Source organism: Schistocerca serialis, chromosome 11, assembly GCF_023864345.2.
Source record: "Schistocerca serialis cubense isolate TAMUIC-IGC-003099 chromosome 11, iqSchSeri2.2, whole genome shotgun sequence".
NCBI lineage: Eukaryota > Metazoa > Arthropoda > Insecta > Orthoptera > Acrididae > Schistocerca > Schistocerca serialis.
Window position 1 is genome coordinate 117,873,719 of NC_064648.1, and position 72,089 is coordinate 117,945,807.

The window sequence follows — 72,089 nt, forward strand, 5'->3', positions numbered from 1 at the left end:
GGTACCACTAAAAGAACTGTTTCTAAACTTTTGGAAGAGCACAAGGGAAATTGCAGAAGAGGAGAAACGGAACGATCAGCTGTTGCGGAGCATGCTTTCCAGCCAGGGAACCACCATATTCGTTTCGAGGAGACGCAAGTACTAGCGGCCACAAGCGGATATTACGAAAGGCTCTACAGGGAGGCAATCGAAATCGCTAAACACCCTAATAATTTCAGTCGAAAGGAGGAGGGCGTGAAATTAAACGGTATATGGATGCCGGTGTTGAAGAAGATGTGTACCACCCGTCCACTACTGGGTGATGGCAACGGCGATCGACGGCGACGGACAGCGGCCAATTGCACTGACGTTTCCAAAACACGTGACGTCACGCCGCGGCGGGGGAGCGCGCGGACACGGAATTTAGCGGCAGTCAGTAGCGAGCCAGTGGGTGTGTTGGACCTTCCATCGAGCTACGGACCCCCTTGAAGATGTCTCTCGCAGTCGGAGACGAAACGTTGGGAATCACCTCAGAATTCATCAACCGACCACGGCATAACAGCCCGGATAATTATAATGGACATGAAACTGAGTAGTCCATGCGCAACATAGGCAACTACAAGTAAAAAGCAAGCTCGTGGGTGCCGCGGTCCCGTGGTTAGCGTGAGCAGCTGCGGAACGAGAGGTCCTTGGTTCACCCTCGGGTGAAAAGATTAAGTTTTTAATTTTCAGTTTATGTGACAAACGCTTATGTTTTCATCATGTGACAAACGCTTATGTTTTCACCATGTGACAAACGCTTGTGTTTTCATCATGTGTCAAACGCTTATGTTTTCATCACTTTTTTGGGAGTGATTATCGCATCCACAAGAACACCTGAATCGGGGAAGGTAGAAGAATGTTTTTACCCATTCGGCAAGTGTACAAGTTAGGTGAGTCGACAACATATTCCTGTCATATGACGCACATGCCGTCGCCAGTGTCGTATAGAATATATCAGACGTGTTTTCCCGTGGAGGTATCGGTTGACCTATGACCTTGCGATCAAATGTTTTCGGTTCCGATTGGAGAGGCACGTCCTTTCGTCTACTAATCGCACAGACACTAAACATATTACAGCGAACAGAGACGCCAATGAACGAACTGACAGATCATAGCTTTGAGAAAATAAGGAAATTAAACTTTTCACTGGAGGGAAGACTTGAACCAAGGACCTCTCGCTCCGCAGCTGCTCACGCTAACCACGGGACCACGGCGCTCCTGAGCTCACAGTGTCCTTGATGTTGCCTATCTTGCGCATGGACTACTCAGTTTGTATATTTTGCTTATTTTTTTAATAGTTCCACACAACTTCTTCCTGTTTTCTCGATTGATCTGTGTTTAGTTTTTCAAGGCCTATCGAATGTGCCAACCTATAACTAAATCTGAGGGGGGTGCGACGGGGAGGTTCCCTTGTTAGTAGGCAGACGCGCTGACCATTCGACAATTTTTTTCTTTTTTTGTTCGAGTGAGTGGCAAACAGGTGGCGGCAAAGAGGGCAGGGTTAACAAATCTGAGGCTTGGCCACGATGCCGCCCCTATGCCTGCCCCCGCTCATATTTTTTGTGATATACACTATGTATCCGGACACCTCGGTGAAAATGATTCAAAAGTTCGTGGCGCCCTCCATCGGTAATGCTGGAGTTCAATACGGTGTTGGCCCACCCCTTAGCCTTGATGACAGCTTCCAACCTCGCAGGCATACGTTCAATCAGGTGCTGGAAGGTTTCTTGGGGAATGGCAGCTGAGCTCATTCTTCACAGAGTGCTGCACTGAGGAGAGGTATCGATGTCGGTCGGTGAGGCCTGGTACGAAGTCGGCGTCCCGAAACATCCCAAAGGTGTTCTGTAGGATTCAGGTCAGGAGTCTGCGCAGCCCACCCCACAGGCCGTGCATTATGAACAGGTGCTCGGTCGGGTTGAAAGATCCAATCGCCATCTCCGAATTCCTCTTCAACAGTGGGAAACAAGAAGGTGCTTAAATCATCAATGTAGGCCCCTAGTGCCACGCAAAACAAAAAGTAGTGCGGCCCCCTCCATGAAAAACACGACCACACCATAACACCTCCGCCTCCGAATTTTACTGTTGGCACTACACACGCTGGCAGATGACGTTCACCGGGCATTCGCCACACCCACACCACGCCATCGGATCGACACACTGTGTACCGTGATTCTTCACACAGCGTTTCTCCACAGTTTGGTATTCCCTTGGTCTGGATAGATGTCTGCCTATTACACATTACGACCCTCTTCAACTGTCGGCAATCTCTGTCAGTCAACGGACGAGGTCGGCCTGTACGCTTTTATGCTGTACGTGTCCCTTCACGTTTCCACTTCACTATCACATCGGAAGCAGTGGACCTAGGGATATTTAGGAGTGTGGAAATCTCGCGTACAGATTTAAGACACAAGTGACACCCAATCACCTGACCACGTTGGAAGTTCGTGAGTTCCGCGGAGCGCCCCATTCTGCTCTCTCACGATGTCTAATGACTACTGAGGTCGCCGATATGGAGTACCTCGCGTAAGTGGCACCACAATGCACCTAATATGAAAATCGTATTTTTTGGAGGTGTCCGGATACTTTTGATCACACAGTGTATATGTGGCGGTGAATTTAATAAGAAGATACCCGATGTGAAGAAATAGCACACCAGATGCGTTAAAAAACAATTTCAAATAGTAAGTAGTCAAATAACATTAAATTCACTAAAACTTCCTGCAAATACAGGTGGTTCTTTTTTTAAAAATTATATTACCGCTCAAATGCCATATAAATTAAATAATATTAAACAACATGATCAGTGACGAAAAAATTAAGTTTTAGCGGCAGTCGAATCGTCGCTTTATACACGTTCATCTTACGAAGCTTTAAAGCGATCCAATTGACCACTTTTTTATTTTTTTATTTTTTATTTTTTTGGAAGACTCTCAGCCACTGGTAGGCGGACGCAGTGGGGTCAGGGGTCGAAGATCCTGGGCACAATACCTCCCCCGTACCTGCCACGGAGTTGCTCCATTATTCCCATGTATTCCATGTTTGTTCCCATATATGCCTTAAATCGTAGAACAAAAGTGAAACAGTAATTAAGGTAAAATAAATAACAGATAGCGGATTCCAATGGCTTGAGTTCCTTGTAGGACATATAATAGGCAGAATGGTGACGGAAAAATCCATAACAAACATTCATTCAAAAACATTTTCAAAATTCAACTTATTATGCACTGGATGCATATGATGTCTGTAAGGAAGCCTTATATTTGTCAACTAATGAAAGAAAATTCGGAGCCGGAGGGGTTTTGCCAAATTAGAAAAAAAAAGTGTGTGAAATCTTATGGGACTTAACTGCTACGGTCATCAGTCCCTAAGCTTACACACTACTTAACCTAAATTATCCTAAGGACAAACACACACACCCATGCCCGAGGGACGACTCGAATCTCCACCGGGACCAGCCGCACAGTCCATGACTGCAGCGCCTTAGACAGCTCGACTACCAAATTAGAACAGTTCTCAGAATGAGATTTTCACTCTGCAGCGGAGTGTGCGCTGATATGAAACTTCCTGGCAGATTAAAACTGTGTGCCCGACCGAGACTCGAACTCGGGACCTTTGCCTTTCGCGGGCAAGTGCTCTACCATCTGAGCTACCCAAGCACGACTCACGCCCGGTACTCACAGCTTTACTTCTGCCAGTACCTCGTCTCCTACCTTCCAAACTTTACAGAAGCTCTCCTGTAAAGTTTGGAAGGTAGGAGACGAGGTACTGGCAGAAGTAAAGCTGTGAGTACCGGGCGTGAGTCGTGCTTCGGTAGCTCAGTTGGTAGAGCACTTGCCCGCGAAAGGCAAAGGTCCCGAGTTCGAGTCTCGGTCGGGCACACAGTTTTAATATGCCAGGAAGATTCATATCAGCGCACACTCCGCTGCAGAGTGAAAATCTCATTCTGGAAACAAGTATTCTGTTTCTAATCAATAAAACGGTCCACCTCTTTGTAGCCCGCATAAAGCAATAGATAAAAAATTTTGGAACCATTCTTTATATTTGTTATTCTTCTTCAACTTAAAATCTTCATCTCCAATATAAAACATGTACTCTTCTAATTTCGAAGTTGCCCGCTGTGGCCGATCGGTTCTAGGCGTTTCAGTCCGGAACCGCGCTGCTACTACGGTCGCAGGTTCGAATCCTGACTGTGGCATGGATGTGTGTGATGTCCTTAGTTAGTTCGGTTTAACTAGTTCTAAGTCTAGGAGACTGATAACCTCAGATGCTAAGTCCCACAGTGCTTACAGCCATTTGAACCATTTTTAAGTTCGAAGTTTTGTTTGTTAACACGTAAAACGCAAACTGTCCCAGAGGCCACGAATAACTGTTATTGCTTGCGGACGGGCAGCATTTCCAGTCGGGTTGTAAAGGTTCAGTTATCGGCATATGAGTTTCTGCGGTTCTGTTGTTAGTGCTAATTTCTTCCTAGTCCAGTTCCAAATTCTGATTCTATTTTCAGACAAGAACATGTGCGCTACAGTTTCTACAAGATGACATTTGTTGCAGTTTGGATATTGTCTCAATTTGATTTTCCACAATCGTTCCGCTATGGGTACAGTGGGCGGGGACTACTCAAGAGGACGTCGTTATCAGGAGAAAGAAAATTGGCATTCTACGGATCTGAGCGTGGAATGTCAGATCCCTTAATCGGGCAGGTAGGTTAGAAAATTTAAAAAGGGAAATGGATAGGTTAAAGTTAGATATAGTGGGAATTAGTGAAGTTCGGTGGCAGGAGGAACAAGACTTTTGGTCAGGTGATTACAGGGTTATAAATACAAAATCAAATAGGGGTAATGCAGGAGTAGATTTAATAATGAATAAAAAAATAGGAGTGCGGGTTAGCTACTACAAACAGCATAGTGAACGCATTATTGTGGCCAAGATAGACACAAAGCCCATGCCTACTACAGTAGTACAAGTTTATATGCCAACTAGCTCTGCAGATGATGAAGAAATTGATGAAATGTATGACGAGACAAAAGAAATTATTCAGGTAGTGAAGGGAGACGAAAATTTAATAGTCATGGGTGACTGGAATTCGTCAGTAGGAAAAGGGAGAGAAGGAAACATAGTAGGTGAATATGGATTGGGGGGAAGAAATGAAAGAGGAAGCCGCCTTGTAGAATTTTGCACAGAGCATAACTTAATCATAGCTAACACTTGGTTCAAGAATCATGAAAGAAGGTTATATACCTGGAGAAATCCTGGAGATACTAAAAGGTATCAGATAGATTACATAATGGTAAGACAGAGATTTAGGATCCAGGTTTTAAATTGTAAGACACTTCCAGGGGCAGATATGGATTCTGACCACAATCTATTGGTTATGAACTGCAGATTGAAACTGAAGAAACTGCAAAAAGGCGGGAATTTAAGGAGATGGGACCTGGATAAACTGAAAGAACCAGAGGTTGTAGAGAGTTTCAGGGAGAGCATAAGGGAACAATTGACAGGAATGGGGGAAAGAAATACAGTAGAAGAAGAATGGGTAGCTTTGAGGGATATAGTAGTGAAGGCAGCAGAGGATCAAGTAGGTAAAAAGACGAGGGCTAATAGAAATCCTTGGGTAACAGAAGAAATATTGAATTTAATTGACGAAAGGAGAAAATATAAAAATGCAGTAAATGAAGCAGGCAAAAAGGAATACAAACGTCTCAAAAATGAGATCGACAGGAAGTGCAAAATGGCTAAGCAGGGATGGCTAGAGGACAAATGTAAGGATGTAGAGGCTTATCTCACTAGTGGTAAGATAGATACTGCCTACAGGAAAATTAAAGAGACCTTAGGAGAGAAGAGAACCACTTGTATGAATATGAAGAGCTCAGGTGGCAAACCAGTTCTAAGCAAAGAAGGGAAGGCAGAAAGGTGGAAGAAGTATATAGAGGGTTTATACAAGGGCGATGTACTTGAGGACAATATTATGGAAATGGAAAGGGATGTAGATGAAGAAGAAATGAGAGATAAGATACTGCGTGAAGAGTTTGACAGAGCACTGAAAGACCTGAGTCGAAACAAGGCCCCGGGCGTAGACAACATTCCATTAGAACTACTGATGGCCTTGGGAGAGCCAGTCATGACAAAACTCTACCATCTGGTGAGCAAGATGTATGAGACAGGCGAAATACCCTCAGACTTCAAGAAGAATATAATAATTCCAATCCCAAAGAAAGCAGGTGTTGACAAATGTGAAAATTACCGAACTATCAGTTTAATAAGTCACAGCTGCAAAGTACTAACGCGAATTCTTTACAGACGAATGGAAAAACTGGTAGAAGCGGACCTCGGGGAAGATCAGTTTGGATTCCGTAGAAATGTTGGAACACGTGAGGCAATACTAACCTTACGACTTATCTTAAAAGAAAGATTAAGAAAAGGTAAACCTACGTTTCTAGCACTTGTAGACTTAGAGAAAGCTTTTGACAACGTTAACTGGAATACTCTCTTTCAAATTCTGAAGCTGGCAGGGGTAAAATACAGGGAGCGAAGGGCTATTTACAATTTGTACAGAAACCAGATGGCAGTTATAAGAGTCGAGGGGCATGAAAGGGAAGCAGTGGTTGGAAAGGGAGTGAGACAGGGTTGTAGCCTCTCCCCGATGTTGTTCAATCTGTATATTGAGCAAGCAGTAAAGGAAACAAAAGAAAAATTCAGGGTAGGTATTAAAATCCGTGGAGAAGAAATAAAAACTTTGAGTTTCGCCGATGACATTGTAATTCTGTCAGAGACAGCAAAGGACTTGGAAGAGCAGTTGAACGGAATGGACAGTGTCTTGAAAGGAGGATATAAGATGAACATCAACAAAAGCAAAACAAGGATAATGGAATGTAGTCGAATTAAGTCGGGTGATGCGGAGGGAATTAGATTAGGCAATGAGACACTTAAAGTAGTAAAGGAGTTTTGCTATTTGGGGAGCAAAATAACTGATGATGGTCGAAGTAGAGAGGATATAAAATGTAGACTGGCAATGGCAAGGAAATCGTTTCTGAAGAAGAGAAATTTATTAACTTCGAGTATAGATTTAAGTGTGAGGAAGTCGTTTCTGAAAGTATTTGTATGGAGTGTAGCCATGTATGGAAGTGAAACATGGACGATAACCAGTTTGGACAAGAAGAGAATAGAAGCTTTCGAAATGTGGTGCTACAGAAGAATGCTGAAGATAAGGTGGGTAGATCACGTAACTAATGAGGAGGTATTGAATAGGATTGGGGAGAAGAGAAGTTTGTGGCACAACTTGACTAGAAGAAGGGATCGGTTGGTAGGACATGTTTTGAGGCATCAAGGGATCACAAATTTAGCATTGGAGGGCAGCGTGGAGGGTAAAAATCGTAGTGGGAGACCAAGAGATGAATACACTAAGCAGATTCAGAAGGATGTAGGTTGCAGTAGGTACTGGGTGATGAAGAAGCTTGCACAGGATAGAGTAGCATGGGGAGCTTCATCAAACCAGTCTCAGGACTGAAGACCACAACAACAACAACAACAATGGGTACGGTTTCGTTTAAGATATCATACCATACGGAACTGACTGTGATTGGTAGAATTTTATTGTTAATATTTTTCCACACGATCATTCAGTTTAAAAGCACGAGTTAGAAACAGTGAGTTCCATCTACATTTAACGTCTTTAATTCCAAGTCCTTCGTTGTGCCTCTGCAAAGTCGCCGTGTGGATGGATACTTTGAAGATATATTTTGCATCACCTCGGTTCCCAGAACTCCTGAAGATAGACGTAGTCTGTGGATATTGTATCATAGTTCCTTTGACTATTGAGAGATGTCACTAAACCCGCCCAAAGATGTAAACAACCATGCATGAGCAGCGCCTGTTAGACAGAGGGGGTCCGACAGCCGATCATTTCCTGCGATTCCACCAGGAAGGAGGTACACGGCTCGTGTTGTCTGTAGTTCAACCATGCCTAGAAGGTCAATACCGCGGTTCGATCGCGTCCGTATTGTGACTTTGTGCAAGGAAGGGCTCTCAACAAGGGAAGTGTCCAGGAGTCTCGGAGTGAACCAAAGCGATGTTTTTCGAACATGGAGGAGATTCAGGGAGACAGGAACTGTCGATGACACGCCCAAGGGCTACTTACTACTGCAGTGGATGACCGCTACCTACGGATTATGACTCGGAGGAACCCTGACAGCAACGCCACCATGTTGAATAATGCTTTTCGCGCAGCCAGAGGACGTCGTGTTACGACTCAATCTCCGCGCAATAGGCTGCATGATGCGCAACTTCACTCCCGACGTCCGTGGCGAGGTCCATTTCTGCAACCACGACACCATGCAGCACAGTACAGATGGGCCCAACAACATGCCGAATGGACCGCTCAGGATTGGCATCACGTTCTCTTCACTGATTAGTGTCGCATACGCCTTCAACCAGACAATCGTCGCAGACGTGTTTGGAGGCAATCCGGCCGGGTTGAACGCCTTAGAGATAATGTCCAGCGAGTGACATTATATGGGGTCGTTGTACGCCGCTGGTGGTCAGGGAAGGCGCCGTAACGGCTGTACGATACGTGAATGCCATCCTCCGACCGATAGCGCAACCGTATCGGCAGCGTATTGGCGAGGCATTCGTCTTCATGGACGACAATTCGCGTCCCCATCGTGCACATCTTGTGAATGCCTTCCTTCAGGATGACGACATCGCTCGTCTAGAGCGGCCAGCAAGTTTTCCAGCCAGACATGAATCCTATCGAACATGCCTGGGATGGATTCAAAAGAGATGTTTATGGACGACGTGACCCACCAACCACTCTGACGGATGTACGCCGAATCGCCGTTGAGGAGTGGGACAATCTGGACCAACAGTGCCTTGATGAACTTCTGGATAGTACGCGAAACAGAATACAGGCATGCATCAATGCAAGAGGACGTGCTACTGGCTATTAGAGATACCGGTGTGTACAGCAATCTGGACCAACAGCTCTGAAGGTCCCTCTGTATGGTGGTACAACATGCAATGTGTGGCCTTCATGACCAATAAAAAGGGCGGAAATGATGTCTATGTTGATACCTATTTCAATTTTCTGTACAGGTTCCGGAACTCTCGGAACCGATGTGATGCAAAAAAATTTTTCATGTGTGTATTTTGCTAAGTATGTATGTATTTACGAGACTCAACCTTCTGCAGTAGGTCTAACGATCGCATGTAATGGTCCTTCAACAACAAGGCTCTGATGACATTAAGTTTCCGCTCCCGATTGATCGTAGGCAGCCACAGAGCTAGAGTTGTAAAACTACCGTAGGCCACCAAAACTAACTGTTGCCTACGTTAGTTTACCTAGTAGCCTTGGTCAATTAAGTTATTAACCACGTTACATGCAGATTCGGTGTGCTGCATACCTATCGGGTATAATCCCATTTCGATCCTTAAGATAATTCTCATTTATTGTTCCGTCTCAGTCGCACATTTTAAATTAGATTACATGTTTCGATGACACTGGATCATCTTCATACCTAAGTAGTTGCGTCGGCAACCCGACTTATCTTCTCAGAACAACACATCAGAGAACTCTGATAAGTAGTTCTGAGTAGACAAGACTGGTTGCTTTCGCAATAACTTAATCTGAAGATGAGCCAACGACACAGAAATATGTAATTTAAACTGTGCGACTAAGACAGAACAATAAATAAGAATTACTTTATCTAAACAGCTGCTGAATATTTCTAGACGCTTATGTCGACTGTAGTCATTTCGACCGCTTTTTTTGTGTACGTGATCAATGTCTTACTAAATTCCCTAGAAACAGGAAGCGGTGAACAGTCTAGAAACTAAGTGAGGGTATATAAAGGGCTGCATAACCTAAGGAAGATTTTTCTTCTACATAGTTGTCCTCCTGTCTGTTACTTAAAACTAAATAATAGTTATAAAAAAATTGGAACTGTCAGTGTTTAATTCTGGTTTTATTCGACAGTTGTTGATTTGTAGCGTGAAACAGAGGGATGTGGTACTAACGATAAAAAATAATATAGATTTATTATACAGGGTGGTCCATTCATACTGTCGGGGCCAAATATCTCACTAAATAAGCATCAAACGAAAAAACTACAAAGCACGAAACTCGTCTAGCTTGAAGGGGAAAACCAGGTGGCGTTATGGTTGGCCCGCTAGATGGCGCTACCATAGGTCAAACGGATAACAACTGTGTTTTTTTAAAATAGGAACCCAAATTTTTATTACATATTCGTGTAGTACATAAAGAAATATGAATGTTTTAGTTGCACCACTCTTTTCGCTTTGTGAGAGATGGCGCTGTAATAGTCACAAACGTATAAGTACGTGGTATCACGTAACATTCCGCCAGTGCAGACGGTATTTGCTTCGTCATACATTACCCGTGTTAAAATGGACCGTTTACCAATTGCGGAAAATGTCGATATCGTGTTGATGTATGGCTATTGTGATCAATATGCCCAACGGGCGTGTGCTATGTATGCTGCTCGGTATCCTGGACGACATCATCCAAGTGTCCGGACCGTTCGCCGGATAGTTACGTCATTTAAGGAAACAGGAAGTGTTCAGCCACATGTGAAACGTCAACCACGACCTGCAACAAATGACGATGCCCAAGTAGGTGTTTTAGCTGCTGTCGCGGCTAATCCGCACATCAGTAGCAGACAAATGGCGCGAGAATCGAGAATCAAAAACGTCGGTGTTGAGAATGCTACATCAACATTGATTGCACCCGTACCATATTTCTATGCACCAGGAATTGCATGGCGACGACTTTGAACGTCGTGTACAGTTCTGACACTGGGCACAAGAGAAATTACGGGACGATGACAGATTTTTTGCACGCGTTCTATTTAGCGACGAAGCGTCATTCACCAACAGCGGTAACGTAAACCGGCTAATATGCACTATTGGGCAAAGGAAAATCCACGATGGCTGCGACAAGTGGAACCTCAGCGACCTTGGCGGGTTAATGTTTGGTGCGGCATTATGGGAGGAAGCATAATTGGCCCCCATTTTATCGATGGCAATCTAAATGGTGAAATGTATGCTGATTTCCTATGTAATGTTCTACCGATGTTACTAAAACATGTTTCACTGCATGACAGAATGGCGATGTACTTCCAACACGATGGATGTCCGGCACATAGCTCGCGTGCGGTTGAAGCGGTATTGAAGAGCGTATTCCATGACAGGTGGATTGGTCGTCGAAGCACCATACCGTGGCCCGCACGTTCACCGGATCTGACGTCCCCGGATTTCTTTCTGTGGGGAAAGTTGAAGGATATTTGCTATCGTGATCCACCGACGACGCCTGACAACATGTGTCAGCGCATTGTCAATGCATGTGCGAACATTACGGTAGGCGAACTACTCGCTGTTGAGAGGAATGTCGTTACACGTATTGCCAAATGCACTGAGATTGACGGACATCATTTTGAGCATTTATTGCATTAATGTGGTATTTACAGGTAATCACGCAGTAACAGCACGCGTCCTAAGAAATGATAAGTTCACAAAGGTACATGTAACACATTGGAACAACCGAAATAAAATGTTCAAAAGTACCTACGTTCTGCATTTTAATTTAAAAAACCTACCTGTTACCAACTGTTCGTCTAAAATTGTGAGCCATATGTTTGTGACTATTACAGCGTTATCTATCGCAAAGTGAAAAAAGTGGTCCAACTAAAACATTCATAGTCTTTACGCACTACACGAATATGTAATAAAAAATGGGGGTTCGTATTTAGAGAAACGCAGTTGATATCCGTTTGACCTATGGCAGCGCCATCTAGTGGGCCAACCATAGCGCCATCTGGTTTCCCCCTTCAAGCTACACGAGTTTCGTTGTTTGTAGTTTTTTCGTTTGACGCTTATTTCGTGAGATATTTGGCACGGTCACGATCAATGGACCACCCTGTATATATGTTCTGGAAAGCTACTGCAGACACACGTGTGGGAAATGTTTTATAAGATTCACCAGACCACTAACAACAAAAGAAATGGAAATCGTGCTTTACTTTCCATCTCGTACAGCTCTGCGGAAGCTTCATACTAGCGAAGTTGCTTAATTTCAGACAAAATCTTTTATTAGCCGTAACTCCGTAACTAAAAATTTGCGGACCTGCGTTTATCTGAACTTTTTTCTCTAGTTTTACTTGAAGAATAACGTATTAAAATATTTGCATATCTTCGCGAATCACGCTGTACACCCAATAATTTGTCGAATAAACTACTGAATAATTAATTTCAAAGAAAGTCAAATGCTACTGTTGTACCCACAATGGAATTCCACAAACCATGTAGTTCAATAGTTGTCGTTCTTTTGGGCCCCATGTGCTATTTTTTACGTTATTCCGTGAACATTTTAAAAATCCAAGGTCTTCCTCGAAGACTGAATGGGAAAAAGTACACTGATTTTAATACGTCACAGAGAAATCGCTGTGACTTTTGTTCCCCGCGCGTCAGCTCTGGGTTACATATCCGCAGCTGGGCCATTAGAGACACATTTCCAATGATTAGATTAGTAATGGAGGAAAGACTGAGGAGAAATCAGGTTACCTCTCTAACATTTGTGAACCCAGAGAAACCTTTCCACAGTGTAAGATGGAATAAGATGTTCAGAATACTTACAGGTAAGGAGAATGATGACTAATGTGCACCAACTCCAAAATCCAAGTGCAAGTAATAAGAGTTGAATCTCAAGGAAAAGAAATTTAGAGTAAGAAAGATGTGAGGCAGGAAGGTAACTTATCTCACGGCTTCCAGGGACGACAAAAATGAAGGTTCAATCAGAATTTGGGGAAGCAGACCAAACAGCGAGGTCATCGGTCCCGTCGCGTTAGGGAAGGTGGGGAAGGAAGTCGCCCGTGCCATTACGAAGGAACCGTCCCGGCATTTGCCTGGAGCGACTTAGGGAAGTCACGGAAAACCTAAATCAGGATGCCCGGACGCGGGATTGAACCGTCGTCCTCCCGAATACGAGTCCAGTGTGCTAACCACTGCGCCACCTCGCTCGGTCCAATCTTCTCATTAAGAGATGTGATGTTAACAAATTTGTTTGGCTGACCAAGCTCTGCAACAGGCACAGAAATACTTGTTTTGTAGATAAATCCGCCTTTTCTTGCTGCAACTTCATTTATTTTTCCCAGATGCGTTTCGCCTTTTTCTTACTCTGAGGCATCTTCAGTGAGATAACGATACAGTTTTACTATTTTTAGATTATCAAACAGTTCACGTCGAGTTTTTCATGTAAATAAGTACAGTAACTGTAAGTAATTACTTATTTACATAAAAACAGTTTATTATTTGTTGTTTATCAAACAGGTCACGTCGCGTTTTTATGCAAATAAGTAACTGTACGTAATTACTTATTTACATAAAAAACGCGACTTGAATTGTCTGATAATCTAAAAATAACAAAATTGTATCGTAATAGATCCCGCTGAAGATGCATTAGAGTAAGAAAAAGGCGAAACGCGTCTGGGAAAAATAAATTAAGTTGCAGCAAAGGCGGTTTTATTTACAAAACAAGATATAATGCTATGTTAAAAGTTTTAACATAACAGGACAAGTATTACAGACAGGAACTATATGTTTGTTTTGAGGCAGAGAGTCTGACGGTGTCCAAATAACTGGAATTTATACATCCATTTTTTGGTAATGAGAGCACATGGAGACTTCCAGCAAACTTTCAACATAATTTCAAATCTTTTCTAAACCTATTCTCGCTTACATTCTTAAAGCAAATATTTAACTCATTAACTCATTTGTAATCTGACATTTGGTTTATACATGAAAGTTAGATTATTTAACAAATTTGGGTTTACTGATTTTATACTAATAAAATAATATCATGGCAGTGCAACAACGGCACAAACTTATGCATCGACTCTATACATCAGTTTATTTATTTCCTAGTGAACCCGGCAATGTTTCACAACTGCTAAGTATGTATAGTAATTGGATATGCATCCAGATGCCCTCCTTCCCCCTATGTCCATCATGTCCTACCCACTCTCTCTCTCTCTCTCTCTCTCTCTCTCTCTCTCTCTCTCTCCCTCTCCCCATTTTCGCCTCCATCCTACTTCTCTCCACCTTCTCCTTCCCCCGTCTCTGTATCCATTTCTCCCCCCTCCCCCCCCCCCCCCCACGAAAATTATACTTGTTGCAATCCCACTTATGTGTAACTGGAGCACGTGGGTGCGATTAAATCACTAGTTGTTAAAAGTTGTACGCTGCAGGTAAACAGTACAATACGAGTAGTAAAATAACATTGCTGAGATGTGAACTCAACAAAAAAAAAAAAAAAAGCACCACGAAGGAATTATCCGAACGGGACTAAAATCGGTAGATGTGATTTACATGTACGGACAAACAAATTATTACAATTTCAGAAACATTGGATGATGTATTGAGAAGAAAGAGCTTCACAAATTAAGCAAGTCAACAGCGCTTTGGTCCAGCTGTGGCCCTTATGGAAGCATTGATTGGCAGAATTATTGCATGAGGAATATCGAATCAAATTCTGTCCAATTGGTGCGTTAGATCGTCAAAGTCCCGAGTAACACCTTTCATAAGGACCAAAGCGGACGATCGCGTTACTGACTTGATCAATTTGTTAATCTACTTTTACCGATTTCCGTCCCAATGGCATAATTTCTTCAGGGTACGAAATTTTTTAATTTAATTTAATTTTTTTACAGTATATTTGCATAATACATAGAATGCCTAGGAGTACTTCTATCCGTATCCCACAATGGGGGCCGGCCGGAGTGGCCGTGCGGTTCTAGGCGCTACAGTCTGGAACCAAGCGACCGCTACGGTCGCAGGTTCGAATCCTGCTTCGGGCATGGATGTGTGTGATGTCCTGAGGTTAGTTAGGTTTAATTAGTTGCAAGTTCTAGGCGACTGATGACCTCAGAAGTTAAGTCGCATAGTGCTCAGAGCCATTTGAAACTTTTGAACCCACCATGGGGGTCGTCCTCGTTACGCGATATGTACACCGTCCATCCAAAAAGACAAACTTACGGAATTCTGCTACCTTAGAAGCAAAATAACACGTGACGGACGAAGCAAAGTGGACATAAAAAGCACGCTAGCACACACAAAGAGACCATTCCTGCCGGGGAGAAGTATGCTATTATTAAACATCGGCTTAATCCGAGGGAGGCCGGCCGGAGTGGCCGAGCGGTTCTAGGCGCTTCAGTCCGGAACCACGCTGTTGCTACGGTCGCAGGTTCGAAACCTGCCTCGGGTATGGATGTGTGTGATGTCCTTAGGTTAGTTAGGTTCAAGTAGTTCTAAGTTCTAGGGGACTGATGACCACAGCAGTTAAGGCACATAGTGCTCAGAGCCATTTGAACCAATCCGAGGAAAGCATTTCTGAGAAAGTGCGCCCGCAGCACAGCATTTTATTTTTATTGGGTCACGGCCTGGGGAAAACCGGAACAGAAGGAAAAAATGCTTCTGAGCACTATGGGACTTAACTTCTGAGGTCATCAGTCCCCTAGAACTTAGAACTACTTAAACCTAACTAACCTATGGACATCACACACATCTATGCCCGAGGCAGGATTCGAACCTGCCACCGTAGCGGTCGCGCGGTTCCAGACTGTAGCGGCTAGAACCGCTCGGCCACTCCCGCCGGCCGGAACAGAATAGAATCGAAGCATATGAGATGTGGTGATATATAAAAATGTTGAAAAATTAGGTGAATGTAAATGTCTTGTGGCTAGGGCCTCCCGTCGGGTAGACCGCTTGCCTGGTGCAAATCTTTCGATTTGACGCCACTTCGGCGGCTTGCGTGTCGATGGGGATGAAATGATGATGATTAGGACAACACAACACCCAGTCCCTGAGCGGAGAAAATCTCCGACCCAGTCGGGAATCGAACACGGGCCCTTAGGATTGACATTCTGTCGCACTGACCACTTTTTTTTAAGTAAGTTTTGTTAGTACATGATTTTACTGAGCTTCCATAGCTCTGAACGCATATTGTGTACTTAGTAACATGTACATTTCACTTGTTTCCACTAACTACAGACTCCTTTCTAATTCTTGAGTTTGCATCTATACACTCTTTTCTCTGTCTATGGTAATATTTGTCATTGTTCTTTCCACTCATTCCTAATTTCTTTTTAGATAATCTCACAAAGAAATCTGTATATACACTCCTGGAAATTGAAATAAGAACACCGTGAATTCATTGTCCCAGGAAGGGGAAATTTTATTGACACATTCCTGGGGTCAGATACATCACATGATCACACTAACAGAACCACAGGCACATAGACACAGGCAACAGAGCATGCACAATGTCGGCACTAGTACAGTGTATATCCACCTTTCGCAGCAATGCAGGCTGCTATTCTCCCATGGAGACGATCGTAGAGATGCTGGATGTAGTCCTGTGGAACGGCTTGCCATGCCATGCCATTTCCACCTGGCGCTCTCAGTTGGACCAGCGTTCGTGCTGGACGTGCAGACCGCGTGAGACGACGCTTCATCCAGTCCCAAACATGCTCAATGGGGGACAGATCCGGAGATCTTGCTGGCCAGGGTAGTTGACTTACACCTTCTAGAGCACGTTGGGTGGCACGGGATACATGCGGACGTGCATTGTCCTGTTGGAACAGCAAGTTCCCTTGCCGGTCTAGGAATGGTAGAACGATGGCTTCGATGACGGTTTGGATGTACCGTGCACTATTCAGTGTCCCCTCGACGATCACCAGTGGTGTAAGGCCAGTGTAGGAGATCGCTCCCCACACCATGATGCCGGGTGTTGGCCCTGTGTGCCTCGGTCGTATGCAGTCCTGATTGTGGCGCTCACCTGCACGGCGCCAAACACGCATACGACCATCATTGGCACCAAGGCAGAAGCGACTCTCATCGCTGAAGACGACACGTCTCCATTCGTCCCTCCATTCACGCCTGTCGCGACACCACTGGAGGCGGGCTGCACGATGTTGGGGCGTGAGCGGAAGACGGCCTAACGGTGTGCGGGACCGTAGCCCAGCTTCATGGAGACGGTTGCTAATGGTCCTCGCCGATACCCCAGGAGCAACAGTGTCCCTAATTTGCTGGGAAGTGGCGGTGCGGTCCCCTACGGCACTGCGTAGGATCCTACGGTCTTGGCGTGCATCCGTGCGTCGCTGCGGTCCGGTCCCAGGTCGACGGGCACGTGCACCTTCCGCCGACCACTGGCGACAACATCGATGTACTGTGGAGACCTCACGCCCCACGTGTTGAGCAATTCGGCGGTACGTCCACCCGGCCTCCCGCATGCCCACTATACGCCCTCGCTCAAAGTCCGTCAACTGCACATACGGTTCACGTCCACGCTGTCGCGGCATGCTACCAGTGTTAAAGACTGCGATGGAGCTCCGTATGCCACGGCAAACTGGCTGACACTGACGGCGGCGGTGCACAAATGCTGCGCAGCTAGCACCATTCGACGGCCAACACCGCGGTTCCTGGTGTGTCCACTGTGCCGTGCGTGTGATCATTGCTTGTACAGCCCTCTCGCAGTGTCCGGAGCAAGTATGGTGGGTCTGACACACCGGTGTCAATGTGTTCCTTTTTCCATTTCCAGGAGTGTATATTTTAATAAATAACGGAGGAATCAGTTATCGGGGCAATATACTGACAACATCCATTGATGTCGATGTCAAACTCATGCTTATTAATGACTTTGCGCAGATGGCACTAACAAAAGCAGTCCTGCCATTTTGATTGACAACCTGGTTCAAAGGGCTCTGAGTACTATGGGACTCAACTTCTGAGGTCATCAGTCCCCTAGAACATAGAACTACTTAAACCTACCTAACCTAAGGACATCACACACATCCATGCCCGAGGCAGGATTCGAACCTGCGACCGTAGCGGTCGCGCGGTTCCAGCGTTTGCTAAACTTTTTCTCGGTTACACGCTTTGTACATTAATTTGTTTGTGAAGTAATTAGATGTTGGAAGCTGCTTTATACACGGAGGGTGGATTAGCTGTTATTAATAAATGTTGTGTGCAACATGACAAATAAAAACATACGACTGTCCAAAACTGGTACGTATTTTTAATGGTTCACTCGGTTCTTATCGCATATTTTGCACATATTCCATCGTTGTGTTCATAGCCGACACAAAAGAGGTTAAAGGGCACATCTAGTTGTAACAGAATAAAAGCTTGTGGTTTTTTGAGTCTAAACCACAGTTATTTGTAACTTCGTCTTCCAAACGACAGTTATTTGTAACTACATCTTCCATATTTATACTTACATCCGTTCCAACAACTAATTTAAAAAATAATTGTAAATTTATTGTTGTTGTTGTTATGGTCTTCAGTCCTGAGACTGGTTTGATGCAGCTCTCCATGCTACTCTATCCTGTGCAAGCTTCTTCATCTCCCAGTACTTACTGCAACCTACATCCTTCTGAATCTGCTTAGTGTATTCATCTCTTGGTCTCCCTCTACGATTTTTACCCTCCACGCTGTCCTCCAATACTAAATTGGTGATCCCTTGATGCTCCCCAAATAGCAAAACTCCTTTACTACTTTAAGCGTCTTATTTCCTAATCTAATTCCCTCAGCATCACCCGACTTAATTCGACTACATTCCACTATCCTCGTTTTGCGTTTGTTGATGTTCATCTTATATCATCCTTTCAAGACACTGTCCATTCCGTTCAATTGCTCTTCCAAGTCCTTTGCTGTCTCTGACACAATTACAATGCCATCGGCGAACCTTGTAAGTAGGCTGTCTAGGTTTTTAGATTGGTAACGCCACGTAGCGCTCTGTATGAAAATCACTGGCTGTGCTGTGTGCAGCCTGTGGCTGTGTGGCATTGTTGTAATATTCGCTATTGTAGTGTTGGGCTGTGGGCTGTTAACAGCGCGTAGCGTTGCGCAGTTGGAGGTGAGCCGCCAGCAGTGGTGTATGTGGGGAAGTGAGATGGTGGATTTTTGAGAGCGGGTGATCTGGACGTGTGTCCATCAGAAACAGTACATTTGTAAGACTGGATGTCATGAACTGATATATATAATATGACTTTTGAACAATATTAAGGTAAATACATTGTTTGTTCTCTATTAAAATCTTTCATTTTGTAACAATGCCTATCAGTAGTTAGTGCCTTCCGTAGTTAGAACCTTTTATTTAGCTGGCAGTATTGGCGCTCGCTGTATTGCAGTAGTTCGAGTAACGAAGATTTTTGTGAGTAAATGATTCGTGAAAGGTATAGGTTAATGTTAGTCAGGGCCATTCTTTTGTAGGGATTTTTGAAAGTCAGATTGCGTTGCGCTAAAAAATATTGTGTGTCAGTTTAAGCACAATCATGTACAATTTTTCTAAGGGGACGTTTCAACCTCAAAGTTTTGATTTCTTCTCCATGGATTTTAATTCGTACTCCGAATTTTTCTTTTGTTTCCCTTGCTGCTTGCTCAATATACAGATTGAATAACATCAGGGAGAGGCTACAACCCTGTCTCACTCCCTTCCCAACCACTGCTTCCCTTTCATGCCCCTCGACTCTTATAACTGCCATCTGCTTTCTGTACAAATTGTAAATAGCCTTTGGCTCCCTGTATTTTACCCCTGCCACCTTTAGAATTGAAAGAGAGTATTCCAGTCAACATTGTCAAAGGCTTTCTCTAAGTCTACAAACGCAAGAAACGTAGGTTTACCTTTCCTTAATCTTTCTTCTAAGATAAGTCGTAAGGTCAGTATTGCCTCACGTGTTCCAACATTTCTACGGAATCCAAACGATCTTCCCCGAGGTCGGCTTCTACCAGTTTTTCCATTCAGTTTTTAATGAGGGAGCTCAAAACTGGCAGTGAGCACACTGTGGTCGATTGGTGCCAATTTTGTAGGGATATGTGCCATGAATATTTCTTAATTGAGCCAATAGTTTTGGGCCGACCTGGCCATACTGTTGAAATACACGAGAGCTGCTTCGTCATGTGAAACCATCGAGGTGATACGGTGCGGAAGCAATGGGTCTTTGGTGGTTATGACGTTGAGACAAAGCTTTGTGGTTGCTGTGGCACGACGTTATGCTACCCATTTGCTGCCAATTTTGCAAAAGTATATTTTGCCTGGACCCACAGTAGTTTCTGATTTGTGGCAAGCTTACAACACCATTAGTAACTTGGGCTACAATCGTCTGACTGTTAATCATTCGCTTTATTTTGTAGATCCCTTTACAAACGCAACCACAAACCACGTGGAGTCAGTCTGGCAAAAAGGTGAAGAAAAAAATAAAAGGCGTTTCGGAACTCACCGTGCTATGCTGAATAACTACCTGGCGGAATATCTCTGGCGTTTTGGGGAAAATCCATTCCACAATTTCATTGAGCATGTTCGAAAAATCTATCCCAATGCTGAAAATTAACTTGAGGTAGCTGTTTTTATCTAATTTATATCTGTGCAAAATAGACAAATATGAACTTTTGAGAAAATTTTGTTATTAATTCCATCTGTTTTGCAAAAAAAAAAGTTTTTGAAATTCCGTGCATACATATGCAATACACCATTTTTGATAAAAAGATATTTGGAGACAGTTAGTTGATCTTTTTTGCATCCATGGCAAGCTTACAACACCATTAGTAACTTGGGCTACAATTATCTGACTCTTAACCATTCGCTTTATTTTGTAGATCCCTTTACAAACGCAACCACAAATCACGTGGAGTCAGTCTGGCAAAGACTGGTAAAGAAAAAAATAAAAGGCGTTTTGGAACTCACCGCGCTATGCTGAATAACTACCTGGCGGAATTTCTCTGGCGTCAACGTTTTGGGGGAAATCCATCCCACAATTTCATTGAGCATATTGGAAAAATCTATCCTAATGCTGCAAATTAACTCGAGGTAGCTGTTTTTATCTAATCTGTGATTCGAGCTTTAACGTATATCTGTGCAAAATTAACAAATATGATTTTTTGAGAAAATTTTGTTATTAATTCCATCTTTTTTGCAAAAAAAAAAGTTCTTGAAATTCCGTGCAATACATCATTTTCGATAAAAAAAAATTTTGAGACAGTTAATTGACCTTTTTTTGCATCCATATGAAAATAAGTAGTTTTTCGGTGAGGAGCGCATCGGATATGAATGTAACATACAATTTTTGAAATAAAAATTTTTTTGGTATACCGCGCATATATGTGCTTATATCTTCAGAAATACGCGTTTCCTTCAAAAATAGGTACTTTTCTCGTGATCAGCGCACGTACCCCCTAAACTGCGTTAAGTGCCGACAATCTTCACTGAATATATCAATGAATTGAAACAATTTCAAGTTCAGTTACGAATAACGTCTGTGATCTCAGTGTGCTACGTCGGCTTTTGTTACGAGTCTGTAGAGCCGCTAAATACGCTGTCTCCTGCTAATTATGGCTGACAGTTCGCTGCGCTGAAAAACCTGTTGGCACCGACCGACACGATTTTGAAACAGCTACACCCATCACTCATCGAGCCGTAGCTCTTCATAAACCAGCGTGTCTCAAGCTTTCAGTATTAGCGACCCAGTTTTCAATCATAAATTTTATCGCCTCTCCCCTTTCCTCATACGACAGCGTCCGCGACTGCGATATTTGTTTAATTGATTTCGTACCAAATGGTTCAAATGGCTCTGAGCACTATGGGACTTAACATCTATGGTCATCAGTCCCCTAGAACTTAGAACTACTTAAACCTAACTAACCTAAGGACACTACACAACACCCAGACATCACGAGGCAGAGAAAATCCCTGACCCCGCCGGGAATCGATCCCGGGAACCCGGGCGTGGGAAGCGAGAACGCTACCGCACGACCACGAGATGCGGGCATTTCGTACCACCTTAAAACAAAGTATGTAAGTTCTCAGGATACTGATTTTTTACTTCATAGAAGAGTGCCACCACGGCTGCAAAATACTAACACGAATTCTACACTCCTGGAAATTGAAATAAGAACACCGTGAATTCATTGTCCCAGGAAGGGGAAACTTTATTGACACATTCCTGGGGTCAGATACATCACATGATCACACTGACAGAACCACAGGCACATAGACACAGGCAACAGAGCATGCACAATGTCGGCACTAGTACAGTGTATATCCACCTTTCGCAGCAATGCAGGCTGCTATTCTCCCATGGAGACGATCGTAGAGATGCTGGATGTAGTCCTGTGGAACGGCTTGCCGTGCCATTTCCACCTGGCGCCTCAGTTGGACCAGCGTTCGTGCTGGACGTGCAGACCGCGTGAGACGACGCTTCATCCAGTCCCAAACATGCTCAATGGGGGACAGATCCGGAGATCTTGCTGGCCAGGGTAGTTGACTTACACCTTCTAGAGCACGTTGGGTGGCACGGGATACATGCGGACGTGCATTGTCCTGTTGGAACAGCAAGTTCCCTTGCCGGTCTAGGAATGGTAGAACGATGGCTTCGATGACGGTTTGGATGTACCGTGCACTATTCAGTGTCCCCTCGACGATCACCAGTGGTGTACGGCCAGTGTAGGAGATCGCTCCCCACACCATGATGCCGGGTGTTGGCCCTGTGTGCCTCGGTCGTATGCAGTCCTGATTGTGGCGCTCACCTGCACGGCGCCAAACACGCATACGACCATCATTGGCACCAAGGCAGAAGCGACTCTCATCGCTGAAGACGACACGTCTCCATTCGTCCCTCCATTCACGCCTGTCGCGACACCACTGGAGGCGGGCTGCACGATGTTGGGGCGTGAGCGGAAGACAGCCTAACGGTGTGCGGGACCGTAGCCCAGCTTCATGGAGACGGTTGCGAATGGTCCTCGCCGATACCCCAGGAGCAACAGTGTCCCTGATTTGCTGGGAAGTGGCGGTGCGGTCCCCTACGGCACTGCGTAGGATCCTACGGTCTTGGCGGGCATCCGTGCGTCGCTGCGGTCCGGTCCCAGGTCGACGGGCACGTGCACCTTCCGCCGACCACTGGCGACAACATCGATGTACTGTGGAGACCTCACGCCCCACGTGTTGAGCAATTCGGCGGTACGTCCACCCGGCCTCCCGCATGCCCACTATACGCCCTCGCTCAAAGTCCGTCAACTGCACATACGGTTCACGTCCACGCTGTCGCGGCATGCTACCAGTGTTAAAGACTGCGATGGAGCTCCGTATGCCTTGGCAAACTGGCTGACACTGACGGCGGCGGTGCACAAATGCTGCGCAGCTAGCGCCATTCGACGGCCAACACCGCGGTTCCTGGTGTGTCCGCTGTGCCGTGCGTGTGATCATTGCTTGTACAGCCCTCTCGCAGTGTCCGGAGCAAGTATGGTGGGTCTGACACACCGGTGTCAATGTGTTCTTTTTTCCATTTCCAGGAGTGTATACAGACGAATGGAAAAACTGGTAGAAGCCAACCTGGGGGAAGATCAGTTTGGATTCTGTAAAAATGTTGGAACAGGTGAGGCAATACTGACCCTACGACTTATCTTAGAAAATAGATTAAGGAAAGGCAGTCCTACGTTCCTAGCATTTGTAGACTTAGAGAAAGCTTTTGACAATGTTGACTCGAATACTCTGTTTCAAATTCTGAAGGTGACAGGGGTAAAATACAAGGAGCGAAAGGCTATTTACAATTTGTACAGAAACCAGATGGCAGTTATAAGAGTCGAGGGGCATGAAAGGGAAGCAGTGGTTGGGAAGGGAGTGAGACAGGGTTGTAGCCTCTTCCCGATGTTATTCAATCTGTATATTGAGCAAGCAGTAAAGGAAACAAAAGAAAAATTCGGAGTAGGAATTAAAATCCACGGAGAAGAAATAAAAGGTTTGAGGTTCGCCGATGACATTGTAATTCTGTCAGAGACAGCAAAGAACCTGGAAGATTTATGGGAGATATAAAGATAAATCGAAAGTATGAAAGAAAATTGCGAAAGAAGCATTTCTACGAAGTCAGTGCTTACCTGCTACGCTAACATACCACGCTACTGGCAACTCCTTCAAAGACTTGAAATTTACAACTGCAATTTCACCTCAACGTATTTGTGACATACTAATGGAAACGTGTCATGCATTATTTAGTGTAGAGGATTATATTCGTATAAATAATGTACACACACATAAATATCCATATATCCTTTTATTCATAACTTCGCATTAATTAATTTTCTTAATCTCCCTTTGTGCTGCTCGCATTCTGGAGGACGACGGTTCAATCCTGCGTCCGGCCATCCTGATTTGGGTTTTCCGTGCTTTCCCTAAATCGCTCCAGGCAAATGCCGGGATGGTTCCTTTCAAAGGGCACGGCCGACTTCCTTCCACGTCCTTCCCTAAACCGATGAGACCGATGACCTCGCTGTCTGGTCTCCCCCAAAAAACAACCCAACAACAACAACAACAACAACAACAACTCCCTTTGTGCTGTAGTTCACAGTATTCTGTGAGCAACAACTCTTGCGATTCATTCATAATGTTTCCGTTTTTGTGCACATCTGATGTAACATCCCGCTATTACCGCAAAAGTGATTGGATTTCGGTGTTCTGTAAGCAAAACACTGTTTCGCCTTATTTTGAACTGTAGTGCGCCAGAGTCTGGTAAGAATACTGTCAGTACTGTCTACAGGCGGGACAAGGTATTCACGCAGCGCAATATACTTACAAAATTTTAGATGTGTTCAAAATATTGCGCAATCTCTCAATGTAGCCCCAAAACGTAGAATATTATTGCACGTTCGGAAATGTTCCGCAACGCTATTGACCGCCTAGGGGTGCTCTACTGCCACAAACAGTAATGTTTTCCATGTAGCAAGACATACACTTGCCCAGTTGGAAATACGGAAGCCTCCGATCCGCCCGTCTGCTTTGACCCATGACGTCACAAATATGGCGGAAACGACCATAAACCATGATTCCAATATAGCGCATATAAAGTCGTTACGTACACATTACGAGGACGAAAATACATCGAAAAACAAACACACACACGTTCCACGAAAAGCATAATGACACTAACGGGACAAGCGCGGTAAATAGGGGGTTTTTTGGGTGGGGACAAACCAAATATAAACAAATTTAGACACCCACCACCATACAAAACCACGGAAAAGGACGAAAAAAACCGACATCACAAAACTTCCCAAATACCACTAAACACAATATCATCTGCAATCGGACACTTCCCTTGACCTATACGGGGTGAGTCACCTAACGTTACCGCTGGATATATTTCGTAAACCACATCAAATACTGACGAACAGATTCCACAGACCGAACGTGAGGAGAGGGGCTAGTGTAATTGGTTAATACAAACCATAAAAAAATGCACGGAAGTATGTTTTTTAACACAAACCTACGTTTTTTTAAATGGAACCCCGTTAGTTTTGTTAGCACATCTGAACATATAAACAAATACGTAATCAGTGCCGTTTGTTGCATTGTAAAATGTTAATTACATCCGGAGATATTGTAACCTAAAGTTGACGCTTGAGTACCACTCCTCCGCTGTTCAATCGTGTGTATCGGAGAGCACCGAATTACGTAGGGATCCAAATGGAACGGTGAGGGACCTTAGGTGCAGAAGAGACTGGAACAGCACATTACGTCCACATGCTAACACCTTTTTATTGCTCTTTTTCACTGACGCACATGTACATTACCATGAGGGGTGAGGTACACGTAAACACGTGGTTTCCGTATTCAATTACGGAGTGGAATAGAGTGTGTCCCGGCATGTCAGGCCAATAGATGTTCAATGTGGTGGCCATCATTTGCTGCACACAATCGCAATCTCTGGCGTAATGAATGTCGTACACGCCGCAGTACATCTAGTGTAATGTCGCCGCAGGCTGCCACAATACGTTGTTTCAGATCCTCTAGGGTTGTAGGCACATCACGGTACACATTCTCCTTTAACGTACCCCACAGAAAGAAGTCTAGAGGTGTCAGATCAGTAGAACGGGCTGGCCAATTTATGCATCCTCCATGTCCTATGAAACGCCCGTCGAACGTGTACCTCACCCCTCATGGTACTGTACATGTGCGTCAGCGAAAAAGACCAATAAAAATGTGTTAGCATGTGGACGTAATGTGCTGTTCCAGTCTCTTCTGTACCTAAGGTCCATCACCGTTCCATTTGGATCCCTACGTAATTCGGTGCTCTCCGATACACACGATCGAACAGCGGAGGAGTGGTACTCAAGCGTCAACTTTAGGTTACAATATCTCCGGATGTAATTAACATTTTACAGTGCAACAAACGGCAATGATTACGTATTTGTTTATATGTTCAGATGTGCTAACAAAACTAACAGGGTTCCATTTAAAAAAACCTAGGTTTGTGTTAAAAAACATACTTCCGTGCATTTTTTTTATGGTTTGTATTAACCAATTACACTAGCCCCTCTCCTCACGTTCGTTCTGTGGAATCGGTTCGTCAGTATTTGATGTGGTTTACGAAATACATCCAGCGGTAATGTTAGGTGACTCACCCTGTGTAGCTCAACAACAGCTCCCGATCTCATAAATTGGGATCGAACACTTCCCTTGATTTGTAATCTTCACGACCACAAACAGCCGTCCCTGGTCCGAGACGCCGGAAGTTTAAGTAAGCCTCATTTCTTTCGACATACTGAACACTTCACGACTTCATCCTAAAATCCGAATAGTTGAAGAATTTTTACTAGAGACAACGCACTGTCCCCCATCATAGCAGACAACCGAAAACTGTTGACCCTGTCAGTCATATCCATACCTACCAAAGACATAAAAAAAGCAATTTACCAAAATTCACACACGACGCCACACTCGCAAACTAAACCAAAAACATCACCTAACACACCACCAGAGAGCGCAACCGATCGCATCCAAACGACACCTACAAACACGCCACTCTCACAAACTAAATTCCGCGCCGTCGTGACGTTACACACCATAACAGCCTTACGTCACAGGTCAAAGCCGACGGGTGGGATCGGACGCTTCGGTTGACCCGCCAAGTTTGATATATCATTGTCAACAGCGTTCACGTGCATCCCGAGAAGCGAACCGTCATTGGTACTGCCACCAATGAACCTAGCAACTCCAAAAACTATGGATTCGACACTAATATTGGTCGTTATGCAATATTTTTTACGTGTCACGATTTTTGGGTTGGGTTGTTTTGGTGGAAGAAACCAAACATCGAGGTCATCGGTTTCATCGCATTAGGGAAGGACGGGGAAGGAAGTCGGCCGTGCCCTTTCAGAGGAACCATCTCGGCATTTGCCTGGAGCGATTTAGGGAAAGCACGAGGGTTTGAACCGTCGTCCTCCCGAATGCGAGTCCAGTGTGCTACCACTGCGCCACCTCGCTCGGTGTCACGATTTTTCGCCCCTACCTCCACCCGTAAGGGTGGTAGGAATGTATTATCCCCACAGTATTTTTATACAAATAGTGAATCACGTACACTCAAGATTGAGTTAAAATTGCTCCATAAGTTCCTGATTTATTTTCATCCCTTTCCCTGTGATCGGTAGGAGGTCCTTACGCCCATAGCCCTTCTCTCCAGACAAGTGACATGTGTACCAAATGTGGTTGAAATCGCTACAGTGGTTGAGGAGATCTGGAATGTACAAATAATAATTTTTATGAAATCAGGGGCTTTACAAAAAATACGGAAATATCGCGAAAAATGGATGTTTTAATGTAAATGCTACCTAAAGCTGCAGTTTTCCCTGTTGTATTTGGCCACGAACGGCATATGTGCAGTCTTCAACAAGATTCATACGACATTCAGGGAATGTGCGAAAACATCGGTACAGACAGCCTTTGGAATGGACTGTGGCGGAAAATACGGTGAGAACTGCTGCAAAACTGCTGAATGTCGCACTCGCGAACACTGTGAGCACCAAAACAACATGAAGAGAGCTTCAGCAGCAGGGAATTCCAAAACCATTGATCAATGATGCAAATGCTCGCAGTGATAAAACGAGGTGACGAAGCCGTAAAGTCTGGGCTATGGAGCAATGTACGAAAGCCATTTGGTCGGACGGTTCTCGTTTCACACGGTTTCCAACTTGTATCCGACTTTACATCCCAAAAATGAAACACGCAGGTGTTCTGTGCTGATTTACCCAGCCATCTCGTGGTATTCCATGGGCCCCGTTGTTGCTCTTCAAGGTCGCATTACTGTCAAAGATTACGTGACCATATTGGCTAATCAGTTGTGTCCCGTGGTACTATGTTTGTTCCCGAATGATGATGTGTTCCAAGACGACAGCTCCCCTATTCACACACCTCGATTCGTGAAGGACTGGTTTTAAGAGCACGAGAATGAATTGTCACATCGGGACTGGCCACAAGTACCAAATCGCAATATTATTGAGCCTCTGTGATCTACTTTGGAGATAAGGGTCCATGATCATTATGCGTCTCTGTCATCGTTCGTTGCCTTAACTTGTCACTATTTTAAAGAAAGAATAGTACAAGGCTTCCTTCGAAACCATGCAGAACCTGTATTTATCCATTCTGATACGACTGGAACCTATATTAAATACCGACGGGTTTCGTACACGATACTTGTGTTTTTGGAGTTTCCACGTTTTGTCCAACCCGTATATTGATGGAGATATATCACACCAACTATGCGTGCGAACCACTAAAACGTCATTCTTACAACAATTAAGCAGATATTATCAAATATCACCTACTTATACTTTCCTTTCATCAAATTCCGTAACAATTTTAAATAAACCATAATAATGAGTCTTATACTGTAAGATAAGGAGAATATAATAATTCCAATCCTAAAGAAACCAGGTGTTGACATATGAAAATTACCGAACTATCAGTTTAATAAGTCACAGCTGCAAAATACTAACGCGAATTCTTTACAGACGAATGGAAAAACTGGTAGAAGCCGACCTCGGGGAAGATCAGTTTGGATTCCGTAGAAATATTGGAACACGTGAGGCAATACTGACCTTACGACTTATCTTAGAAGAAAGATTAAGGAAAGGTAAAACCTACATTCCTAGCGTTTGTACACTTACAGAAAGCCGTTGAAAATGTTGACTCGAATACTCTCTTTCAAATTCTAAAGGTGGCAGGGGTAAAATACAGAGAGTGAAAGGCTATTTACAATTTGTACAGAAACCAGGTGGCAGTTATAAGAGTCGAGGGGCATGAAAGGGAAGCAGTGGTTGGGAAGGGAGAGAGACAGGGTTGTAGCTTCTCCACGATGTTATTCAATCTGTATATTGAGCAAGCAATAAAGAAAAGAAAAGAAAAATTCGGAGTAGATATTAAAATTCATGGAGAAGAAATAAAAACTATGAGGTTCGCCGATGACGTTGCAATTCTGTCAGAGACAGCAAAGGACTTGGAGAGCAGCTGAACGGAATAGACACTGTCTTGAAAGAGGGATATAAGGTGAACATTAACAAAAGCAAAACGAGGGTAATGGAATGTAGACGAATTAAATTTGGTAATGCTGAAGGAATTAAATCAGGAAATAAGACACTTAAGGTAGTAGATGAGTTCTCCTAGATGGGGAGCAAAATAACTGATGATGGTCGATGTAGAGAGGATATAAAATGTAGACTGGCAATGGCAAGGAAAGCGTTTCTGAAGAAGAGAAATTTGTTAACATCGAGTATAGATTTAAGTGTCAGGAAATCGTTTCTGAAAGTATTTGTATGGCGTGTAGCCATGTATGTACGTGAAACGTGGACGATAAATAGTTTGGACAAGAAGAGAATAGAAGCTTTCGAAATGCGGTGCTACAGAAGAATGCTGAAGGTTGGATGGGTAGACCACATAACTAATGAGGAGGTATTGAATAGAATTGGGGAGAACATAAATTTGTGGCACAACTTGGCTAGAAGAAGGGATCGGTTGGTAGGACGTGTTCTGAGGCATCAAGGGATCACCAATTTAGTATTGGACGGCAGCGTGGAGGGTAAATATCGTAGAGGGAGACCAAGAGATCAATACACTAAGCTGATTCTGAAGGATGTAGGTTGCAGTAGGTACTGGGAAATGAAGAAGCATGCACAGGATAGAGTAGCGTGGAGAGCTGCATCAAACCAGTCTCAGGACTGAAGACCACAACAACACCAAAATACTGTAGGATCTCAGAAATTCCTAAGGACTACACGCGATGGCTATGCAGCAGACAGGAAAAAAAAACAAAGGAATCCAAAACTGAAGCGTACTCACCCATAACGACTCCTTAAAAAGCGAACTCATCTTGCGGCGGCGAGAGCGCCTTTGGAATCGGTTGCCGATTTCGGATTTGATCATCGGTTCACACTATATTATCCTGCGCGAGCATTGTTGATCCATGCACTATGTCACGTATAATCCACCAACACTTATTCTTTCGTCGAGTAATCACACTTTTATCTCATTCAAACGGGTTAAACTGCAACTGATGTCTTCATTCACGCGCACACGCGTACAGGTTGTCACACTTGTTGATGGCACTGGACGCGACAATAAACGGCGACGTATTTAAAAAACACGTGATGGAACTGTTTGACGTTTTTCGCGACGGGAGCGATAACCGTGTTTTACCCACACGTTCCGCGCTGGTCAGCGTACGCCGCGCTTCTGCGATGTTTGAAAGCTGAACGAGCCTTTAACGGGAGAGCGTTCGGCCTCAATTTGCTGTGAAAACAGGTAAGCGAGCGGCGTGTCTAGCTACGTCACGCGAATGCCGTGATACCGTCGTAGGCACGGCATCGGCCAGCAAAAATATCCGCTTGTGTATTGCTACTGAGCCGTTACGGTGAGCTGACAAGCTGCTAATCAAGCAATTATTGTGTATACGTCGCGTTGCGTTGCTTCAAACAACCGCTGCACCATTCAAATTTCGTCTGCCAGAGATGGTAATTCGGCGCGACAAGCAGTGCCATCTGTGTTTGACGATCGAAAGTCCGCGCTACGTCGTACCGGTTTGTGCCGCGCGTGCCATCTAGTGGTAGAATGAGAGAACCATTGCCGAAGCTTCCGAACGTGTCGCATGAAATCGGCGGGAAACCGTCTAATTACACATTCGTCTTTGGAAATTAGTTACCAGTCTTGTTTATCGATAGATTTGTCTGCTTATGGTAATGTTAATTCCGAATAAATCCGTAATGTAAAGCCAACTCGCACTTTTCTCGCATGACATCGCGAGGCCATGCATCAGAAGTAATGGCTTTCCATATCAATTGGTTTTAGTCATGCTCGACAAACAGAATGCGGAAAGTTGGGATGAATAATTCAGACAATGTTGCAAGGGGAGAAGAACCTTTGCAATTGAGAAGGCTTAACATTCAACAAGTACAGATGGTATTGCAGACGATGCTAGAGTTATATTAAATCCTATTAGAGAGAAAGTATCAGAGGATACTGTCAATTACGTTTTTGAACGCATTTTTAAGTAGTTCGAAAATGGCTCAAATGGCTCTGAGCACTATGGGATTTAACCGCTGAGGTTATCAGTCCCCTAGAACTTAGAACTACTTAAACCTAACTAACCTAAGGAAGTAGCACACTTCGATGCCCGAGGCAGGATTCGAACCTGCGACCACAGCGGTCGCGCGGCTCCAGACTGTAGCGCCTAGAACCGCTCTGCCACCCCGGCCGACTAATAAGTAGCTCTCTGAAAATGGACTCTCCCTAAATTTTGAGAAAGGACACTGTATTCAGTTAACGAATAGAGTCATACCAACAATAGATGTAGCATACGAACAGGAGCCAGTAAATAGGGTAGAACGCTCCAAATGTTTGCATGTACTTAGTGATGAAAACCCGAAGTGGAACAAGGTCATTACAGAATTTCCCAAACAGTTATGTTCAGCTAATCTTGCTCTTCGTATAATTGCTAGTCTTGAAAACAAACGAATTAACCTCCTGATATGTTTTCCATACTTCCACTCAGTAACGTCTTATACAATAATTTTCTGAGGTAACTCACCACTTAGAAAGAAAGTATTGATTGCTCAAAAGCAATCAGTAAGAATAATATGTGGTTTACTTGTTTTGTAATTAAAACCGCCTTTTCTTGCTGCAACTTAATTTATTTTTCTCAGACGCGTTTCGCATTTTTCTTACTCTAAGGCATCTTCAGTGAAATCTTGAACGATACACGCTTGTTATTTTTGGATTGTCAAACGGGTCACGTTGCGTTTTTCCATATAAATAACTGTTTTGGCTGCCATCCTTTATCGTGAATATAAATAAATAACAAAACTGTATCGTTATAGATCTCACCGAAGATTTCTCAGAGTAAGAAAAAGGCAAAACGCGTCTGGGAAAAATAAATTAAGTTGCAGCAAGAAAAAGCGGTTTTAATCGCAAAACAACCGCCTTGCTTGGCGTGGGTGATGGTCACTCAAAAAAAACTTGTTAATATATGGTGTTCACGCACGGATATCATGCAGGCAGCGAGCCATTTGAACTGCGCTGTCATACTACATACGAGAATATTCGCTAATGACATTCGTCATAAATAATCCACCACTATTTTGAGAAGAACAGTGAGGTCCTTACCTATACAACCAGAATGGAAGGTGACGCTTATTGCCCACTGTTAAAACTGCCAGTGCAGTGCCTCAGACTGGAGTTGAATATACAGCAACGAAAATTTTTGATCGCAGAACCACTCCGAAAGATGCCGCTCGTGTGCTAGCGTCAACGGCAATCTCCGAGGAATTGTGCGGAATGAAGCAGAATGTCACAGGGAGTCCGGTACATTTTCTCATCTATATCTACATCTACATGGGAACTCCACAAATCACACTTAAGTAACTGGTACAGAGTTTATCGAACCACCTTGTAATGTTATGTGAGTCTCACTGCCCCTTTTTCTCTAGCTAATTTGTGCCCGATTTTATTCTGAGAAGCTCAGTAATGTGTGTAAATACCGTAAATGTAAATTTGATTCAAAAAGTACTACTTGAAGTGAAGTGTAGCGCAGCTGGGCAGCAAGAGACTCTTTAGCGCGCAATCCCCGCAGCGATAGCAGTTGTGAATCTTTGAGTATGGATTCTAAAAAAAAAAAAAAAAAAAAAAAGACAATTGATTTTATTTAAAAAAAAGAGAACTGTTAATCTGTATTTTGTGGAAAGAGGACGTGTTGCTAGGCCGTCGCTCAGAACGCATTGTTACATTTAATGAAAATTGATTTTTAGTGATAGAACCGAGTAAAGTATGTGCAAGAGTTGCCAAACATTTATGTATACAAATTTTCTGTAAGTGAAGAATAAAAATATCTTGTTTTTGGAACAGGAGGTGAACTTCATTGTCGTCGCCGTCCATCAACCGACAGAATTGTAAGTGTACAAAGTGTACAAAGGAAAAGAAACGCATTCTCTATAGTTTTCATTCAATAAATAACAACCTCTCATAATTTCTTAATTACAGTAACTGGATTATGTTCTTGTACGATAGTATGGTGCTGAAATCCACTAACCAATTTTGATGTAGCAGGACTTGTAGTTTGAAGGAAGCTTGTGTGCTAAGCAATCTCTTTTTCTCACGAAAAGCAGATTGTTGTTTGATCTTATTTACTTACAACAGTGGTCCCTTAGGTGTGAAAAGCTACGAAAACTTGGGCTCAAAGCTATCCGCAATACGGCCAAGTAACTAACAGAGTCGTATTTTAAAGCTTACAGAACAATAACTTCCTCCAAATTGTAATACATCAACAAATAACTGGTGCAGAAGCTGATCATTCAAGGAGGTAGCAACCAAAATTCAGGTACCAGTTACGACGTAAAGTAAAAAATCTCAATCAAAAATCTCTCCCTATCTCTCTCTCTCTCTCTCTCTCTCTATCTCCAAACACATATATAAATATTTATATTATTAAAAAAAAGCCATTTTACAACCTTCACAATAATTCTGTATTATTCCAATCTCGAACACCGCGCGCATAAAACGAACACCTATATCTTTCCGTGCGAACTCTGGTTTTCCTTATTTTATTGGTTCAAATGGCACTGAGCACTATGGGACTTAACTTCTGAGGTCATCAGTCCCCTAGAACTTAGAACTACTTAAACCTAACTAACCTAAGGACATCACACACATCCATGCCCGAGGCAGGATTCGAACCTGCGACCGCAGCGGTCTCTCGGCTCCAGACTGTAGCGCCTACAACCGCACGGCCACTCCGGCCGGCCCTTATTTTATTATGATGATCGTTTCTCCCTATGTGGGTCGGCTTCAATAAAATATTTTCGCATTCGGAGGAGAAAGTTGGCGATTGAAATTTCGAGAGAAGATTCTGCCACAACGAAAAAAGCCTTTATTTTAATGGCGTCCATCGCAACCCCGATTTAGCGATAATACAAAACGTGCTGCTCTTCTTTGAACTTTGTCGATGTACTCCGTCAGTCCTATCTGGTAAGGATCCCACACCACGCAGCAGTATTCTAAAAGAGGACGGACAAGCGTAGTGTAGGCAGTCTCCTTAGTAGGTCTGTTTCATTTCCTAAGTGTGCTGCCAATAAAACGCAGTCTTTGGTTAGCGTTCCCCACAACATTTTCTGTGTGTTCTTTCGAGTTTAAGCTGTTCTTAATTGTAACTCCTAGGGATTTAGCTCAATTTACAGCCTTTAGATTTGACTTATTTATCGTGTAACCGAAGTTCAACGAGTTCCTTTTAGCACTCATGTGGATGACCTCACACTTTTCGTTATTTGCGGTCAACTGCCACTTTTCGCACCAATTAAAATATATTTTCTAAATCGTTTTGCAGTTTGTTTTCATCTTCTGATGACTTTATTAGTCGATAAACGACAGCGTCATCTGGAAACAAACGAAGACGGCTGCTCAGATTGTCTCCCAAATCGTTTATATACACTCCTGGAAATTGAAATAAGAACACCGTGAATTCATTGTCCCAGGAAGGGGAAACTTTATTGACACATTCCTGGGGTCAGATACATCACATGATCACACTGACAGAACCACAGGTACATAGACACAGGCAACAGAGCATGCACAATGTCGGCACTAGTACAGTGTATATCCACCTTTCGCAGCAATGCAGGCTGCTATTCTCCCATGGAGACGATCGTAGAGATGCTGGATGTAGTCCTGTGGAACGGCTTGCCATGCCATTTCCACCTGGCGCCTCAGTTGGACCAGCGTTCGTGCTGGGCGTGCAGACCGCGTGAGACGACGCTTCATCCAGTCCCAAACATGCTCAATGGTGGACAGATCCGGAGATCTTGCTGGCCAGGGAGTTGACTTACACCTTCTAGAGCACGTTGGGTGGCACGGGATACATGCGGACGTGCATTGTCCTGTTGGAACAGCAAGTTCCCTTGCCGGTCTAGGAATGGTAGAACGATGGGTTCGATGACGGTTTGGATGTACCGTGCACTATTCAGTGTCCCCTCGACGATCACCAGTGGTGTACGGCCAGTGTAGGAGATCGCTCCCCACACCATGATGCCGGGTGTTGGCCCTGTGTGCCTCGGTCGTATGCAGTCCTGATTGTGGCGCTCACCTGCACGGCGCCAAACACGCATACGACCATCATTGGCACCAAGGCAGAAGCGACTCTCATCGCTGAAGACGACACGTCTCCATTCGTCCCTCCATTCACGCCTGTCGCGACACCACTGGAGGCGGGCTGCACGATGTTGGGGCGTGAGCGGAAGACGGCCTAACGGTGTGCGGGACCGTAGCCCAGCTTCATGGAGACGGTTGCGAATGGTCCTCGCCGATACCCCAGAAGCAACAGTGTCCCTAATTTGCTGGGAAGTGGCGGTGCGGTCCCCTACGGCACTGCGTAGGATCCCACGGTCTTGGCGTGCATCCGTGCGTCGCTGCGGTCCGGTCCCAGGTCTACGGGCACGTGCACCTTCCGCCGACCACTGGCGACAACATCGATGTACTGTGGAGACCTCACGCCCCACGTGTTGAGCAATTCGGCGGTACGTCCACCCGGCCTCCCGCATGCCCACTATACGCCCTCGCTCAAAGTCCGTCAACTGCACATACGGTTCACGTCCACGCTGTCGCGGCATGCTACCAGTGTTAAAGACTGCGATGGAGCTCCGTATGCCACGGCAAACTGGCTGACACTGACGGCGGCGGTGCACAAATGCTGCGCAGCTAGCGCCATTCGACGGCCAACACCGCGGTTCCTGGTGTTTCCGCTGTGCCGTGCGTGTGATCATTGCTTGTACAGCCCTCTCGCAGTGTCCGGAGCAAGTATGGTGGGTCTGACACACCGGTGTCAATGTGTTCTTTTTTCCATTTCCAGGAGTGTAGATAAGGAACAGCAAAGGACCTACAACACTACCTTGGGGAACGCCAGAAAACCCTTCTGTTTTACTCGATGACTTTTCGTCAATTACTACAAACTGTGACCTCTCTGGCAGAAAATCGCAAATGCAGTGACATAACTGAGACGACATTCCGTAAGCAAGCAGTTTCACTACAAGTCGCTTGTGTGGTACAGTGTCAAACGCCTTCTGGAAATCTAGAAATATGGAATCAATTTGAAATCTCTTGTCAACAGCACTCAACAGTTCGTGTGAGTAAATAGCTAGTAGTTCAGTCAAATAGTAGATATACCTTGCAAAAGGTGGGGTAGAAGAGTTTATTTTTTCAACTCGTTCATATGGTTGGAAAGATTAGAAAACCCGAGTTTTGCCAACAAAATTTCGCTTGGGAAAACCTTCTGCAGTCAAAAAACTTCGAAAATTTCGGACTTTTTTCAGTTTTTTTCAAAACATCTCAGTTTCATTTGCTGCTATCGCTTGAACGTCTAGCCGGCCGGGGTGGCCGAGCGGTTCTAGGCGCTACAGTCTGGAACCGCGCGACCGCTACGGTCGCAGGTTCGAATCCTGCCTCGGGCATGGATGTGTGTGATGTCCTTAGGTTAGTTAGGTTTAAGTAGTTCTAAGTTCTAGGGGACTGATGACCTTAGAAGTTAAGTCCCATAGTGCTCAGAGCCATTTGAACCATTTTTTTTTGAACGTCTATTTTCTTTTTTAAAGAGCACAAAATTCTCTACTAATTTGATTCTTGCCATTTTTTTCTACTCCCCATATCTAAGGCGCTAAAGCGCCTCAAAAAATTACCAATTTTTCAATTTTTGGGCATAGTCGCAAGATACCTTATTTTTGAACACTATTTTTTTCAGTTTCTGTTTGTGTAGTATAAATACATTATACATCATAAGTTGGAATTTACCACCTCACTTTCAGGTGTTCAATTTCTCTGTATGCAACATGAGGATTGCTGGGCACCCAACTATTGTGATTCTTACATCACTACCTGAAGTTCACTATGGGGCACCTCAGCCCTGGTCTTTGTAAAACAATAAATATAAATCATTAAGAGGCAGGGTTGTAGCCTCTCCCCGATGTTATTCAATCTGTATATTGAGCAAACAGTGAAGGAAACAAAAGAAAAATTCTGAGTAGGTATTAAAGTCCATGGAGAAGAAATAGAAACGTTGAGGTTCGCCGACGACATTGTAATTCTGTCAGAGACAGCAAAGGACTTGGAAGAGCAATTGAACGGAATGGACAGTGTCTTGAAAGGAGGATATAAGATGAACATCAACAAAAGCAAAACGAGGATAATGGAATGTAGTCGAATTAAGTCGGGTGATGCTGAGGGAGTTAGATTAGGAAATGAGACACTTAAAGTAGTAAAGGAGTTTTGCTATTTGAGGAGCAAAGTAACTGATGATTGGCGAAGTAGAGAAGATATAAAATGTAGACTGGCAATGGCAAGGAAAGCGTTTCTGAAGAAGAGAAATTTGTTAACATCGAGTATAGATTTAAGTGTCAGGAAGGCATTTCTGAAAGTATTTGTATGGACTGTAGCCATGTATGGAAGTGAAACATGGATGATAAATAGTTTGGACAAGAAGAGAATAGAAGCTTTCAAAATGTGGTGCTACAGAGGAATGCTGAACATTAAATGGGTAGATCACATAACTAATGAGGAAGTATTGAATAGGGTTCGGGAGAAGAGAAGTTTGTGGCACAACTTGACCAGAAGAAGGGATCGGTTGGTAGGACATGTTCTGAGGCATCAAGGGATCACCAATTTAGTATTGGAGGGCAGCGTGGAGGGTAAAAATCGTAGAGGGAGACCAAGAGATGAATACACTAAGCAGATTCAGAAGGATGTAGGTTGCAGTAGGTACTGGGAGATGAAGAAGCTTGCACAGGATAGAGTAGCATGGAGAGCTGCATCAAACCAGTCTCAGGACTGAAGACCACAACAACAAGAGACAAACACACACACACACACACACACACACACACGCTCGCGCGCGCACACGCACACAAAATAAATTGTCGCAGGCAACTGAACTATTATTAGCTGCAATAGGCAACCTAATTAGGTAGGTAATTATTCTTGTGTATAAAAGTCACACAGTTGACATTAAAAATAAGTAGCTTTATTACGATTAAAATGCATTGTCAGTTACTAAAAAATGTTGACAGTTCTGGCTGTGTAATACTTGTAATATTGCACTTTAGCGCACTTGAGACAGATACGAGCATCACTTCCAACGTTTTGATGGGCCAGGTTTCTCAGTGTCACGAGAAATACCTTGAGTTACGGATTCAGGGTCTGTACATAGAGTTGATCCCAGATTGACCTCTTCTTTAAACAGCGAGTCAGCCTCAGCAAGTTCGTTGGTTTCGTCAGCGGTTTCCTCAAAATCCTCCATAACATCTTCTTCACTGTCTTCACATAAAAATTTTGGCACGTTTTCACAGTTGACCCCAATACATTTCTTGCAAATTGAAGAACATTTCAAACCCACTTTTCTGCAGGAGCACGCTCCGCCACAGTTCAGCTTGCATGAGCATGAAACAATGTGAAGAAGTGGTTCAGGTGCTGGATCTTGGCTCATTATAACGGGTACTGGACCGTGGTCACTGTGATTCCAGCCCCGTTTCTCAGGAGGTTTCCAGTTTCCCATCCAACTCTGGACTTGTTGGTAAGTCAGCAACGAATGATGTTGTGCAGCATCTTGTGTAGGTGGCAACCGTGCAAGATTCAGTTTGCTTTTTGTGGCAGACACGGCGAATAGCTGGTACCGCAAATGGTCTAGTGTGTGGGAACTGCTGACACATCCACTATACAGTGCGATAGTAACCTGTTCTCCTGCTGTTATTATTTCTTCACGGGTAGCATGTGGTTGATTGAACGTGCAAAGCGCTGAGGTTAGGTGTTAATTTTTCGCAACAATATTGCAGCACTTAATTTTTCCTTGACCAAAAAAAAAAGCAGATGTTGTATCACATCCGCTAAAGGCGTGACTGAACAGAATATATTCACTGTCAAACTTGTAAGATGCAGTGGAAAACCACTTGTCTTCTGCATTTCCTCTTCCTGGCTTTAAGAAAAATAAGTTTTCAATGCCTTGCCCCAAACCGGTCATGAGCACAAGCAGGTCAACATCTTCTCCTACAATGACAACACTTCCAAAAGCTTTGGTTCTTGAAATGGCAGATGTTACAATCATAACGTCAGCATCTTCTTGTGCCTGGAGCAATTCAGTGCTACACTCCAGAAATTCCTTTTTAAGAAGTGAAATCAAACGCATCTAGTTTCCTTCGTTGTACAAGAACTTGTCCTGAGGGACTTGGTTCATCATCTCTGATTCAACCACAACGTCAACCAAAGAATGTTGTTTGGACCTACGAATCCTCTCAGCACTCTTTGTGCTACATTTGTCTCCCTCACATGGATACCCATCAAATACAATAGCAAATTGAGGTTCAAAATGACGTTTCAGGTAAGAAACATAGTTTTGGGCTATTGACTTGAAGCAAACATTTCGAGTCCGTCACTTTGCGGATAAGGTACCCTCCATCAATGACAAAAATTTACTCGGTCCACCTGACTTCACATCTTCCACTGGAACGAAGGCATTGTAGAATGAAGATTTTGTTCCTTTTCGCATGCCTTTTTCTGAGAATAGGGACATTGGGTAAGGAGCAAGTTCATATTTCAGAAAGGCTTGTAACTCTTCTTCACTTTGTTTCATTAAACAAATCCTTTGGAAAAGAGTTAAAGGATCAACAGGAGTAATTTTAGTGGTCCCAGCTTTTACAGAATTGAACGCGTAAAGGAGAGTCACAACTTTATCTTTTCTACGGATCTTTACATCGTGGAAATTGTCACCAACTATTCTTTGCTCGAAATTTGAAAAATTGGTATTTTTTGACGCGCTGTAGCGCCTTAGATACTGGGAGTAGAAAAAATGGTAAAACCATATTTGTAGAGAATTTTGTGCTCTTTAAAAAAGAAAATAGACTTCAAAGCGATAGGAGCAAATGAAACTGAGATATTTTGAAAAAACTGAAAAAGTCCGAAATTTTCGAAGTTTTTTGACTGCAGAAAGTTTTCCCAAGAGAAATTTTGTTGGCAAAACTTGGTTTTCTAACCTTTCCAACAATATGAACGAGTTAAAAAAATAAAATCTTCTACCCCACCTTTTGCAAGGTACAGGCTTTTTTTCTGACAGTTTCACTGGACTATAGCTCTGTTTCACAAGAACGATGTTTTCTAAATCCGTGTTGACTGTGTGTCAGTGGACCATTCTCTTCGAGGTAATTCATCATGTTTGAACACAATGCATGTTCCAAAATCCTGCTGCATAATGACGTTAATGATGTGGGCCTGTAATTTAGTGCCAGACGATGTGCCCGAGCGGTTCGAGGCGCTTCAGTCTGGAACCGCGCTGCTGCTACAGTCGCAGGTTCGAATCCTGCCTCGGGCATGGATGTGTGTGATATCCTTAGGTTAGTCAGGCTTAAGTAGTTCTAAGTCTAGGGGACTGATAACCTCAGAAGTCCCATAGTGCTTAGAGCCATTTGAACATTTTTTTTTTTAATTTAGTGGATTACTCCTACTACCTCTCTTGAATATTTGCGTAACATTTGCAACTTTCAAGGGTTTGGGTACGGATCTTTCGTCGAGCGAACGGTTGTATATGATTGTTATAGGACTATTGATAAGCATACTCTGAAAGCAGCCTAATTGGTATACAGTCTGGACCAGAAGACTTCCTTTTATTAAGTGATGTAAGTTGCTTCACTACTCCGAGGATATCTAAGTTACTCATGTTCGCAGCTGTTATTGATTCGAATTCTGGAACCTTTACCTCGTCTTGGTGAAAGAATTTCTGAGTGCTGTTTTTAGTAACACTGCTTTGCCAGCACGGTCATCGATAGTATTTCCATAGCTATCGCACGGAGAAGGCATTAGTTGTCTCTTGCCGCTACATACGACCAGGATCTTTTCGGGTTTTCTCCCAGCTTTCGAGACAAAGTTTCGTTGTGGAAACTACTATTGCATGTCGGATTGTCCGCGATATATTTCGATCTTCTGTAAAAGATCGACAATCTTAGAGATTTTGCGTTCGTTTAAATTTGCCATGATTTTTTCGTTGCTTCTGCAACAGTGTTCTGACCCGTTTTGGTTACCATGAGGGATCAGCACCGTCGTTTGTTAATTTATTTGCTGCCGATACTATTTCTTTGAACTCAAGCAACATCTGGTCCACACTTATATTGTTAATTTGGAAGGAGTGGATATTGTCTCTCAGGAATGCGTCAAGTGAACTTTTATCTGCTTTTTTTGAATAGTTATATTTTTCGTTTAATTTTGGAGGATTTGGGGATTACAATATTCAATTTCACTACGACAATCTTTTGTTCGCTAATCCCTTATCCATTTTGAAGCTCGTTATTAATTCAAGATTATTTCTTGCTAAGAGTGTAAAAGAGTGTAATGTAATTTAATTTAGCCCGACACGGATCAGCAATCAGCAAACTAGCTCAGTACCCAGGGTGGTTACGGGATTATAAATAATTAATTGTCTCTCTCTTCAATTATCACACACACACACACACACACACACACACACACACACATATATATATATATATATATATATATATATATATATATATATATATATATATATATATATATATATATATATAGGGTGGTCCATTGATCGTGACCGGGCCAAATATCTCACGAAGTATACGAAACTCGTCTAGCTTGAAGGGGGAAACCAGATGGCGCTATGGTTGGTCCGATAGATGGCGCTGCCATAGGTCAAACGGATATCAACTGCCTTTTTTTTTAAATAGGAACCCCCATTTTATATTACATATTCGTGTAGTAAGTAAATAAATATGAATATTTTAGTTGGACCACTTTTTTCGCTTTGTGATAGATGGCGCTGTAGTAGTCACAAACATATGGCTCACAATTGTAGACGAACAGTTGGTAACAGGTAGGTTTTTTAAATTAAAATACAGAAAGTAGGTACGTTTGAACATTTTATTTCGGTTGTTCCAATATGATACATGTACCTTTGTGAACTTATCATTTCTGAGAACACATGCTCTTACAGCACGATTACCCGTAAATACCACATTTATGCAATAAATACTCAAACAGATGTCCGTCAACGTCAGTGCATTTGGCAATACGTGTAACGACATTCCTCTCAACAGCGAGTAGTTCGCCTTCCGTAATGTTCGCACATGCACTGACAATGCGCTGACGTATGTTGTCAGGCGTTGTCGGTGGATCACGATAGCAAATATCCTTCAACTTTCCTCACAGAAAGAAATCCGGGGACGTCAGATCCAGTGAACGTGTGGGCCACGGTATGGTGCTTCGACGACCAATCCACTTGTCATGAAATATGCTATTCAATACCGCTTCAACCGCACGCGAGCTATGTGCCGGACATCCATCATGTTGGAAGTACATCGCCATTCTGTCATGCAGTGAAACATCTTGTAGTAACATCGGTAGGACATTACGTAGGAAATCAGCATACATTGCACCATTTAGATTGCCATCGATAAAATGGGGGCCAATTATCCTTCCTCCCATAATGCCGCACCATACATTAACCCGCCAAGGTCGCTGATGTTCCGCTTGTCGCAGCCATCGTGGACTTTCCGTTGCCCAATAGTGCGTATTATGCCGGTTTACGTTACCGCTGTTGATGAATGACGCGTCGTCGCTAAATAGAACACGTGCAAAAAAATCTGTCATCGTCCCGTAATTTCTCCTGAGCCCAGTGGCAGAACTGTACACGACGTTCAAAGTCGTCGCCATGCAATTCCTGGTGCATAGAAACATGGTACGGGTGCAATCGATGTTGATGTAGCATTCTCAACACCGACGTTTTTGATTCTCGATTCTCGCGCCATTTGTCTGCTACTGATGTGCGGATTAGCCGCGACAGCAGCTAAAACACCTACTTGGGCATCATCATTTGTTGCAGGTCGTGGTTGACGTTTCACATGTGGCTGAACACTTCCTGTTTTCTTAAATAACGTAACTATCCGGCGAACGGTCCGGACACTTGGATGATGTCGTCCAGGATACCGAGCAGCATACATAACACACGCCCGTTGGGCATTTTGATCACAATAGCCATACATCAACACGATATCGACCTTTTCCGCAATTGGTGAGCGGTCCGTCTTAACACGGGTAATGTACCACTAAGCAAATACCGTCCGCACTGGCGGAATGTTACGTGATACCACGTACTTATAAATTTGTGACTATTATAGCGCCATCTGTCACAAAGCGAAGAAAGTGGTCCAACTAAAACATTCATATTTCTTTACGTACTACACGAATACGTAATAAAAATGGGGGTTCCTATTTAAGAAAAGGCAGTTGATATCCGCTTGACCTATGGCAGCGCCATCTAGTGGGCCAACGATAGCACCATCTGGTTTCCCCCGTCAAGTTAGACGAGTTTCGTTTATTTCGTGAGATAATATATATATATATATATATATATATATATATATATGTGTGTGTGTGTGTGTGTGTGTGTGTGTGTGTGTGTGTGTGAGGTTGCTTCCTGTTCCGTGGTGAAACACGTGTGTGGAACACGGCTAAAAAGTGCCAGGAAATAGGTTGTTCTTAATGTTTGTCATAAACTTACAGTGATAATTGGCTTTGACGTTTTACGACGCGCTGTGTCAGATACAGTTCAACCTACACACACATACATTCGTTTGTAGCGGACTGATTCCGTAATAAATCGACGTTATTCCCTGGTCCAAGTCTCAGCTGGGTAATTTTTTTTTCTCGTTTAATTTGAAATACCCACATCTCGTAATTGTAAGATTCATCATCATTTTTTATGAATAATACAAGTCTTCTTGTTGTTAATTACATATTGCTCTCGAAATTCCTGTTTTGATTTCAAATCTAAAATTCTCAATTATCGATATTTCATGAAGGACTGTTAATAAACGTTGTTTAAATTAAGAAAACATAATTTATTTTTTTAAGGCAAAAATTGAAAAACCAAGTACTATTTATTTGGACTATGTCCATCGTTTTATACCACAGATGTAAATATGTGCCGTAGAAAGATGAAAAACAACCATTTTTAAAGGATCGATCAATCCATACAAATGCAGCAGTTTTGCACTTGCATAATATGAACCCAATAGAACTGATCTGGAACCAAGCTGAGGGATTTGGCCCGAGAAGCAACTACACTGTTAAGCTGACAGACGTACTGGAACTAACGCACACAGCTTTTTCACACCTCACTGGCGAACGCTTGAGAGGTGGCATGAGCCCCCTCTCATATTTCTATCTTACGATTCTCCGCTCTAATTGCATGCGGTGGAAAGTTGCTATTCCTTCACACCCGGACTTCCCACGCAGCGTCTCTCGTTACCCGGGTGGTCCGGTGACAGGCGGGCTCTCCTGAGCTGGAGAGGGTGTGAGGGAGTCGAGTGAATGCTTTCCAGACGCCGACATTGTCAAAAGACACGCCCGGAGGGGCCTGAAGTAGCGGCTGGGCTAGAGGTTCTGTTACTTCGCAGAAACTTAGCGAAAACACTTTCTGGCGGGCTACCAGCGAGGCGTGGGAATGACTTGTGTACCCAGGCAGTTGTGGCGGGAAAATTCCCGCGCTTTCTGCAAAATAGTAACTGTGATTGGCTTGCTCAGGGCATAGCTCCGTGACGTAGCAAAATCAGCGCAGAAATTGGGGCCAAGGATCTCCATTGGTGGAATGGTAGTGCTCCGGCAATGGAGTGGAATTTTCCGCCAGTTTTCGAGTTGCTGATTGGAACGTTTAACCACGGCCACTGTCATGGGGGCGGGAATGTTGTCTGTTCGGCCTGTACGGGTGCTCTAGGTAGTCGGCTTTCGCCTTTCGGTCGAGGATGTCGAAGCAACCAGCCATCGCCACCGGTACGCCAGATCGTGTTCTGGCAGTTAAGAAGACAGTTTGGTAATGTATGTCTGCAGCACCGGCAGATAGGGTTTTCCTAGGTGATAATCAGAGCTCAGCAGAACGCGCCTGTTCGTCTTTTTCTAATTTTGTTCTGTCTTGGGTAGCAGCAATTAATGTGGGGTTAGCTGTGTGTCTCTCTTAAGATTTGAGTGGCAAGGAATTGGCTCCACATACCACTTCGTCTTAAACCTCACAATCTAGTTTAGGGACAACTTCACCTTCACAGCGTTTGTTTGAGTATCCAATTTGAGCCAATTTGATGTATTATAAATGTTTCATGTGGTTTTGTTTATTATTTTGTGTTTAGTCTTAATAAATCTTAGTGTTATTTTGGACAGAACTTTCATTCTGTTAATCGGTAGAGCAACCCTATCATTCCTCACTATGTTAATGAGACCTTCGTTTATTTAACTTATTTATCAAATTAAATTATTGCAGGTGCTAAACTCTCTTCTACTCCACTGGCAGGGTTGATTAGAGTCAGTTCGCGTATTTTTTTAATCCTTGTGCAACAGCAAAAGTCGGAGTTAGAATAGGGGGGGCTTAGAGCATCATTTACATATGTAGATTCTAGAAGAATTTAGTGTTAAATACACTGCTAGCCCCGGCACCTCGCACGCTGGTGGGATATAGAAGGGCTCGTCATAAAAGGAGAAAATGTGGCGCCTGGTTGGCTTCTTGGATTCTGTTGTTGTTAGACTCGTTATCAACGTAGCAGGTGTCACTTCCAGGACTGAAATGCATTTCTCGGATTCGGATAAGGTTCAAATGGTTCAAATGGCTGTGAGCACTATGGGACTTAACTGCTGAGGTCTCCAGTCCCCCAGAACTTAGAACTACTTAAACCTAACTAATCTACGGACATCACACACATCCATGCCCAAGGCATAATTCGAACCTGCGATCGCAGCAGCAGCGTGGTTCCCGAGTGGAGCGCCTAGAACCGCTCGGTCACAGCCGCCAGCTTCGCATAAGGAAGGAGCTAAGATGGCCTTGCTGTGCTGGTACTGCGAACGGCTGAAAGCAAGGCGAAACTACAGCCGTAATTTTTCCCGAGGGCATGCAGCTTTACTGTATGATTACATGATGATGGCGTCCTCTTGGGTAAAATATTCCGGAGGTAGAATAGTCCCCCATTCGGATCTCCGGGCGGGGACTACTCAGGAGAATGTCGTTATCAGGAGAAACAAAACTGGCGTTCTACTGACTGGGACGTGGAACGTCAGATTCTTTAATAGGGCACGTAGGTTAGAAAATTTAAAAAGGAAAATGGATAGGTTGAAGCTAGATATAGTGGAAAGTAGTGAAGTTCGGTGGCAGGAGGAACAAGACTTCTGGTCAGGTGAATACAGGGTTATAAATACAAAATCAAATAGGAGTAATGTAGGAGTAGATTCAATAATGAATGAAAAAATAGGAACGCGGGTAAGCTACTACAAACAGCATAGTGAACGCATTATTGTGGCCAAGATAGACACGAAGCCCACGCCTAATACAGTATTACAAGTTTATATGCCAACTAGTGTGATGTGCTTAGGTTAGTTAGGTTCAAGTAGTTCTAGGTTCAAGGGGACTGATGACCTGAGATGTTAAGTCCCATAGTGCTTACAAGGGAACCTCCCCATCGCACCCCCCTCAGATTTAGTTATAAGTTGGCACAGTGGATAGGCCTTGAAAAACTGAACACAGATCAATCGAGAAAACAGGCAGAAGTTGTGTGGAACTATGAAAAAAATAAGCAAAATATACAAAGTGAGTAGTCCACGCGGAAGATGGGCAACATCGAGGACAATACCAGCTGAGGAGCGCCGTGGTCCCGTGGTTAGAGTGAGCAGCTGCGGAACGAAAGGTCCTTGGTTCAAGTCCTGCCTCCAGTGAAAAGTTTAACATTTTATTTTCAGTTTATGTGACAAACTCTTATGTTTTCATCACTTTTTTGGGAGTGATTATCACATCCACAAGAAAACCTAAATCGGGCTAGGTAGAAGAATCTTTTTACCCATTTGCCAAGTGTACAAGGTAGGTGGGTCGACAACATATTCCTGTCATGTGACGCACATGCCGTCACCAGTGTCGTATAGAATATATCAGACGTGTTTTCCTGTGGAGGAATCGGTTGACCTATGACCTTGCGATCAAATGTTTTCGGTTCCCATTGGAGAGGCACGTCCTTTCGTCTACTAATCGCACGGTTTTGCGGTGCGGTCGCAAAACACAGACACTAAACTTATTACAGTGAACAGAGATTTCAATGAACGAACGGACAGATCATAACTTTGCGAAAATAAGAAATTAAAATTTTAACTCGAGGGCAGACTTGCACCGTTGACCTTTCCTTCCACAGCCGCTCACGCTAACCACGGGACCACGGCGCTCGTGGAGTCAGTTTATCCTAGATGTTGCCTATCTTGCGCATAGATAACTCAGTTTGTATATTTTGCTTATTTTTTCATAGTTCCACACAACTTCTTCCTGTTTTCTCGATTGATTTGTATTCAGTTTTTCAAGGCCTATCCACTGTGCCAACTTATAACTAAATCTGAGGGGGGTGCGATGGGGAGGTTCCCTTGTTAGTGTCATTTGAACCATTTTGAACAAGAAGAGAATAGAAGCTTTCGGAATGTGGTGCTACAGAACAATGCTGAAGATTAGACGGGTAGATCACGCAACTAATGAGGAGGTACTGAATAGAAATGGGGAGAAGAGGAATATATGGTACAGCTTGACTAGAAGAAGGTATCGGTTTTTAAGACATGTTCTGAGGCATCAAGGGGTCACCAGTTTAATATTGGAGGGCAGCGTGGAGGGTAAAAATCGTAGAGGGAGACCAACGGAGGAATGCACTAAGCAGATTCAGAGGGATGTAGGTTGCAGTAGGTACTGGGAGATGAAGAAGCTTGCACAGGATGGAGAGCTGCATGGAGAGCTGCATCAAACCAGTCTCTGGACTGAAGAACACAGCAACACATTTAAGTTCAAAAATGGTTCAAATGGCTCTGAGCACTATCGGACTTAACATCTGAGGTCATCAGTCCCCTAGAACTTAGAAATACTTGAACCTAACTAACCTAAGGACATCACACACATCCATGCCCGAGGCAGGATTCGAACCTGCGACCGTAGCTGTCGCGCGGTTCCAGACTGTAGCGCCTAGAACCGTTTGGCCACTTAGGCCGGCCACATTTAAGTATTGACTTGTTATTAGGTATTCTGTACGTGGACAAGCCAGCAGCCTACTTATCCCCTTTAGAGCAAGAATGGAAAGGAAAACGATGCACCTTTACGCGTGGCGATAAGAACATTACTAACAGTGGTAACTGCAGGTAAGTGACGCAATAATAGGTGTCCGATTGGTCGTCGTTCGGCATTGTCAGGTATCGGATTTGACCGGAGAAAGTCACGTGGCCTTCGCTGTTTTTTCATTTCCACAAACGGCAACGAGTTAGCAGTTTTGTATCAAAATTGCGTGATGGAGCTAAACGCTGCAGTTTCTGTTGGTAACGTCAAGAGCCAATTACGTCAGCATTTCCCGTCACCATTTTCAGGAACTGTTTTTTTTTTTTTTTACGCAAACGATGTGCTATTTCTTCACATCGAAGATCTTGTTATTCCATCCACACCACCGGCCCGCTTCCCCTCACGCCCGTAGCAATCGGTCTTCTTCTCTGTGCCAGCTATACATGCTTCACACACTCAAAGAGAAAGCCTGGACGCGATGAAATCTGAAAAAGTACACTACCGGCCATTAAAATTACTACACCAAGAAGAAATGCAGATGATAAACGGGTATTCATTAGACAAATATATTTTACTAGAACTGACATGTGATTACTTTTTCACGCAATTTGGGTGCATAGATCCTGAGAAATCAGTACCCAGAACAACCACCTCTGGCCGTAATAACGGCCTTTATACGCCAGGGCAGTGAGTCAAACAGAGCTTGGTTGGCGTGTACAGGTACAGCTTCAACACGATACCACAATTCATCAAGAGTAGTGACTGGCGTATTGTGACGAGCCGGTTGCTCGGCCACCACGGACCAGACGTTTTCAGTTGGTGAGAGATCTGGAGAATGTGCTGGCCAGGGCAGCAGTCGGACATTTTCTGTATCCTGCAACATGCGGTCGTGCATTATCCTGCTGAAATGTAGGGTTTCGCAGGGATCGAATGAAGGGTAGAGCCGCGGGTCGTAACCCATCTGAGATGTAATGTCCACTGTTCAAAGTGCCGTCAATGCGAACAAGCGGTGACCGAGATGTGTAACCAATGGCACCCCATACCAATACCAATAGTAGTGTAACTTAAGTAATATCAAAGATCACCCAGAATGGAACTAGAGTGCACAAAGGGTTAAAACGACATACTGTGTCATTTTACCATGACACGTGTTATGTCATTGTAAGCTGAAACGCCTTCTGTGGGTTTCTGTGTCTCGTGATGACTGGGTGTTGTGTGATGTCCTTAGGTTAGTTAGGTTTAAGTAGTTCTACGTTCTAGCAGACAGGGGGATACGGAATCGGATTTTGGGTTAAAAAATCGAATTTTTTTTTATTGGCGTATTATATTCTGCCATGTTTCCTCTTTAAAATGACGTATCATACATAGCTCTACTACAATTATAACTATTTTATTTTTATATATTTGTGAGATCGGGTATTGCGCTTTAGTTATACACGTCTCTCGTGGCTGACCATGAACTTTTTGGCAGTACCTTTAAAGTGACATGAATTCAAATATCCCGGTTTCCAGCGACTATTTATACACTAGTTGCCCGAAAATGTTTCTCTCTGGTTTCCTCAAGTTACTATTTGACTTTGTGGTGGGACTGTTTTGTAAACAGTGTGATATAAGAAAGTAGTTGTTGTTGAGTTATTTCGTATTTAGTGCTTCATTTTTCGCAGTGAAAATGCCTAGAGCTAAAGCAAAAGTATTTAAAAAGCGTGTGAACTGGCAAAAGAAAAGAAATAATGATTCATTAGCAAAGCAAAGCAGTTCATCATCATCACTGTTGGAAAATGTGAATCCACTTATTACTGATTTGCCGAACGAACTTACACCAAATGAAAACAGTGCTTCTCATAAAAAACTAAGAGATTTGGAAGAGAAATATAATTTACTTGATAGAGGGAATGAAGTTTTTGGACTCATTGATACGAATATATTGTGTGAAGCTCTTGAAAACAGTTTGTGCTGCAAAAAATGTCATGGAAACGTTTCTCTGAAAGTAGAATCCCATGTTGGCCTGGCTGCCCAGTTTAATTTAATATGCAGTGTTTGTAAATACAGCTGTAAGTTTCCAAGTTCGGTTTCAGTAACTGTAAATAATGGATACAAGAAAACTGAACTTTATAGTGTAAATATTAGGTTAGTTTATGGATTGCGAGCAATTGGTAAGGGCAAAGCAGCTGGTGATATGCTATGTGGTGTTCTAAATCTTCCAAGTGCACCTTCAAAGTTTGAAGCTTACAATTATGTACTAGGATCTGCAGTTGAAGATGTAGCACAGAAGTCAATGCAGGTTGCTGTGGAAGAAGCAGTGGAAGAAAATGACGGCAGTCGTGACCTCACAGTGGCGTTTGATGGCACGTGGCAGAAAAGGGGCCACACCTCCAACAATGGTGTTGTAACAGCAACTAGTGTTGATACTGGCAAGGTTATTGATGTTGCAATAATGTCTAAATACTGTAGGTGCACAGGCAGGCTGAAAAATGAACACAGTGATGACTGTATTGCTAATTATTATGGTAGTAGTGGTGGCATGGAGGTTGCTGGGGTGAAGAAAATTTTTCATCGCTCTTCACAGTGGTATAATGTTCGCTATGTCAAATATCTGGGAGATGGTGACTCTAAAGCATTCAAAGAAGTTTTGGAAAGCAAACCATATGGGAACAGTGTAAATATAAGCAAACTTGAATGTATAGGACATGTGCAGAAGAGAATGGGTGCCAGGCTGAGAAGGTTAAAATCAGTTATGAAAGGGAAAAAACTAGATGATGGGAAAACCTTGGATGGCAGAGGAAGATTGACTGATTCCATAATAGACCACATTCAGAACTGCTATGGCCTTGCAATCAGGCAAAATACAGGCAATCTTGAAGAAATGAGGAGAGCTATATGGGCTTTATATTTCCACACCGCATCCACGGATGAGCATCCACAACATGGTTTGTGCCCCAAAGGTGAAAACAGCTGGTGTAAATACAATAGGGGACTAACAACAGGAGAGAAATACATTCACCACCAACACAGTCTACCATCAGCCATCATGGCAGAAATAAAGCCCATTTTCAGAGATCTGGCTGACAGAAGTCTTCTGATGAAATGTCTTCACGGAAAAACGCAGAACCCCAACGAGTGCTTGAATAGTGTGATATGGCATCGTCTCCCAAAAACAGTGTTTGTCGGAATTAATACACTACATTTTGGTGTGTATGATGCTGTGGCAACCTTCAATCTTGGAAATATAACTAAATGCCAGGTCCTTCAAAAGTTGGGTATGTGTGTTGGTTCCCGTACGGTACGTGCTATGTTCTTTTTAGATCAGCACAGACTAAGGCATGCTGATAATATAATCAAGACATTAGTGAAAAAAGCAAGACAGGTGCAGAGGGGTGCCAAAAGAAGACTTGAAGATGATTATGAAGACTGTGAAGGGGGTATTAGCTACGGATCAGGAATGTTTTAATCTTCTTTCTCCGTTTCCCGAAAGTTTACTTTTTACTTCATCTAGGAACATTATCTCAGGTACTGGTCAACCTAGAAGTCTGAAATTTTTATGACGTAGTGACATAGGTCCCTATTACATACTGAAACAACGATTTTTTAATTACTTGATTTACAAAAGACTTAGGGGTGATAGTCTAGTAAAAAGCGATGGAAAAAATTTACTTAAAAATAAATGTACAATATCTCTGTAAGAAAATACTTTGACAATAAACTGTTGTTACAGTATTGTTGTAACATATGAATGCACATACAGTAAAATTTTTACCTCTCTGTCTCCAGTAGTTTGTGAGAAAATGTTCCCTATAGTAGGCATATATTAACATTGCGGGGATAGGTGATTCCGTATCCCCTTAAGTAGTTCTACGTTCTAGCAGACAGATGACCATAGATGTTAAGTCCCATAGTGCTTAGTGCCATTTGAACCATTTTATGAAACTTCTGTGGTTCACTCGAGAAACGTTCAGTTACTGCGTGCTCTACCAGAATCTTCTACCTCTCAAAACATGGCTAAAAGTAAGCTTTACAAGATAACTTATACTTTTCTGAAACGTGTAATTATCCACAATACTAATGAATGAATATATGTGAATGAAAGTAATAAGTTGGAGGCTTACCTATAAGTTTTTCGTTCACAGTACCAAGATGGGAGGTGTTAGTTCGTCGCCATATACGTAGGAACAGGTTCGCCAGTCGACCTTTGGTTTCGTCCATTGCCTTGTTATGTGATTTTACCCGGATATGTCATTACAGCCTGATTTCCCCTACTGCAGGAATAACGTTTGATATCACTTGCTTGGAGACTAAATAATACACACATTAATAAAGTTTTGCATCACCCCAGTTCCCAGAACTCCTGAAGATAGTCGTTGACTGTGGATATTGTATCATAGTCCCTTTGACTATTGAGAGATGTCACTAAATCCGCCCAAAGATATAAACAACCACGCATGAGCAGCGCCTATTAGACAGAGGGGGTCCGACAGCCGATCATTTCCTGCGATTCCGGCGGAAAGGAGGTACACGGATGTTGTCTGTAGTTCAACCATGCCTAGACGGTCAATACCGCGGTTCGAAAGCGTCCACATTGTTACTTTGATGCAGGAAGGGCTCGCAGCAAGGCTTCTCGAAGTGAACCAAAGCGATGTTGTTCGGACACGAAGGAGATACAGAGAGGCAGGAACTGTCGATGACATGCCTCGCTCAGGCCGCCCGAGGCTTACTACTACAGTGGATGACCGCTACCTACGGATTATGGCTCGGAGGAACCCTGACAGCAACACCACCATATTCAATAATGCTTTTCGTGCAGCCACAGGACGTCGTGTTACGACTCAAACTGAGCGCAGTATGCTGCATGATGCGAAACTCCCGACGTCCATGGAGAGGTCCATCTTTGCGAGCACAACACCATGCAGCGCGGTACAGATGGGCCCAAAAACATGGCGAACGGACCGCTCAGGATTGGCATTACGTTTTCTTCACCGATGAGTGTCGCATATGCCTTCGACCAGAGAATCGTCGCAGACGTGTTTGGAGGCAATCCGGCCGGGTTGAACGCCTTAGAGACAATGTCCAGCGAGTGACATTATATGGGGTCGTTGTACTGCGCTGGTGGTCATGGAAGGCGCCGTAACGGCTGTACGATACGTGAATAGCATCCTCCGACCGAGAGTGAAGCCATATCGACAGCATACTGGCGAGGCATTCCTGTTCATGGACGACAATTCGTACTCCGTGCACATCTTGTGAATGACTTCCTTCGGGATAACGACATGGCTCGACTAGAGTGGCGCACACGTTCTCCAAACATGAAACTCTATCGAACAAGCTAAGGATAGATTGAAAAGGGCTGTTTATGGACGACGTGACCCACCAACCGCTCTGAGGGATCTACGCCGAATTGCCGTTAAGGAGTGGGACAATCAAGTGCCTTTATGAACTTGCGGATAGTATGCCACGACGAATACAGGCATGTGTCAATGGAAGAGGACGTGCTACTGGGTATTAAAGGTCCACCATCTCTGAAGGTTCCCCTGCATGGTGGTACAACATGGAATGTGTGGTTTTCATGAGCATTAGAAGGGGCGGAAATGATCTCTATTCCAATTTTCTGTGCAGGTTCCGGAACTCTCGGATCCGAGGTGATACAAAACGTATTTGATGTGTGTACGAGGTGCGGCTAGAAAAAAACCGGACTGATGCTGGAAAAAACATTTATTTACAATTATTTACAATTTCATGTTATCTCCTTCAATGTACTCTCCTCCTCGGTCTCTACACCGCTCCATACGAATTTTCCACTGTTCATAGCAATGCTGCAGATCATTTTCGGTAAGTCCATACATTACTTCCGTCGCTTTTTCTTTTACTGCTTCAACAGTCTCAAATCTAGTTCCTTTCAAAGCTGACTTGACTTTAGGGAAAAGAAAAAAGTCACAGGGGGCCAAATCAGGTGAGTAGGGTGGATGATCTAAGATGGGAATGTTGTGTTTTGCCAAAAACGTCTTCACTGACAACGCACTGTGAGCTGGGGCATTGTCTTGGTGAAGGATCCATGACTCCACAAATCGTTCCGTTTTCTCCGTACTCGCTCACGTAGGGTAGCCAGGACGCTAATGTAGTAATGCTGATTCACTGTTTGTCCCTCTGGTACCCAATCAATGTGCACAATCCCTTTGATGTCAAAAAAAAACAATCATCATTGCCTTGAATTTCGATTTTGACATTCGTGCTTTTTTTTGTCGTGGAGAACCAGGAGTTTTCCAATGCATCGATTGGCGTTTAGTTTCGGAATCGTAAGTAAAAAACCACGATTCATCGCAAGTGATAACATTTTGTAAGAAGGTGGGATCACTTTCAATGTTTTCCAGGATGTCAGAACAAATCATTCTTCGGCGTTCCTTCTGTTCAATTGTGAGACACTTTGGAACCATTTTTGAACACACTTTGTTCATGTTGAACCTTTCATGAAGAATCTGCCTAACACTTTCCTTGTCAACTCCTGTTAACTCAGACGCTGCTCTGATTGTTAAACGGCGATCTTGTCGAACAAGTTTACCGATTTTTTCAGTGTTTGCATCAGTTTTTGCTGACAATGGTCAGCCAGTGCGAGTGTCATCACTGGTGTCTTCGCGGCCATCTTTAAATCGTTTAAACCACTCAAACACTTGTGTTCGCGATAAACAATCATCGCCGTACACTTGTTGTAACATTACAAACGTTTCACTTGCAGATTTTCCTAGTTTGAAACAAAATTTGATGTTAACGCGCTGTTCTTTCTGTACACTCAACATTTTCCGACGCACAGACAAAACGTCAACTACTTAAAACAGACGCCACGGGCAGACTGAGTGCAGGAGGCAGATGAAACTCGAGCAGTAGGCGGAGCGAGAGTCACGTGACAGGCCACGCGACTTTCAGCCTTATTGCATTCGTTTTATTGTTTCACCAGTACTAGTCCGGTTTTTTTCTAGCCACACCTCGTATGCCTTCCTGAAGCCAAAGAACACGGGATCGACATGGGCGCCGATGTCGGTCGTCGGCCGAACGCTGTATCCCAGTTTTGCGACGAGTCATGACTCACCACAGCTTTACTATTACTACTAAATCTCGAAACGTCTTGATGTACATCCCCCCCCCCCCCCCCACCACCCTCCAAAATGTCCCACCTAACCCCCCAATAAAAAACCACTGCGACATAAGACGTAACGCCATAGTTGTAGGACGCTCGTAGCGTGCCAGTCATTACGACTTATGAGTGTGTAACATCTCTCTGGCTGTTGGATAACAGTCTACTCGCATGTCGAGCACTTTCTCTTCCCGAAACCGAACAACTTTGCGGTTGCAATCAGAACCGAACACCGCCCGCCACCGGCTCAGATACAGTTCTCGCTGCCCGTCTTCCGCCAGCAGCCCGTGGTATAACAGGAACGGAAAACCGCGCAGCGTGTACCGGAATTTGGACCACCGCTTTCGCTCATCTCGCGATGAAACTCCGCCGGCCGTATCATTAGAGCGTGGTTCCCAAGAGAGCTTTTACTCTAATGACTGCAGGTTTACTAAACACAGTTTCCCGAAATTCTGAAGGCCTCCGTTCCAGATTATATACCAGTAAGGTTCCTTCCAGAGGGTGCTGATATAATAGCTCTATACTTACCAATTATGCGCAAGCGCTTACACGGCGAGAGATCCGTACCTAATATCTGGAAAGTTACACTAGCCTCACCAATACCCATGAAAGGGAACGGAAGTAATCCGCTGAATAGCAGACCCGCATCACTAACGCCGATTTGCAGCAGGATCCTGGAACGTACACGGTCTTCGAACATACTGAATTTCACCAACTGCGACATAATCGCGTGTACAATCACTGATCCAATGCTGTAAAATGTTTTTTTATTCCAGCCTCTGATCACAAATGAATTCTTTAGACGATGACCGGTTTCAGTCTGTTATGGTGTAAAAAGATCTGAAGGTTCCAGAATGAGATTTTCACTCTGCAGCGGAGTGTGCGCTGATATGAAACTTCCTGGCAGATTAAAACTGTGTGCCCGACCGAGACTCGAACTCGGGACCTTTGTCTTTCGCGGGCAAGTGCTCTACCATCTGACCTACCCAAGCACGACTCACGCCCGGTACTCACAGCTTTTCTTCTGCCAGTACCTCGTCTCCTGCCTTCCAAACTTTACCTTATGAGTCGTGCTTCGGTAGCTCAGATGGTAGAGCACTTGCCCGCGAAAGACAAAGGTCCCGAGTTCGAATCTCGGCCGGGCACACAGTTTTAATCTGCCAGGAAGTTTCAGATCTGAAGATGGTCATTACAGACTGAAACCGGTCATCGTCTAAAGAATTCATTTGTGATCAGAGACTGGAATAAAAAAGCATTTTATAATGAATTTCCTCGAAGAAAACGTTTTATTGACAAACAGCCAACGCGCATTCAGAAAATATCGTTCCTGTGAAACACAAATAGCTCTTTATTCTCATGAAGCAATGAGTGCTGTGGACAGATGATGTTAAATTAATTTCATATTTTTAGACGTCCGGAAGCCTTTAGACACCGTTCCCCACAACCGACTTCTAATCAGGTTGTGTGCCTATGCAGTATCATCTCAGTCTTACGACTGGATTCGTCATATCCTATCAGAAAGCTCTCATTTCGTAATAACTGACGAAAAGTCGTCGGATAAAATAGAAGTGATATCTGGCATTCCCCTGCTGTTCCTAATCTACAGAAACGCTTTGCAGTTCATAGTAAGTGACCGGAAGTCATCGAGAAAAATAGAGGTGATATCTGGCCTTCCTGAACGAAGTGCTACAGGCCCTCTACTGTTCCTGATCTACATAAATGTTAAAAGAGACAATGTGAGCAGTCCTCTTGGATTGTTCGCAGATGATGCCGCCAAATACCATCTAGTAAAGTCAGCAGAAGATCAGAACCAATTGCATAATAATTTAGACACGATATCTGTGGGGTGCAAAAAGTGGCAATTGATTCTAAATAATGAAAAGTGTGAAGTCATACGCGGGATTACTAAAGGCAATGCGGTTACTCGATAAATCACACAAATTTAAAGACTGTCAGTTTCATTAAACACTTACGGATTACAATTAGGACTAGCTTACATTGGGACGATCACACACAAATACATAATGTTGTGGGAAAAGCAAACCAAAGACTGTGATTTATTGGCAGAACACTTAGAAAGTCCAACAGTTCTACTAAAGAGACTGCTTACACCACGCTTGTCTGCCCTATTCTGGAGTATTGATTGCTGTGCGGTGTGCGACCCGCATCAGATGGCACTGATGGATGGCATCGAAAATGTACAAATAAGGGCGGCTCGTTTTGTGTTTTGGCGAAATAGGGGAGATAGTGTCACAGATACGTGAATTGGACAAAGGCGTTTTGCGTTGCGGCAGGGTCTTCTCATGAAATTTCAATCACCAGCTTTCTCCTCAAAGCGTGAAAATATTTTGTTGGAAAAAATGATCATCATAATAAAATAAGAGAAATTAGAGCTCACACGGAAAGATTTAAGTGTTCGCCTTTCCTGCGCGCTGTTCGGGAATGGAATGGCAGAAAATAGTGTGAAAGTGGTTGGATGTACAGTCTGCCAGCTGTTAAAAGTAAATTGCAAAGTAATCATGTAGATCTAGATGTACGAGGGCAGTTCAATAAGTAATGCAACACATTTTTTTTCTCGGCCAATTTTGGTTGAAAAACCGGAAATTTCTTGTGGAATATTTTCAAACATTCCCGCTTCGTCTCGTATAGTTTCATTGACTTCCGACAGGTGGCAGCGCTGTACGGAGCTGTTAAAATGGCGTCTGTAACGGATGTGCGTTGCAAACAACGGGCAGTGATCGAGTTTCTTTTGGCGGAAAACCAGGGCATCTCAGATATTCATAGGCGCTTGCAGAATGTCTACGGTGATCTAGCAGTGGACAAAAGCACGGTGAGTCGTTGGGCAAAGCGTGTGTCATCATCGCCGCAAGGTCAAGCGAGACTGTCTGATCTCCCGCGTGCGGGCCGGCCGTGCACAGCTGTGACTCCTGCAATGGCGGAGCGTGCGAACACACTCGTTCGAGATGATCGACGGATCACCATCAAACAACTCAGTGCTCAACTTGACATCTCTGTTGGTAGTGCTGTCACAATTGTTCACCAGTTGGGATATCCAAAGGTTTGTTCCCGCTGGGTCCCTCGTTGTCTAACCGAACACCATAAAGAGCAAAGGAGAACCATCTGTGCGGAATTGCTTGCTCGTCATGTGGCTGAGGGTGACAATTTCTTGTCAAAGATTGTTACAGGCGATGAAACATGGGTTCATCTTCGAACCTGAAACAAAACGGCAATCAATGGAGTGGCGCCACACCCACTCCCCTACCAAGAAAAAGTTTAAAGCCATACCCTCAGCCGGTAAAGTCACGGTTACAGTCTTCTGGGACGCTGAAGGGGTTATTCTGTTCGATGTCCTTCCCCATGGTGAAACGATCAACTCTGAAGTGTATTGTGCTACTCTTCAGAAATTGAAGAAACGACTTCAGCATGTTCGTAGGCACAAAAATCTGAACGAACTTCTCCTTCTTCATGACAACGCAAGACCTCACACAAGTCTTCGCACCCGAGGGGAGCTCACGAAACTTCAGTGGACTGTTCTTCCTCATGCACCCTACAGCCCCGATCTCGCACCGTCGGATTTCCATATGTTTGGCCCAATGAAGGACGCAATCCGTGGGAGGCACTACACAGATGATGAAGAAGTTATTGATGCAGTACGACGTTGGCTCCGACATCGACCAGTGGAATGGTACTGTGCAGGCATACAGGCCCTCATTTCAAGGTGGCGTAAGGCCGTAGCATTGAATGGAGATTACGTTGAAAAATAGTGTTGTGTAGCTAAAAGATTGGGGAATAACCTGGTGTATTTCAATGCTGAATAAAACAACCCCTGTTTCAGAAAAAAAAATGTGTTGCATTACTTATTGAACTGCCCTCGTACATCTAGACTGTAACTCGTGCGGAAAGATTATGGTGTAACGTCCCTTCGCCACCTAAACCAACATCTCCACACACACACACACACACACACACACACACACACACTGTAGCCGGCCAGAGTGGCCGAGCGGTTCTAGGCGCTACAGTCTGGAACCGCGCGGCCGCTACAGTCGCAGGTTCGAATCTTGCCTCGGGCATGGCTGTGTGTGATGACCTTAGGTTAGTTAGGTTTAAGTAGTTCTAAGTTCTAGGGGACTGATGACCTCAGATGTTGTCCCATAGTGCTCAGAGCCGCACACACTGCAAGCCACCCTACGGTGTGTGACAGAACAAACTTTGTGTACTACTGTCACCTTCCTTTCCTAAAATGAGGCGAATTTATTTAAAATAATTTCAGATTTGCCTCCAATCCCGAGAACAGCTGTTCCGCTTGCGTCAACACATATTTGTATTTTTACTCAGGTAACCACTGCTATAAGGGGCTAAAAGAAAATTAAGGAAAAAGGAGACCCCTCGGTCAGACCCAGAAGACCACACGGCAGTCGTCCGACCGCCGTGTCTTACTGTCATCGGATGCATGGTATCACAGCACAGTGCACCACGCCTGGACTTTGTCGACTTTCAGACTATGGAACAGCTGCTACTCGGTGGAGTGGCTCCTCAGACTGACTGCACGCCGAACAAGTCCTCCCACTAAGGAAAATTCCCTGGTCCGTACAGGGAATCGAGCCCGGGTCCCCCGCGTGAGGGTCGGCGCTAACAAAATAATTAAACACAAAATGTTCAGCCAAAGAATAAATGTTTCTTTCGGTTTCACTACCGATTTCACAAACTGCAGAGTCTCCTGAAACAAATGGGCAGACTTTTACATAAATACACTCGGTACATTAAACCATTGTGTGCTGAACTAATATTTCAAAATGAATGTCAGGGTTTTAAGGTTTTGTAGCATTTATTACAATCAACTTACAATTATAAATAATGCAACAAATGATAGAGCAACTCAAAATTTTTTGTTTATATACAAGTGCGCCTGCGCATGCAGTGTTTCCCCGTGTCTTCTTTTAGAAAACGCTACTAAGCAGATCAGTTTGGATTCCGTAGAAATGTTCGAACACGTGAGGCAATACTGACCCTACGACTTATCTTAGAAGATAGATTAAGGAAAGGCAATCCTACGTTTCTTGCATTTGTAGACTTGGAGCAAGATTTTGACAATGTTGACTGGAATACTCTCAAATTCTGACGGTGGCAGGGGTAAAATACAGCGAGCGAAAGGCTATTTACAATTTGTACAGAAAGCAGATGGTAGTTATAAGAGTCGAGGGACATGAAAGGGAAGCAGTGGTTGGGAAGGGAGTGAGACAGGGTTGTAGCCTCTCCCCGATGCTATTCAATCTGTATATTGAGCAAGCAGTAAAGGAAACAAAAGAAAATATAGGAGTAGGAAATAAAATACATGAAGAACAAATAATAACTTTAAGGTTTGCTGATGACATTGTAATTCTGTCACAGCACATGGAAAAGCACATGAACGGAATAGACAACGTCTTGAAAGGAGGATATAAGATGAACATCAACAAAAGCAAAACGAGGATAATGGTATGTAGTCGAATTAGATCGGGTGATACAGAGGCCGAGATTTTTCAGTTGCACCTCTTGGGTCGATTGCCGCAAACACGTGGCTAGCAAAACGAAGCTCAGAGATACGAACAAAAATTTAACAATCTTTATTAAATTCTCGGAAAATGAAAGTTTGGTAACTATTGCAGAGTTGTTAAAATAGTTCTAAGCACTATGGGAATTTACATCTGAGGTCATCAGTCCCGTAGACTTAGAACTACATCAACCTAACTAATCTAAGGACATAACGTACAGCCATGACCGAGGAAGGATTCGAACCTGCGACCATAGCAGCAATGCGGTTCCGGAGTGAAGCGCCTAGAACCTCTAGGCCACAGAGGCGGGCGCAGAGTTATTATTTACGACATTCTCTCTTGAGCAGAACTTGCCTTTAGCACGCAGTGACGTTTGTTCAAGGAAATGTTCCCTGATTCGAAAACAGCCTCCAAGTACGTTTGTGCGAGAATAAAAACTGCAGCGTTAGTCAGAAGTGTGGCAAAACAAAAAGCATGTCAGCAGTGTAGTTTTAACAAACAGGAGCTGCTGGCTGCTATTGGGGCAACTAGGCTGTTCCATTCAGGAAATGATCGTTCAACTTATGCTGCAGAGATGTGCAGATCTGAGACGATGGCAAACGCTAGCAGGCAATAAATAAATAAATAAAAGTGCCACCGTCCTCCTACCCCCACTCCCGGCTGCAGTATGCGGCACAGTACTAATTGGCTTCCTTTAGAATTTGGATCTCTGTCTTAACGTATTAGCTCATTTGTAGAGTAAACAGACGTCCGAGCTACACTACTGGCCATTAAAATTGCTACACCACGAAGATGACGTGCTACAGAGGCGATATATAACCGACAGGAAGAATATGCTGTGGTATGCAAATGATTAGCTTTTCAGAGCATTCACACAAGATTGGCGCCGGTGGCGACACCTACAACGTGCTGACATGAGGAAAGTTTCCAACCGATTTCTCATACACAAACAGCAGTTGACCGGCGTTGCCTGGTGAAACGTTGTTGTGATGTTTCGTGTAAGGAGGAGAAATGCGTACCATCACGTTTCCGACTTTGATAAAGGTCGGATTGTAGGTTATTACGATTGCGGTTTATCGTATCGCGACATTGCTGCTCGCGTTGGTCGAGATCAGCAATATGGAATCAGTGGCTTCAGGAGAGTAATACGGAACGCCGTGCTGGATCACAACGGCCTCGTATCACTGGCAGTTGAGATGACAGGCATCTTATCTGGATGGCTGTAACGGATCGTGCAGCCACGTCTCGATCCCTGAGCCAACAGATGGGGACGTTTGCAAGACAACAACCATCTGCACGAACAGTTCGACGACGTTTGCAGCAGCACGGACTATCAGCTCGGAGACCATGGCTGCGGTTACCCTTGACGCTGCATCACAGACAGGAGCGCCTGCGATGGTGTACTCGACGACGAACCTGGGTGCACGAATGGCAAAATGTCATTTTTTCGGATGAATCCAGGTTCTGTTTACAGCATCACGATGGTCGCATCCGTCTTTGGCGACATCGCGGCGAACGCACATTGGAAGCGCGTATTCGACATCTCCATACTGGTATATCACCCGCCGTGATGGTATGGGGTGCCATCGGTTACACGTCTCTGTCACCTCTTATTCGCATTGACGGCACTTTGAACAGTGGACGCTACATTTCAGAAGTGTTACGACCCGTGGCTCTACCCTTCATTCGATCCCTGTGGAACCCCACATTTCAGCAGGATAATGCACGACCGCATGTTGCAGGTCCTGTACGGGCCTTTCTGGATACAGAAAATGTTCGACTGTTGCCCTCGCCAGCACATTCTCCAGATCTCTCACCAGTTGAAAGCGTCTGGTCAGTGGTGGTCGAGCAACTGGCTCGTCACAATACGCCAGTCACTACTCTCGATGTGGCCGAGTGGTTAAAGGCGCTACAGTCTGGAACCGCACGACCGCTACGGTCGCAGGTTCGAATCCTGCCTCGGGCATGGATGTGTGTGATGTCCTTAGGTTAGTTAGGTTTAAGTAGTTCTAGGGGACTTATGACCACAGCAGTTGAGTCCCATAGTGCTCAGAGCCATTTTTGAACTACTCTCGATGAACTGTGGTATCTTGTTGAAGCTGCACGGGCAGCTGTACCTGTACAGGCCATCCAAGCTGTGTTTGGCTCAATGCCCAGGCTTATCAAGGCCGTTATTACGGCCAGAGGTGGTTGTTCTGGGTACTGTTTTCTCAGGCTCTATGCACCCAAATTGCGGAGAAATGTAATCACGTCAGTTCTAGTATAGTATATTTGTCCAATGAATACCCGTTTATCATCTGCATTTCTTCTTGTTGTAGCAATATTAATGGGCAATACTGTATTTTATACATGGGAACTCAATTCTTGAAGACCTATGGGGATGGAGTGCGTTAGCTGGTCGTAACCTAACTGTCGTCCGTAACGTACATTTAATAAGAAAGCATGTTACCGCTGCTGTACGTGATAGGTGCTTCCCACTGAGAAGGCCAGAACTTTAGGGAGTTGATCGTTGTCCTTGGCTGAACTGCGTCGTTCGCCTCCAACGAGAGCCTTGGTGGACATTCTGAGTGCTGCGCGGCGGTAATTTGGTGTGTGGGCATCCAACATGGCGAGACGGGTCTGCTCCTCGTCCGACTGGCCCTACACAGCGAGCCTTGGTCTCGTCTTGCTGCCCACTTTGCAGTTCGGTAAATACAGGTATTTTTGTTTTTTTTTTACTCCTTATTCTCTTCTCCGAAGGTCTCTCACCGCCAGCGCTATTCAGTTGGTAATCATTAATGCAAAGCAATCAATCAGTTTCTCAGTGTACTTTACTTGCTGCTTGATGTCAAATACGTATTTCCAAATTTGCAGTTTTAGTAGCAGTGACGCTCTCGTAGTACCTGTCGAAGAGTGAACGGAGCACAGTGTGTGTCCAAAGGAAGTGTAACGGGCCCTCTGATGTTGTCAGTACACAAAAGTGATTTAACATACAGAATAGGCAGCAGTATAAGATTTTTGGATGACGGTACTGTTGTGTACTGGAAAAAACTGCCGTAGAAAAATCAGGAGGAAATGGAGAATGGACACACTTTTCAGTCGATGTAATGGATGACAGTTTCTCTTTAGAATGAGATTTTCACTCTGCAGCGGAGTGTGCGCTGATATGAAACTTCCTGGCAGATTAAAACTGTGTGCCCGAGCGAGACTCGAACTCGGGACCTTTGCCTTTCGCGGGCATGTGCTCTACCATCTGAGCTACCGAAGCACGACTCACGCCCGGTACTCACAGCTTTACTTCTGCCAGTACCTCGTCTCCTGCCTTCCAAACTTTACAGAAGCTCTCCTGCGAACCTTGCAGAACTAGCACTCCTGAAAGAAAGGATATTGCGCAAACATGGCTTAGCCACAGCCTCTTCAAAATATTCCCCATTACATGCTACACACTTATGCCAGTGCTTTTTCCAATTCCCGAAACACTTTAGGAACTTTTTCTTCGGGATAGTTTGTAGGTCTTCTAACTGTGCATTTTTAATCTCATCCATACTTGCAAAACTGCTACCCTGTAAGACCCACTATGAAATGTTTGTACCACTTGTATGCCCTTGGTTTACTCATAACAGACTCACCAAAAGCAATATTCAACTTTTCTAAAAATTTCATACATTTTATTCCATTCTTACAACAAAATTTAATACACATTCTCTATTCTATTTATATACAAAACAAATAATCGTTGATGCTACCAAAACACATGTAACCTTTTTGACAACTGACAACGGAGTAAATAGCCAATATGCATGTACACATACTTTTGAGACATGTTTACGAAGACAGTGTTTAAAAAGCAAGCAGAAATTTATAATTTTGTGTGTTAGTCCGATTTGCACTACTTTTTTGTCACTCTTCATGTTGCAAGAATTGTTAATTTTCAATACAAGCTTTCAAAAAAAAAAAAAAAAAAAAAAAATCTTCTAGCTTTCAGTAGAAACACAAAGTAAGAACAAGCCTTAAATTCTACAGATTGATTGCATTATGTGCGGTTCGTTTTACGAATAGCAATAGAGGAACATATATTCGCATGAACAGGCATTCGGTTCTATGTTTGTAGTAGAATACAGACTTCCGTTCTTATACTAATATTACTTACTCTACCGTTGTGTTTCGAAAGAAGCTATCGTTTTTTGCATTCCTTATGGTCTCAATGCATTTGTCTAAAAATAAACGCAGCCGAGACGTATCTGTACGCGGGCGGCGTCGCGACAGATTTAAATCGCGCGGCGCGACAGGGCCGGCACTACGTTGTGGAACGGCCTGTAGAAGCGCCCTGTGACGTAACTGGGTTGGCAGAGTGGGGACTCGCTCGCTCGCTCTTCAGTTTACCGACAGACTATATATGCGTCAACCGATAATTCTCTCTGATGAGTTCATCAACCCGACTGCGACGAGCCGCGGGGCTACCGTACCGCAGTTTCCCCAATCCCAGCCGTGTCACACGCGTCGAGCTCAGCGCACCAGTCTTTCCTTAATTACCGTCACGAACAATGCAATGTCGCAATACGGTCATCGCCGTACGCAGCTTTTATCCTCCTATGGATTTAAATTGGAGTCACGTTTCCTGCGGTTGGAGTCACGGTAACAGTGCGCTGTTTCTCCTGCACCGCCATACGTACGTTACGTGTGGAAATATGGAACGTGCCTCTCAACTTTTGCAGAACATTTCAGAGAAAATAACCACAAACCTACTACAAGACAAAATGATATGAAAATAATTAGAACGAATAATGAAAGGCATCTAACAGTACAGGAAAATTATCATATATACAAAACAAAGGCTGAAAAGAAGCAACTACTAAATGACCAAGTAAATATGACTAACAACTCACTGTTTACACTGATTGGTCATATAATAGACAGAAATCCCAGCAAATGATTACATATCTGACTCCTCTCGTAAGTATACAGGGTGGTCCATTGATTGTGACCGGGCCATATATCTCACGAAATAAGCGTCAAACGAAAAAAACTACAAAGAACGAAACTTGTCTAGCTTGAAGGGGGAAACCAGATGGCGCTATGGTTGGCCCGCTAGATGGCGTTACCATAGGTCAAACGGATATCAACTGCGTTTATTTTAAATAGGAACCCCCCTTCTTTATTACATATTCGTGTAGTACGTAAACAAATATGAATGTTTTAGTTGGACCAATTTTTCGCTTTGTGACAGATGGCGCTGTAATAGTCACAAACATATGGCTCACAATTTTAGAGGAACAGTTGGTGACAGGTAGGTTTCTTAAATTAAAATACAGAACGTAGGTACGTTTGAACATTTTATTTCGGTTGTTCCAAAAAAAATGGCTCTGAGCACTAGCGGACTTAACTTCCGAGGTCATCAGTCCCCTATAACTTAGAACTACTTAAACCTAACTAACCTAAGGACATCACACACATCCATGCCCAAGGCAGGATTCGAACATGCCACCGTAGCGGTCGCGCGGTTTCAGACTGTAGCGCCTAGAACCGCTCGGCCACCCCGGCCGGCTCGGTTGTTCCAATGTGATACATGTACCTTTGTGAACTTATCATTTCTGAGAACGCATGCTGTTACAGCGTGATTACCTGTAAAGACCGCATTAATGCTATAAATCCTGAAAATGATGTCCGTCAACCTCAATACATTTGACAATACGTGTAACGACATTCCTCTCAACAGCGAGTAGTTCGCCTTCCGTAATGTTCGCACACGCATTGACAATGCGCTGACGCATGTTGTCAGGCGTTGTCGGTGGATCAAGATGGCAAATATCCTTCAACTTTCCCGACAGAAAGAAATCCGAGGACGTCAGATCCGGTGAACGTGCGGGCCATGGTATGGTGCTTCGACGAACAATCCACCTGTCATGAAATATGCTATTCAATACCGCTTCAACCGCACGCGAGCTATGTGCCGGGCATCTATCGTGCTGGCAGTACATCGCCATTCTGTCATACAGTGAAACATCTTGTAGTAACATCGATAGAACATTACGTAGGAAATCAGCATACATTGCACCATTTAGATTGCGATCGATAAAATGGGAGCCAATAATCCTTCCCCCCATAATGCCGCACCATACATTAACCCGCCAAGGTCGCTGATGTTCCACTTGTCGCAGCCATTGTGGATTTTCCGTTGCCCAATAGTGCATATTATGCCGGTTTACGTTACCGTTGCCGGTGAATGACGCTTCGTCGCTAAATGGAACGCGTGCAAAAAATCTGTCATCGTCCCTTAATTTCTGTTGTGCCCAGTGGCAGAACTGTACACGACGTTCAAAGTCGTCGCCATCCAATTCCTGGTGCATATCGATGTTGATGTAGCATTCTCAACACCGACGTTTTTGAGATTCCCGATTCTCGCGCAATTTGTCTGCTATTGATTTGCGGATTAGCCGCGACAGCAGCTAAAACACCTACTTGGGCATCATCATTTGTTGCAGGTCGTGGTTGACGTTTCACATGTGGCTGAGCACTTCCTGTTTCTTTAAATAACGTAATTGTCCGGCGAATGGTCCGGACACTTGGATGATGTCGTCCAGGATACCGAGCAGCATACATAGCACACGCCCGTTGCGCATTTTGATCACAATAGCCATACATCAACACGATATCGACCTTTTCCGCAATTGGTAAACGGTCCATTTTAACACGGGTAATGTATCACGAAGCAAATACCGTCCGCACTGGCGGAATGTTACGTGATACCACGTACTTATACGTTTGTGACTGTTACAGCGCCATCTATCACACAGCGAAAAAAGTGGTCCAAGTAAAACATTCATATTTCTTTATGTACTACACGAATATGTAATAAAAATGGGGGTTCCTATTTTTAAAAAACGCAGTTGATATCCGTTTGACGTATGGCAGCGCCATCTAGCGGGCCAACCATAGCGCCATCTGGTTTCCCCCTTCAAGCTAGACGAGTTTCTTTCTTTGTAGTTTTTTCGTTTGATGCTTATTTCGTGAAATATTTGGCCCGGTCACTATCAATGGACCACCCTGTATCCAGGAAAATATAATAATAATTATTTTTAAGAAAATAAAAAAATTATGTTATTATATATAAAAAAGATATCCCTCTCCGCCTCTAAATACACGCACGCGCACACGCGCACACACATTCACAAAACATTAGGATGCAGAAAACTGAGAATGTTGGTAACACTTAGGAAAACAAATTAAACTCTTTATTTTAAAAAAGGCAGTTACAGTGATGTGTAACGTAAACAGTGAACTGAAGGTGAACTGAAAGTGAACTGGTTGCCAGATGAGAAAAAGCAGTTAGCTTAGATACAATGAATTAGAAGTTACCAGTAAGTATATTTCCATTTCATAACAAAAACGTAAAGGAACTGTTTTTAAATCTATAACCTCGATGTGAAACCGTAACCTATGTAAAAAAACGGACAAATCGTGTGTAATATATCAGGACACCCACTGAAGATCTCTTGTAAAGAAAGCGAAACGCGTCTGGATCCATAAATAAAAAAAAACATTTGGATGTGCAGCGTGCAAAAACCGCATTTCCTTTGAAACAACTGCAATTTTCACACTGCCATGTAACACTCTAGAATTCGGAGCCCTCTAGCGGCATAGGGTTGCAGGCTGTGTCAGAGAAGCCGGCCGTAGTGGCCGAGCGGTTCTAGGCGCTACAGTCTGGAACCGCGCGACCGCTACGGTCGCCGGTTCGAATCCTGCCTCGGGCATGGATGTGTGTGATGTCCTTAGGTTAGTTAGGTTTAAGTAGTTCTAAGTCTAGGGGGCTGATGACCTCAGATGTTACGTCCCATAGTGCTCAGAGCCATTTGAACCATTTTTTTTTTTTTGCGTCAGCGAAGCGGGATAGTCGACCGAGTAATACGCATGGCATGTAATACCGCAACCGATACTGAGAACAAGTAAAAAAGATCTGGATGCATTACTCTTCAGCACACACTCGCGTGTCTAGTGAAGGAACCATCAGAGCAAGGCGAGAAGGGTAAGAGTACGTACAGAGCTGTACAGGGCGAGTCACTAACTACTGTCACCAAGAATAACTCCGAAAGTATGATAGCAGCTGAAAAGTTTGTGGGACAAATGTTGCATGGGACAACGGGGGACATAATACGACGTTGGTTTTTTGTTTCTAGGTGAGGTCGCTTCATCTACATCTACATGGTTACTGCGCAATTCACACTTAAGTGCGTGGTAGAGGGTTCATCGAGCCATTTTCATACCGCTTCTCTACCATTCCACTCTCGAATGGCGCTTGGAAAAAAAGGAACAACTAAATCTTTCCGTTCGAGCTCTGATTTCTCTTATTTCTCCCTACGTAGGTGGGTCTCGACAAAATATTTCGGCATTCGGAAGAGAAAGTTGGCGATTGAAATTTCGTAAATAGATCTCGACGCAAAGAAAACACCGCCTTTGTTTTAGTGACTGCCATCCCAACTCGCGTATCATATCAGTGACACTCTCAGCCCTATTGCACGATAACACGAAACGAGCTGCCCTTCTTTGCACTTTTTCGATGTCCCCCGTCAATCCTACCTGGTAAGGATCCCACACCGCGCAGCAGTATTCCAGTAGAGGACGGACAAGTGTAATGTAGGCTGTCTCTTTAGTGGGTTTGTCGCATCTTCTAAGTGTTCTGCCAATAAAGAGCAGTATTTGTTTCGCCTTCCCCACAATATTATGTATGTGGTCTTTCCAGTTTAAGTTGCTCGTAATTGTAATTCCTAGGTATTTAGTCGAACTCACTCCCCTTAGACTTGTGCGATTTATCGTATACCCAAAATTTATCGGATTTCTTTTAGTACCCCTGTGGATGACCTCGCACTTTTCTTTGTTTAGTGCCAATTGCCACTTTTCGCACCATACAGAAATTCTCTCTAGATCATTTTGTAATTGGAATTGGTCGTCTGATGATTTTACTAGACGGTAAATTACAGCGTCATATGCAAACAGTCTAAGAGGTCTGCTCAGATTATCACCTAGATCATTTATATAAATCAGGAACAGCAAAGGGCCTATGACACTACCTTGCGGAACTCCAGATATCACTTCTTTTCTACTCGATAATTTACCGTCTCTCACTACGAACTGTGACCTCTCTGAGAGGAAATCACGAATCCAGTCACACAACTGAGACGCTACTCCATATGCACGCAATTTGATTAATAGTCGCTTGTGAGGAACGGTACCAAAAGCCTTCTCGAAATCTAGGAATATGGTATCGATCTGAGATCCCTTGTCGACAGCACTCATTACTTCATGGGAATAAAGAGCTAGCTGCGTTGCACAAGAACGATATTTTCTGAATCCGTGGTGGTTATGTATCAAAAAATGGTTCAAATGGCTCTGAGCACTATGGGACTCAACATCTATGGTCATAAGTCCCCTAGAACTTAGAACTACTCAAACCTAACTAACGTAAGGATATCACACATATCCATGCCCGAGGCAGGATTCGAACCTGCGACCGTAGCGGTCGCGCGGTTCCAGACTGTAGCGCCTAGAACCGCTCGGCCACCCCGGCCGGCAACAGACCTTTCGTCAAGTGAGCTGTTGTATGTGATTGCCAAGAAAGGCGCTATTGTGTCTGCATGCTCTGAGGGGAACCTGACTGGTATACCATCTGCACCAGAAGACTTGCCTTTCTTAAGTGACTAGAGTTGTTTCGCAATGCCTAAGATATCTACTTTTATGTCACTTATTTTGACAGTTGTTCTGGTTTCGAATTCTGGCATATTTACTTCGTCTTCTTTCGTGAAGGAATCACGGACACCTGTATTTAGTAACTCCGCAGAGATATGAAGGTGAACTGTATTTTTTTTGGGGGGGGGGGGATGCTACAGTTTGGTACTTATTTTCTGATAGCGGCTGTCGAAACGAATCCAAGGATGTGTGACAGTAAGGCCTTTGAAGGTCAACGAAGGCCACAAAGGTGGCATGAACGTCCATTTACAGAAGGTATTTGAAGTGATGACCACTGATATGAATGCAGTGCTGCAATATTCTTATTACGGACTGTGTGGTATTCCTTAATACGTGCAATGGTTTAGCAATAGCATATGTCAGTCTATACGGAAAAACGCCCTGTTTCAGTGAACTGCTACATATGTGGCTGAGAATAGCACTTACTCTGTTGGAAATGCCATCAGCTCCAATCGAGCTTAAGCTTTTGAATGAACTTATTGTTTTCCTAATGTCTGTAGGAGACGTGGGTTGAATGCTACCAAACTGCGTAGGTATTGCCTCTTCCATGTACAGCCTTGTATTTTGAGATGAATAGCTGGATCCTATTTTGTGAACAACCCTTAAAAATGGTTATTAAAAATGCACTACTGGCCATTAAAATTGCTACACCAAGAAGAAATGCAGATGATACTAGAACTGACATGTAATTAAATTTTCACGCAATTTGGGTGCATAGATCCTGAGAAATCAGTACCGAGAACAACCACCCCTGGCCGTAATAACGGCCCTGATACGCCCGGGCATTGACTCAAACAGTGCCTGGATGGCGTGTACAGGTACAGCTGCCCATGCAGCTTCAACACGATACCACAGTTCATCAAGAGTAGTGACTGGCGTATTGTGACGAGCCAGTTGCTCGGCTACCATTGACCAGACGTTTTCAATTGGTGAGTGATCTGGAGAATGTGCTGGCCAGGGCAGCAGTCGAACATTTTCTGCATCCAGAAAGGCCCGTACAGGACCTGCAACATGCGGTCGTGCATTATCCTGCTGAAATGTAGGGTTTCGCAGGGATCGAATGAAGGGTAGAGCCACGGGTCGTAACACATCTGAAATGTAACGTCCACTGTTCAAAGTGCCGTCAATGCGAACAAGAGGTGGCCGAGACGTGTAACCAATGGCACCCCATACCATCACGCCGGGTGATACGCCAGTATGGCGATGACGAATACACGCTTCCAATGTGCG